The sequence below is a fragment of the Taurulus bubalis genome (assembly GCF_910589615.1).
Source record: "Taurulus bubalis genome assembly, chromosome: 8".
Lineage (NCBI taxonomy): Eukaryota > Metazoa > Chordata > Actinopteri > Perciformes > Cottidae > Taurulus > Taurulus bubalis.
The window spans coordinates 4,372,798-4,444,886 of record NC_136596.1 but is presented as its reverse complement, the minus strand read 5'-3'; the positions used below and the strand labels follow the sequence as shown (position 1 = coordinate 4,444,886).

The following is a 72,089-nucleotide window of genomic DNA, read 5'->3' as shown; positions in this document are numbered from 1 at the left end:
GTGTAAAAATAAAAAAATAAAGAGAGAGGCTCGTCCTCTCCAAAATGGCCAAAATCGGTGCCCACTCGCGGTTTGATTGGTCCCGACAAACGGAACCGGAAATGACGCCGAGACACCGAGCCATTAAAACCTGATGTTAGCGCGCGCTTGCAGCTCAAATCTTCCCTCTGCTATGAGAGTGGCGTCTGCGTTGCTGACAAACACAAAGACTGAACTTTTTTAGAGGCGCCTCTCCTCCTCAAAAACCTGCCGGCCTCCATTTTGACGGAACTGACGCTACGGAAACAATCTCTTCAGTTCCATCTACGCAGACGTAAAAACTAACTCTCACAGCAACCATGTTCGAGGCTCGCCTGGTGCAGGGCTCCATCCTGAAGAAGGTGCTGGAGGCTCTGAAGGACCTGATCACAGAAGCCTGCTGGGACGTCAGCTCGTCCGGCATCTCCCTGCAGAGCATGGACTCGTCTCACGTGTCGCTGGTCCAGCTCACCCTGCGGCACGACGGCTTCGACTCGTACCGCTGCGACAGGAACCTCGCCATGGGAGTCAACCTCAGCAGGTGGAGCAGGCTTTAATGTTACATCCCGCGCATAACATCCATAGACTGTGTGTTTGTGTGTGTGTGTGTGTGTGTGTGTGTCAGTCTGTCGTTGGGTCGCCGGGTCATTAGCATTAGCATAAACATCTGCTGCTAAAAGTGACGTTAGCTAGCTAGTTTGAGAGGTCCACTTGGCAAAGTTTTGGCGCGGCTTAAATAAACCTATTAACAGCTAAGGTTTGGTTTATGCTCATATATGCTCATCGTAAAAGTAACGTTACGCACGGCTAAACATGTTCACGTCAGTATCTTTTATTTGGCATAAATCGCTCTGTCTTAATATCTGAAGTCGACAAAGAGGGTAGCCATCTTGAAGGACTTGCCCGGACACGTCTCTCTCCTGGACCGAGCCGTTTACGCTTTACTGTCGGCGTCACAATCAAGAAGCTGTGTTTTCAAATGAGTTTATTACGAATAACCGGTTTGGTTTAACGTGCGAGTTGTTCAGTGTTGATGACAAAAAACACTTAGCGCAAGTTCGAGAGCCGCCAACTGCTACGTTGTTGTGACGTAACTACGTCATTTGAGCGCCAAATGCTGTGCCGGGATGGTTGGCGGGAACTTCCACTTCCGCCGCGCTGCCGCCTCTTTGTAACAACACCGGGGTTTCTGGGGGATTTCAGCTTTTGATGATGTCCCATCGAAACACACACCTGCTTTGATTTTAAGCAGTTTATGTACATGTATTTTATATGCATGTATTTGGGGACATTTATAGATTTGTTATCAATAACCGGCAGATTAACAGAATTCAACTTAAAAAAGTTTATTTGAACAATAAACTTATCAAATTGCTTTTCTGCTTAAGCAGCAGCATAATACTAAAACATATTTATTTTAACTACATTTCTAAACTTATAAAAAAAGAAGCACATAATCGCACTTGAAGATGGGAAATATTTATTATATTATGATAAACTTATCTTCTTTGACATATTTTTTCCCCTGTTATTGTCATACAGTATGTCCAAAATCCTGAAGTGTGCAGGAAATGAAGACATCATCACCCTCCGAGCAGAAGACAATGCAGACACACTCGCTCTGGTGTTTGAGACGCTCAGTAAGTCTCGAGATATTGACGTTGAAGCAGTATGACATCATCATGACGGTTGCTGTTTTAGCTTCTTCAGAATCAGCGTCTTAATTTGCCTCTTTTCACCCCAACAGACCAGGAGAAAGTCTCCGATTACGAGATGAAGTTGATGGACCTGGACGTGGAGCAGCTCGGTATTCCAGTAAGTCCTTTTTGCGTCCTCTTCCCCGTCTTTTGGCGCCGACACACTCATGCACACTGTCCCTGAACTTTCTTTGTTTGTGTCCTTCCAGGAGCAGGAGTACAGCTGTGTGGTGAAGATGCCCTCTGGGGAGTTTGCCCGCATCTGCCGCGACCTGTCCCAGATCGGTGACGCCGTCATGATCTCCTGCGCCAAGGACGGAGTCAAGTTCTCCGCCTCGGGAGAGCTGGGCACCGGGAACGTCAAGCTGTCCCAGACCAGCAACGTGGACAAGGAGGACGAGGCGGTGAGTACGAGCGGGATTAAGATCTGAAACCATTGTTCGACTGACGGTAAATTAATCTGCGGCTATTTTGATAATCTTTTTCCAGCTTCTCATATATGAAGACTGGCCTCTTTTTCTTTTCTTTTGCATACTAGTAAATGTTTTTGTTTCAACGGGTAGAGTCGGACAAAACAAAGTTGTTTGAAGACGTCTCCTTGAGCTACTTGAAAATGGGATTAGATTAAACGATGGTGAAAATAATAGAGTTGTGACCGTCCTTCACTTTTACCGTTGTGGCACAACGTCTAAACTGTTTTGACCGTTCCCTCTTCTGTGCTTTTTTTTTTTTTAGGTCACTATCGAGATGAACGAACCCGTCCAGCTGATCTTCGCCCTCAACTACTTGAACTTCTTCACCAAGGCGACGCCGCTGTCCAAGACTGTCACCCTCAGCATGTCTGCCGATATCCCCCTCGGTAAGTGCATCTGTCCTTCTTTTTGTCGAAGTTGCTCTCCGGGTGCTTCACAGCAGCCCACTGCTCCTAAATTACTACGGATGGGTTAAATGCAGAGACCAAATTTCATGTATGTAATATGACGAACGTAATAAAGTGTTTAGCAAGTAGGAAAGTTTTTGCATTCTCAACACGTTTACACAAACTACTGTGGCTTTAACTTGGCTTTTCTGTGTGTGTCTTTCTTCAGTGGTGGAGTACAAGATCGCTGATATGGGACACGTCAAATACTACTTGGCACCCAAGATCGACGAAGAAGCTTCCTAAGCTGTTTATTAACGGCCCAACTAGCGGAGAATAGAGGAAAGCAGGCGGCAGGGACTCAAAGTGAAGCGATCTCATGCTGGTCGATTGTCTTATTTCTTGTCAAATGAGATTCACAGCAGGAGATTTTATAAACTGTCATCTATCTGTCAGCCACGAGAATGATGCCATCTCTGTTTTGGACTCTTTGGGGTTCAGACTGCCCCGCTATCAAGTCCAGCACTCGCCCTCTGGTCTTTGCCCCGTTTTTGGGAAGCCTGATATCAATTGTCCCGTTCCTCCTTGTAGATAACGCATTTGTAAATACTTCCTGTGGTGTCGCACTGTCAGCCGACCCCAAATGTTTTTGTATTCATCGATTCAGTCCAAAAATAAATAATTAAAGTTGTTTCTGATATTTTTTTTTTTTTTTTTTTTACATTTTTAATTTTGTGCTTTGTAGGTTTTGTAGAAAAGTTTTAGATGGAAGGTCTTCAAGGGTCAAGCGATCCAAAACTATCCCAGCAATTGTACAAACAGTCGTGTTGGTATTTATTGCCACTTTGATAATGTGGAGCTGAAAGTACTGAAACATAAATCAAATCTAAATATGGCCCTATTTTTTTCTAAGTCTGTTAGTGTGGTTGTTATTCAATAACCAAAAATGGTGATTTTCTTATATATATATAGTTTTAATATGGCAAACTGTTGGTTTTCTTCAGAATCCATCAGAAGTTTAAAGGGCTAAAGTCTGTAGGAAGAATTAACTCAAGACATCTCAAGTGAGGAGAAAGCAGTTAATGTAAAATCTTATTCTGAAAAGTAAACGCTATAGCTGTTAAATAAATGCAGCTGAGTGAAAAATACCTGATAAATTGTGAGGAGGAAAATAAACGGTTTAGTTGAACACTGCTGCAGCAGTAACCATGTCTAGACACTAGGTGGTGCTCTCTTCCTTTTTGTTTTTCCATTCGAGGGAAAGAACTTATAGTAATCCTCTCATGTCACATTGGTGAAATAATTTATTCTGAAGAAATCCACTCTTAATTTGTAATTGGGCCTTTTTCCCCTAAAAATAAATGAATCTCAATGTGTATGGATTTAATGGAAAGCAACCATCAGTGACTTCAGGCGGATAATCCCTTGACGCCAACATGACCGTCAGCCGGTCTCAGGGACGTGTCACTTTGTGCTTGAGGTAAAGAGACTCTGACGTTGTTGCCTCAGGAGTCACCAGAGCTCCAGGTCTGTTTCCCTGCAGGTCGCTGAGCAAACGGAACATAACCGTTAAATATTCAGAGGATTCGCTCAACATGCGGCTGACGACACCCGAGAGACACAAGTCTGTGTGTGCAGCCGGTCGCCTGTTTTACTGCAGGAGGTGACAGTTTGGAGTCAGACAGTTTAAATCCTCACAAAGCTTTAATCTGATCAACGGCCACATCTGGCCCCACTCTGAACTGACTGTACACAGAGCACACACACACAAAATATATATATATATATATATATATATATATATATATACAGGAACAGAAAAGAAACCAGCAGATATTGACTTCTGCTTGTGACATTTCCTGATTGTCATTTGGTTTGTCTGCCTCAGAGAGATTGATGCCACTCTCCTGGAAGCTAACGGCTACAGCTAGCAGCTTAGCTCATTTACTCTATCTGAGCACAAAACACTAGAAAAACAGCAGGTGCTGTCCAAATGTGGAGAAAAAATAACACCAGCACTCTTAAGCTAAGTTAACTGATTAACACGGTTTATCTTGTCTGTGTACTTTTAAAGGACTGAACTGTCAAAAAAGAGGATTCAGTGTTTTATGGTCGGGACCGGTTGCCAGGCCTAAGGTGGTTTACTAGTTGATCGGAATAAAGCAAACGCAATAAACTAGCTAACTACAATATAATGCGTTACTTGGTGAACTTTAGTACAATGCTGGTATAATATCAGGAGTACTTTGGACAAAGCAAGGCACTCTTTATGCTCTGCTAAGCTTACCGGCTATTAGCAAGCATAGAAACAATATTAGCTAGCTAGCTGCATTAACTAGCTAGTTAGCCAACTTAACTAGCTGGCTAGTTAGCTAACTTTACTCTCGGCAAGAAAGCCATTAAACTATTCCCCAAATGTCCACACTTTATCGGTCCATCTCTTATCTCTTATATTATTATTTTTTTCCTCTCCATTATTCCCCCATGGAGGCCTTTTCTCATTTTCCAGGCCATCACTGTAACATCTGATTCTTATCTGATCTTAACTGTGGAGTAAAGAATAAAAGCAGCCGGGGGGAGAGGGCAGATGGAGCAGATTATAACTCCAAAAGTAGATTGCCTGCCATTGTAATCCCAAACTCCCCTGGAATATCAAAATTCATCTGCAGGAAGGGGGCTGATCGGCAATAATAAACTCTAAGTAGGAAAGAGGATTTTCATTTTTTTTTGTGGATTTATTTTTGGCAAATACATTTGATAAATGTCTTTTATAATTCCCGATTTGTCTGTCTGAGTTGTCTGAATCCATGCCAGCGTCCCCTTCTGCACTGAAATGCTCTTCAACAGCGTATTAGGGGAGCTGTACTATTTTATTTTCTGAAACACAATGTACTGTAGTAGCCGTGGATGTACCTGATTGGGGGCACTGTGTTTCCAGATAAGAGGATTGTGCGTCTTCAGATGCAGAGCATGAGGAGAAGAGATGGGGACTGTCATTTTAGGAAGCGACCGATAAAGCAAAGCGGCGGCACGGCCATTTAAGCTGCCTCAATATTTAATTAACCACTGTCATCCAGGTTAAGATTAATTACTTCCTGTAACAGAGCAAAGAGGGTTCAACCTGATTGGGGTTTTCCGCTTCTGAATTGGCCACAATTTCAGACGGCAATGCTTCATGATGATAAAAACTGCCAGAGCTGTAATTATGAGTTAATGGTTGGAGCAGATTTAGACAAAATCAGGCCAGTCAGACAATTTATCTTGATGTCAGAGCTTCATAGAGGAAGGAGGGTGTGGTTATAGGACTTTCTAGGGTGTTCAAATAATAATAAATAATGTCCTCACCATAATGAGAAAACACTTTGCCAGTTTCAAAGACGGTAGCTCGAATGCTGTCGGAACCTAAAATCATTTGTACCTGAGCGTGTGAAGGTGAAAGGTCACAAAGGTAATAACAAAAGAAGCTAAACAGAGATGTAAATGCACAAAGGAACCCTTTAAGTTGCTTGCATGGGCCTGATAGTTTCTTTTGTATTACAAAAGCTATTGTTTGGGCCCAAAAAATAGAAAAGAAAAGAAAAACCAAGCAAAGGACTTTCGGCTATTTAAGCAATCTTGATCTTTAGCTTTTTTTCTGTTTTCTGCTGCCTTTAATTGAAGCAGATTCAAGGATATCAATTTCTGCATTGTCATACTGCATTTTATTTCTTTAACTGCACTGCAACCTTTATTATATTTTTAGCTTTTTGACAGTTTTTTAATGTTTTAAAATGAATGTTCTTAATAGTTTTTACATCTTGCTTTCTTCTGCATTATGTTTTTATGCTTTAAATGGTTTTATTTGAAGCACTTCTTCACAGAATCTTCTTGTTGTTGAAATGTGCTAGACAAATAAACTTTGCCTTTGCCTTTATCTCTACATTGGATGATGAATTCAACAAAATAAAAGCATACTAAAAGACAAAAACAAGAGAGTACCGCAAAGTCCTCACGGAGTTATGCAACAATGGCCAACCCTCCACAAGTCACACCTGGAAGCTCCTCTCATCACACATGTTTTCATGTTTTCATTGGCTTGTGATTATTGTGGCTTTCTGAAGTTCTTCAGCAGAGTTTGAGGCTTTCTTTGATAAACTAAGAATGAACAGAAAAATTAAAGCAATTATTTAAGTGTATTTCTTTCACATTTTAGTACCATTTTGCTTTTGTTTAAGTGAACCTGATCTCTCGTCTTATCGTGAGGCAGCAGCTCTCTCTCTCTCTCTCTCTCTTTCCCTCTCCCTCTCCCTCTCTCTCTCTCTCTCTCTCTCTCTCTTTCTCTAAATTGCTTTCTGGAGGCAGGGGATTTGGGCCGTAGAGATAAGGAGAGCTGGATGAAACACTCGCTGTCTGTCTTTCTCTGCGAGGCAGGGGGGGCCCATCCCTTCAGGCCTTCGAGGAGGAAGAAAAGGAAGAGGAGGAGGAAGAGGAGGAGGAAGAGGTGGAGACGCCCCGACATCTCTGACCCAACGAGCTGCTCGTGGATGAAAGAGGTCAAAGCACCCAGTTCGATTCTCTCTGAATGTGCTGACGCTGCAGAATGGATTGTGTTTCTCTCTTTTCCTTCCTGTCAGTTATGTCAAATCCTGTTACGCCCCTCCACCCTGACACTCTTACATAAGCCCCTCAGTGCTCCGCTGTCTCTCCACAGGAGCCTGTCGCGTGGATTATTGATGCCACAAGTCCTCACATGGCGAGGACACACCAGACACACGTGTGACGCGAGATCCACCTGCTTCAAGCCGCCACGTTGCATATTTCATCGTCTCATTACGATTTAGAGGCTGTGTGTGTGTGTGTGTGTGTGTGTGTGTGTGTGTGTGTGTGTGTGTGTGTTAATTAACTTCTTATATGCACGTGACCGCAGCGCGTCCTCCTCCCTGAGCTTTGATTTCACGGCCTCTCCAGTTGTCACACATGTATTTCTGACCAAGTCTTCTCCCCGCATGAATTAGCATATTAATGAGTGTCCTCTTCGTCCCTGTTTCCTGACAGTCAGAGACGGACGAGGCCCCTGTGGTTGGGGGGAGGAAGGGGGAAGAAGGGGGAGTCAGAGACGGCGGAGAGAAGTCACACTCACCTGAGTGTGGTTGGTGCAGGTGTGAGGAATAATCACTGTCACACTTTATTTGTTGAGTGGATCCAAATGAAAACATAAAGACAAACTCCAGCTTGTGTTGGATTATTATTTATTTTTAAAATAATGATAATCTGCACAGGTGTCACAATGCAGTTAAGGACACTCTCAGCTCAACCTTTGAGAAGTTTAGCCCTGTTTTCAGCTTTGTGGCAGTTTATTTTCCATAGAATGGTTTATTTAGGTTTGGGTCTGTTGATTGAACAAAACAAGCATGCGTGCCATGGACTTTAAGAAAATAATGCTTTATTTGTGTATAATAATGAAAGTATTCATTGGTTGCAGCTCTGTTGGAGATTCGTGGTTTACACGGACAGTGATGTTGCAGTTTTTCTATATTATATATTGTTATATATTGTATATAGTTATACCTTGTAGGATATACTCACTGATTTTCACAAATCTTTTTAAATAACAATCTTTGTCTTTCCATTCCTGGCACTTTTTGCACTTTGCGTCACAATCACATTTTCTGTCCCTCTCGGTCCAGGGATGCCTCGGCTCGCTACTTAGCAACTGTTTCCACGGCTACAAAGTTGCTCCCAGTCTCCCCATCCCACCTCCCGCCTCCACAATAAGTCGCAGGTGTCCCCTCTGCTCCTTTGGCGCCTCTGGCCAACACTTCCTGTTGTTTGTCTTCACTTAAACCACCAGGACCCCAAACTGTCTGATGTCTGCACAGCGGCTTCATTACGGTTCGTCTCGGGAACACGTAGAGGCGCGATGTCACCGAGACGAACTGCAGCTCATCATTGAGAACATGAACCACATTTGAGTGTGTGCTTTCAAGAAAACGAGAGATCGTAGCATAATACACAATAAAATTAAATAAAATGTAAAAAGAGGCTGCTGGGTGGATTTCAGTGTCAGAGCTACAGAAAGATCTATTTATATCGCTCCTAAATATAGACATTCCTCTCCATAGAAACGTGAAATCCTTCTGAGGGGCGACTTACACTCTGCTGCTGCTGTGTGTGTGTGTGTGTGTGTGTGTGTGTCTTTATTCTTCTATTTCTTCAAAAGGTGAAAGCAAATTACCGGCTGCATAGTCCCAGCTGTGAGGCTCTTTCTCGGGGAATCTCCGCTCTCCCCCTCCGCCTGCAGATCTGTACAGTGCTTTGATGACGGGCCCCCACCTCCTCCTGCTTTCATGGGGACGCGCTCAAAGCCGACAGGCGCGGCGCGGATTCAAGCTCGTTACTTTACGGTAACAAAAAAGATGTAAAAGCTAATCCGCTGTGGTCTCGTTGAGGTGGGGAAATTACTGAATGCCATGAAAATGGCAAATCCAGCCTCTAATTTGACAAAAAACTATCCAATGAGCAAAAGCTGAATGGCCCTGATCTAAAGGATTAGCATTTCAGATCATGTGGGATATGAAAGCCAGTGCTTTTAGGAGAGTTTTGGTTCTGTGGTGACGGCTATACTGATGGACAGGTAGTGTAGATGGATGATAATGTAGGCCCAAAATAAAGGAAACACCCGAGTCCATGAGTTTAGAACACGGGAGAAAGAGATGCTTTTCTTGCAAGTATGATGTTGTTGTTCCGTGTAGATGTTAAATAAACTCTGACCTCATCGATGGCTACTGTCACTTTTCAAATCACTTTGATCTGACCAGCGGTTGCGGTGGGATTTGTTCCCGTACGATGTGTGACAGATTAAAAACTCGATATGGACACAGGTCACATTATGTCTCACAAATACCGAGAACACAGAAGTTATATGTGTTTGCGAATCACTCAAAGGCAATCGGAGAGGACTCATCTCATTGGAATTAATGAGAGGTGATTCCCAAACTAAGGGTCAGGGCCCACAGGGGCCCCAAGGTAACTCTAGCAGGGTCATGATTCACTGTAGATTACAGACTGTTCTGTAATTCTGTAGTTCCAAGGGGAACTAATGGGGATGAATAAAGTATACCGTAAAAGTCGGGTTACAAGCCGCTACTACCTTCGGTGGTTGTCCCCGCTGTAGCAAGCTAGCGCTGCTGCTAGCTCCCCGCTGCTGCTGCTACTGCCCGCGTCCCCTCTGCCCGCGTCGGGCGTTGAGCCAGGGCTGGTCCTGCTACCTTCGGTGGTTGTCGGGGAACTAGCGAGAGCTAGTGGAGAGCTAGCGGGAGTTAGCGGAGAGCCAGCGGAAGTTAGCGGAGAGCTAGCAGAAGTTAGTGGGGAACTAGCAGCAGCGCTAGCTGGCTACAGCGGGGAACTAGCGGGGACACCCACCGAACGTAGTAGCGGCTTGTAACCCGACTTTCACGGTACATCTATCTATCTATCTATCTATCTATCTATCTATCTATCTATCTCATTGCTTTTTTCTTGTTTTACCTCTTCACGCTTCTGAAAAAGTTTCCTTAAAAACCTGATCTGAGATTTTAAAGTCACTCGTATGTTCATACGTATGGGACACACATGTAAACACACACACACACACACACACACACACACACACACACACACACACATGCACATTCATCATGTATTGGTATTGTTATAGTCCATTAAGAATCTGTCCATCCTCTCGCTTGTCTCTTTCCTGCTTGCCAGATGTTATCTCCCCTCGACTCTGCAGAGACTATGGATGTCCTTGGAGAGGAGGAGGGGGGCAGTATCCTCACCTCAACTGTCTGATACCCTCCCCCCCCACCCCCCCACCATAGACACACACACACACACACACACACACACACACACACACACACACACACACACACACACACACACACACACACACACACACACAGGGATCAGGGCGACTGCTGTTTCCCTCATGTTTCTTCTCTGGGAGTTCAGATGGAGCTGACCCTTGCACTGGTTGTTTGTCCTACTGAGCTGTTCTCTCTGATAACTGTTATCCCAGAGACAAATTGAATGTCAAGTGTGTGTGTTTGCATGGATTGGGTGGTATTGAACCTGGGGTGGCTGGGTAAAACAAAGACAGAAAAGAGAGAAGAGAAAAATAGGGGTAAAGGCTTGTGTGTGCGTGTTTGTGTGTGTGTGTGTGTGCGTGTGTGTGTGTGTGTGTGTGTGTTTGTGTGTGTCTCTCTCTCTTGTGAATGTTCCCTCACTCCCTCACTCACACAGCAGTACACTATCCTCCTTCATTGGCCTCTAAATGATCCTCACCCAATGAGGGAAGATGCAATCGTTCAGCTTTGTACATATTATGTGCCTGCTAGCTTGTGTGTGTGTGTGTGTGTGTGTGTGTGTGTGTGTGTGTGTGTGTGTGTGTGTGTGTGTGTGTGTGTGTGTGTGTGTGTGTGTGTGCGAGGCGGGAATGGAGTAGAAAACAAGACGAGAGAGGAGGAGGAGGAGGAGATGAAGATAACGTGTGAGACAAGGACGAGGATGCTGCCAGATTTGAGATAAAATCCACTCAGAGAAAGAGAGAGCTAATCTTCCCCTGACCTTTGTGACCTCAGGCTTGTTTCATTGTGTTGCATCTCCTCAACACAGTGCAGTGTCCTGTGCTGTTTTAAATGTTGGGGTCTGCATTAAATATCGTAGACTATCGTCTGACTGAGTGAGCCCATCCCCTTACTTTTATGTATTATTCATACGCTCAATTAATTTGTGTTGAATTGATGAACTATCCTCCTGTCTGTTGTCGTCGTACGGCACTGTATTATTTTATATTTGATTTAGTGTGTTGTAATGTTTGGTAATGATTCTTTTGGGCTCTACAAACGACACATTATTATATTCCTAATAAATTAATATTTGCTCAAAATGACATGCGTGTTCTGAGGAAACATGTAAACATGTGGCGGCTAAAGGAAGCCGTTTATTAGACAGATGCTCTTCCTCATTCATCCTGCTGGCTATTTACATTATGCAATCAGGGTGATGTGTGAGGACGCTTGACCTGATGGCTGTTTAGCATCTCTCTCTCTCTCTCTCGCTCTCTCTCTCTCTTTCCCTATCTCTCTCTCTTTCTGTCTCTCTGTCTGTCTCTCTCCCTCTGTCTGTCCGTCTCTCTTTCCCTGCCTCTTTCTCTCTATCTGCCTCTCCCCTTATTCTCCCTCCCTACCCATCTCTCTCTCTCTCTCTCTTTATCTGTCCCTCTCTCTGTGTCTCTCTCTCCCTTTATTCTCCCTCCATCCCTCTCTCTCTCTCTCTCTTTTTTGGCAGCTTCACAGAGATCCAAGGTCAACTAAATTGATTCAGTCCTTCAGTCAGTGACCGAACTCACACAGATTTTCCAGCAGGGCTTTAATTGCATTTCTGTACCAATCACTCTAATGCACACACACACACACACACACACACACACACACACACACACACACACACACACACACACACACACACACACACACACACACACACACACACACACACACACAGGATCGCCTTCTCTTTCCTTGACATGCTGATGAATGAAAAAGGTCAGCAGTTTGTCCCATGCGAATCTCATAGGTTACCATAAATTAAATAACAATTTAATACAAAATAACCCAATTATAGTGTCAAAAAGTACATGTTAACAAAGATTGACCATTAAAAGCTTTATAAAGGCATACATTTACATATACATATATATTTATATGTAAATAGCCAATTTGTAACTGGTTTGTTTTACAGGAGCATATTTCGTCATATCATAAGCCTTGGCTGATGCTGGTCCTCCAGCATGACTTGCTTTGTGTTTCTTTCACTCTTCATGATCATCAACGTGTTTCCCACCTTTTAAAAAAAACAACAGAAAAGTTTGGAAAGTCACTTCTAAATGCATATTCAAGTTTTCAATGAAGAAGGAAATGGTCAACATAAGTATACACAACCATCTTATCCCCATTTATAGATGGACTGTTGTTCTCCATGGATCAGGAGTGAACTGGAACCAGCTGATTTGGTCACCCCTTCATCCATGAAGGGTTCACTCATCACATACAAGTCATATCACGACTAAGCAACAACAAATCCATGGTGCGCCACTGCATTAATGCATTAAATCACCCTGAGTCACGCATTAGCTAAGCATTTATGAACATGACTGAGTTGTTATTATAGCCATAAACCACGAGGGGACTGAACCCGCTAACCAGCCTGTTGCCTTTACCTTTACATCCTCATCAGGGTGCAGATGAGATGAAGGTCCGCTTCCTTACTCCCTCCCTCGCTCCCTCCCTCCCTCCTTCCCTCGCGCGCATTCCTTCGCATCCAGTGGAGCGGCAGTCGGAGGTTGAGGGTCCGCGCAGAAGGACACACACACACACACACACTCGCACACACACTCTCTCGTGCAGAAACCAGGCGTCGGTGCCGCCGTTACAACACAGGACAACATGCAGGTAAGACACGAATCCAGCCTCATCTTTTATTATTATTATTCACATTTTTTTTTTTTGTAAAATTAGTATCCGACGTGAACGCGACAGGTTGAAATCACGATTGTTGCGCGTGGCAAACGCCAAACAGCGTCCTGAGTTCAATGGATCTACTTGTTGGCAAAATTGCTATTTTATCTGTTGTCTATATTGTTTTTATTCATTTTTAATCCTCAGCGGCTCATTTGCTGCCACTTTTTGTTGCTGAAAGCTGAGTTTCGGGTGAAGTTATGTAATTGCGTCCCCGCTGCAAGCGGTGGAGGAGACGCGTCCACTCGGCATCACGTCTCCTGGCACACAGACTTTTTCTGGTCAATTTTTTTGGGAGGGGGGTAAATCTGTGACATGTCTTTCAGTGTGTAGCCATAACGATGGGGAGGAGACCTCGTGCGGCTCCAAGCGACTCACGCGTGACTTCAAATCTGGCTTAAAAATGCCGCGCAGTCTGCCTTTAAATCCTCGATTCTGGAAAGAGGAGTGGAGAGATTGTGTTTGTGATTCCGCTGTAGTCCTCTTGGCTCAAGAAACAATTTGGCGGATCAGTCCTCAGCAACAAGCTCCGAGCCTCCGAGCCTGAGCTAAGAAGTGGAATGAAGTGACTTCCACCCAGATACGCGCATCAATACTCCCTGAAGCCGAGAAAACCTGCTAGAACACAGGACGCTGTTTAACTTCACTGGTGTGTGTGTGTGTGTGTGTGTGTGTGTGTGTGTGTATATGATCATGTCAGATCAAATCAAATGGTCTCTTACTACACATACTGGATGCACACAAACATCTCACATCTCCATGAACACACACACACACACACACACACACACACACACACACACACACACACACACACACACACACACACACACACACACACACACACACACACAGCTCTCAGTGGTGAGCTTGAAGTGGGATGCTGATGCCTCTCTGAATGATGACGCTCATCATCAATCAATCTGTCATTCAGTAAATCAAGTGATCAGGGTCTGCAGGCTGAGGTGTGTGTGTGTGTGTGTGTGTGTGTGTGTGTGTGTGTGTGTGTGTGTGTGTGTGTGTTTTCCCTTTCTTTTTGTTTGTTTGTTTGCTGTGATTGCTGGTGATGGCTTCTAGGTATATTCATTTTTATTCAATCAATTGTTTTCATTATCTACAGAAGGTTTTCTCGATTACTCAGTGAAGCGCTTGGTGCTAAAATGCTCATCACAATAGTCCAGAGCTGATGGCGACATTTACACATTTAGTTTGCCCGTACAGAAGAGTGAGAAAACCAAAACCTCACATTTCACGAGCAGGAACTAAGCCACGTTTGGCATTTTTGCTTCAAAAACGACTCATTGTTCAATCAATCAAAGATAGTTGGCGTTCAATTTGTCTGTTTATCGTTTCAGCTCAAATTTGTAATTGTTTTGAATTGTCAAACATTCACAGTTTCATTTGGAAGATTGTAATAAATGATTAGTATCGGCAGCCATTATTAGCAGCAGTGTGACACCTGCCTCGGGCCCGACTGCAGCAGCACCTCTTTCATGTCCCCGCCCCCATCTCTCTTTAAATATTGACGTGTGGGCGTTTGAATTAGATTCCTGCTGTGAGGCGTCTGGGTGCCTGATATTTCAGTGTTTGGCTCAGTTTGTGTTGTATCTGAAGAATCAATACGGTGTGTTGTTGTTTGCTCCTTTTCAGTGAGTCCTATAACAACCTAACACGCTCTCACACGTAACCTCACCATATATCATATTTTTCACCAGTTGGAAAAAGTCTTTCTCTCAACTTTCTCTCAAGCTAGTGATCCCATTTCCATTCAAGGATAAGTGTGGTGCTATTCCATATGATAGTTGATGTCTGTTGACCTAATCGAGTATTGAAGACGGCATTGACTTTGCATCCTTGATTTTTAGTTAGAGCAGATTATTATGGCATGGATTCAAACGCAGCGAATCGATCACAATTCATTTGACTATTTTTGTGGTATATGACAAAAATCTGGTTTAAAAAAACACATGTTTTGTGTTATGGGAGAACAATTTGATACAAAATAGGGTGTTGGCTCTACAGGATGTTTTGTTTCTACAGCTCTAACTATAGGTGAGGTTGGTGGGGTAAAGAATCTCCTATAGCTATGGCTGAAACCCGAATGTCCCCAACACCTGGGAGTGACACCACGGTGACATTACGTATTAAATGGTGGACTTTTCCTTTAAGAGTCTGACGTTGCAGGTTTCCACCGAGCAACACGTCAATCAAAGCGATCGCACAGATCAGTGACACCAGACAGGCTGACGGCAACACACACACACACACACACACACACACACACACACACACACACACACACACACACACACACACACACACACACACACACACACACACACACAGTGCCTGGTGCTTCACCTGCTGTAGTTTCTGAGGTACCACCTGTCCAATAGGTGGAGTGATTGATAGATCCAGACCCAACAAATAATTGAACAGGTTCTGCGGTTTCCTTTAAAGTGGGGACAGGGATGGGCACCACTTCTTCTGAAGACCAAACCCAGTGGAGAGCTTCTCATCACTGACTGAACCTCTGCATGCAAAGACCTTTTTATTTTTGCTTAAAATCTTCATTTGATCTCACCCTAGTTTAATTTTCTCAGGATCTGGGCTTTGAAAAAGGGGGCATATTTATCACCGCAGTTTAGCTTTGATATGGTAAATGGGTCCAAATGGAGAATTAGTGTGCATGTAGAAACACGCGCACACACACAAATCGACATGACTGTTCATGAGAAAGACACAGTATGACCAACCCACAGGGGAGGAGGATGCAGTGAGGTGAAAAGATGCCGCTGTAAAATATCAATCACCGATCAATCCATGTTGAGATGTTCAGACGCGGGGTTGCAATGTACTTACTGACCTATACAAAGAGGATTGACACACAAAGAGTGAGGCCATCTGATATGTGTGTGAGAAGAGAAGGAGCTGAGCATTGAAACATGGTTCCTCTATTGCTCAGAGCGTCCCCAGAGCATCATTTCTTTCTCCCCATGAAGGCTTACAATATAATCTCACACATTCTCACAAACACTCTCACACACACTTTCTCTCTCACACACGTACGGTCGAACAGAATGCGGTCCATATGGAAGTGCCGCCACTCCCACAGTCACACTGATTCCCACTGACAGCCATACTGAGAGGCTCAAGCAGTCAGGACACAAATAGTATCAGCTCTCGGCTCGCATATATTCCTCGCAGCAGGCGTCACCTGCAGAGCCGCACGACCAGTGGAGATGTTGTTCCATCGACTCCCAGCGAAGGTTACACAGTTCGTCTGGTTATTTTATGTAACAAATGAAAACCGAGGGCGGCACATTAAAGTGATGGCGCTCTAACGACGACGCAAGCAACCATCTGTGGAGCGATTGTGTCCGTTGTCGAGTTCTGTTTTTGCTTCGGCTTCACTTTTAGTTTTCTAAGCTGCAGTTGTTAAGATTAACAGAGATTAAATAAAATGAGTTTTTACAGCCGAGTTTAGTCAGATTTAGTCACAATAATAATCATAGATTATGATTAGAACAGCTTCTGTGTCAATGTCAGGTTATGTGGCTCTAAGACAACATCACAAGGGTCCTTATAATTTTTATTATTACTATATAACCGAGACCACAAAGTTCCCTCGCCTAAACAAAGTGCTGCAAGTGCCTATAAATGAACAGTAAAAAAAACATGAATTATCTGAAAGGATACTGAAAATCAGCTGGGACTGCATTGTCAGTGAAAGCTTATGTTTAGAAGGAATAATGCAACTTTACAGATTCATTCAAATCGTTTCCTAATTATATTGATTAAAAAACAGCATTATGTGCCTTGTCTCTAATTAGTGGTGCGTAAATGTGAAGAAACAAAACGAGACAAAATTAAAGCAGCAGAGGGAGATACATCCTTCATTTGAATCCTTAGGATGGGTCAAGCTCCAAAAGCGCTACGTCCTACATTTCCCATAAGGCAACAATTCCCATTTCTATGTTAGTCCTTCGCTGCCTGGTCAACGCCCACATCTTGCAAACGCCACGCCGAGGATTTTCTGTTAAAGATTTGCTGTCTTAAAACCCTGATGGGGTTATTTTCTCTATAGATTTAACACAGTAGTCATCATACAACCGTTCTCACAGCAACTCCTCGCCACTAATCTGATCTACATGTTTAAAATGTAATGGGTTATCATTTGTGCTGCCAATCATTTTGTAACTATAGGTTTCGCTTTGTTCCAACTCACTTTGGAGCAGATCTCCTCCATGAGATGACTCCCACACACACACACACACACACACGCACACACACACACACACACACACACACACACACACACACACACACACACACACACACACACACACACACACACACACACACTCACGCACCTGGTGTTTAATTCCCAGTTGGTATTTCTGCTTTCCCTTGAGCGTTGCCTGGTGACAGGTGACATTGTGGAGAGAGAGGAGGGAGACTGTGAAATAAATTGAATGCGATGAGGAGGTGAGGTGATGGAGGGATGGGGCACTGATTTGTGCAGCCATCCGGGGTGAAGAGAAACAATAAGTATTAAATGTGAACGCCGGATGAATTTCGGGTGAAAACATAGGTTCTGCAGCCCTGTGGACCAAATGGAATGAAGTTGTATTTAGGAGTGTTGAACAATAAATAGATATTTGAATGAGAAAAGGGGCAAAAGAGAGATTGGAAGCTTGTGGTTGGGTTAGCGGGATGAGTATAGGGTTTAAGGGTTAGCCGGATATGCTAACGGTTGTAGCTAATGTTAAAGGAGAAGAGTATAGGCTTTAAGAGTTAGCCGGATATGCTAACGGTTGTAGCTAATGTTAAAGGAGCAGAGTATAGGGTTTAAGGGTTAGCCGGATATGCTAACTGTTGTAGCTAATGTTAAAGGAGCAGAGTATAGGCTTTAAGAGTTAGCCGGATATGCTAACGGTTGTAGCTAATGTTCAAGGAGCAGAGTATAGGGTTTAAGGGTTAGCTGGATATGCTAACAGTTGTAGCTAATGTTAAAGGAGCAGAGTATAGGGTTTAATGGTTAGCCGGATATGCTAACTGTTGTAGCTAATGTTAAAGGAGCAGAGTATAGGGTTTAAGGGTTAGCTGGATATGCTAACAGTTGTAGCTAATGTTAAAGGAGCAGAGTATAGGGTTTAAGGGTTAGCCGGATATGCTAACGGTTGTAGCTAATGTTAAAGGAGCAGAGTATAGGGTTTAAGGGTTAGCCGGATATGCTAACAGTTGTAGCTAATGTTCAAGGAGCAGAGTATAGGCTTTAAGAGTTAGCCGGATATGCTAACGGTTGTAGCTAATGTTAAAGGAGCAGAGTATAGGATTTAGGGGGATCTATTAAGTAGAAATGAAATATAATGTGCATAGCTATGTTTTCATGTGTGCAATCGCCTGAATCATTGTGTTTTAATCAGTTTAAAATCAGCCCTTCATATAGGGAGCGGGTCCTCTTAAACTGAGGCCGCCATGTCTAAATAGGGCCTTTCGCATGTTTACTTACTCGAATAGCACCATGCACGCTTGTAAAGTTAGGGGTTAGGGGCGGCTTAGAAAGATGCCACCCTTCAAACTCTTCATCTACATGTCACTCAAACTATATGTTCATACTTCTTCAGCAAACATTCGGTTCTGCACATAATTGAACCCAGGTTTGTTGGGTTGCCGCTTCCAGTTCTAAGGGTCTTTTGAACTTCTGCATGCGCTATCACTGAGCTGCAGTGACGGTGTGTGGGCGGTTGTTGTATGTAGTGTTTGTGTGTTTGTGTTTCGACGTGTGCATTCTGGGTCTCAGTGTATTTATAGTCTGTGCGCTTGCGTCTGCTTTTATGTGTCTGCTCTGAATTCTCATCTATAGGCGTGTTGTGGGTGCATCTGTATGGTCCCACACATGTTCACGTGGTTATTCTTGTGTTTCTGCGCCTCAGATGTCCTCACAAGGACAGAATATAAATCTCCTAGGCAATAGCAAATTTACGGTAAAACCGCAGGAAGACAAATGTGTGATATTTCCTTCTCTGAACACATAGACAGTAAACCAAACTCTCTTAGCAAAGTGTGGCTGTTGTGTCGAAATTAGCTTGTCTAATATTAGTACTGCTGGGTTTCATAGACAACTCCTTTTTAGATCTGGTTCAAATATATGTAAAAGTTCAGTATGAGTCCTGCAGCAGCCCGGTTTTAATCTGGTCCAAGGATCTATGTTGCATACAGACGGCAACCTCCAGCCGATGCGGAAGTGTCTTAAAGTGCATTCTCTCTACTGACCAGCAGGGGGCGACTCTTCTGTTTGCATAAAGAAGTCAGATTGTATAGAAGTCTATGAGGAAATGACTCTACTTCTCTCTTGATTCATTCCCTCAGTAAACATTGTAAACATGAGTTTATGTCTCAATCTCTAGTTTCAAGTCTTCTTCAATATAACATGATGTTCATTTAGTAAATGATGGTAATTTAGAGTCAAATAGAATATAAAGGGGAGTATGCTTTAGGGCGGGCTTTCTGTGATTGACAGGTCTCTGCCGCTATCAGAGACGTTCCAAACATGATTACTTCTGGTCTGTTCCAAAAAAAAACACAATTAGTTAAGATCTGACTAAAGTAGACAACAATCTCACCAAACAATCAATTTCATCTTAATAGCCGATCCATACTTTGAGTTTACATTCACATGTTTGTCCTCTTAAGAAAAACAACAGCTGTTTCCTCAAATGCCCCAAAACCTCATATGTTTACATCCAAGTGAGAAAGACCCTGCAGCTGCAGTAGGACTTATGTCTCATGGTCCGCGTGAGCCCGCTGAGAAGATGCTTTCACACGTGTTGCATTTTGTTGATTATTGTGAGACTTGTTCAACAACACCGACCCCAATTAACCACACACAAAAACATCGCAGTCAGATTTATTCTGGGCTTTCCAATATGTCACGAGAAAGAAAGGTAATCTGGTTCAGAGAACAGTTTTTGTGAGCTGCTTTAGCTCCAGGATTTGCATGTTTTTAAAGCACATTTTGACCTTGAGGCCGAACAAATTAACCTCTGCTGGCTGAATTTGAGTCACAATGAGAAAAACTCAGTACATGTGAGCTGGGAGAAGCTATGGGAGAACACGCTTTATCTCTGCTGTGGCCTGCTAGAATGTTAATCACATATAACTTATTAATGGAAAAGTCCTATCCGCTAACGTGACATGACAAGACTCTCACTCTCTATTCCCTTTCCATCACTCTTTCCCTTCTTTCTCCATCGATGTTCCCGTCCCGTCCATCGCGCCTTATTATTACGCAGATGTAAGAAAAATAAAGAAAGGGTTTTCCCGTTACCATAAAGCATACTGTAATGAAAGAAAACAAGAATATATGCATGGCCTACAGCACTAAAAGCTGTATTCATCAGTATTCTTATAATAACAATGTCACATGTTGTGTTCCAGATAGATTTCTTTTGTGTGCATGTTTTAGCTTGTTGCTTTGGCCTACTTACTTTTTTTAATTCACTCTTACCGCTCTAATAGAGTTGTTTTCAGCCACAGCAGTGCACTACACAATCAGTCCTCAAACAGCAGAAAGGAAGACAGTGGAGCACTTAGCAGCGAAAGAGACAGAGGTTTCCCTCAGGAGTTTGTGGAGACCAAAAACAGAGCGAAAAGGAGAATACTGGACGTTCAGTCGCCAGGTGTCCAGAAACACAACTCATGAATGTTAACCACTTCAAAACCAATCCCAGACTGAGCGATTGTTCTATAAAACTGTAAATCATAGCTTGTTTTATGAAAAAAAGCCGCAAACTGCTGTATTGTGCTGTATTGAACACCATAAGTAATATACAAGTGAAATATATGGTTTGGTACATGAACAAATTGAAATGACATAGATGTGCGCAAATTTGCCCCAATGCAAATTTTGGAGACCTCACCTGAATGTTCTCTGTTCTAAACCCTCTCTAACTTTGTTCTGCTTCACTTTATCAAAGTCAACCTTTGCAGAGAGAATGTTCACATATTGAGCTATGATTTGGGTTAGTGAATGTTCACATATTGAGTGATGATTTGGGTTAGTGAATGTTCACATATTGAGTGATGATTTGGGTAAGTGAATGTTCACATATTGTGTTATGATTTGGGTTAGAGAATGTTCACATATTGAGCTATGATTTGGGTTAGTGAATGTTCACATATTGAGTGATGATTTGGGTTAGAGAATGTTCCCATATTGTGCTATGATCTGGGTTAGATAATGTTCACATATTGAGCTATGATTTGGGTTAGAGAATGTTCACATATTGAGCTATGATTTGGGTTAGAGAATGTTCACATATTGAGCTATGATTTGGGTTAGAGTTGGACCGTACAGCTGCATCATTCCAAAGAAATAATCATCCTGAAAGTGATTTTTTATAGGTGGACCTGAAACCTTTTAATTTTTTGTGTGTCATCTTCATTTACTTTTAACCAGTAACATATAGACTGATATTTACACATCTGAACAAAATCTCACATGTGTACCTTTTATTATAACAAAAGTAGTCAAATAGCCCTAGTGGTTGCAGAGATACACCCTTTTTAGTTTGGGTATGCCATTTTTGAGGAGAGGCTTAAAAATAGGTGTAATAAGTGTTTTAATGTTGATCTGTGTTTGCTGGATGTGTAAAAATTGTTTTCCATAACAACTTTACACAGTGATGACACGTCAGTTCCCCCCAACAAAATCAATTAAATTAGAAAAAGATAGAAAATGAAACACAGTAGTTTCACGATTGACTGGAATCTTAAGAAAAAAGAGTCCGTTTTTGAAACTCAGTGCTGTTCCGCTGCATGGTTTCCTCACAGGCTCGGGCAAATGTAGCTGCTTCCACTCTGTCAGCATGAGGACAGTGTAGAAATACTCTTTTGTCAGTAAAGTAAAAGTCACGCATTCACAAGTTTGAGTAAAAGTATTCACAAAAGTATTTTGAACTGGCCCAGATTCTTCCTCTGTTGGATGCAGTGGACCAACGGGCAGAAGAGAAGGCCTTTCATGCATCCGGCTGGAGTTTACGCTTCATGTAAACCAACATCCATTGAACCAACACGGCTACTGGTATTTAATAATTTATGGCAGAGCATATAGCAAAGTGCGCCGCGCCGCTGCTCTGTGTTTGCTTTGAGCGTTATGGGTGTTTGTGAGTGTGTGTGTGTGTGAGTGTGTGTGTGTGTTGTTTGTAGATATCACAAAAGGGAAGTGCTGCCCCGGGACAAAGCCAGCTGAAGCGTTAAGAAGAAATGTGTGTGTGTGTGTGTGTGTGTGTGTGTGTGTGTGCGTGTGTGTGTGTGTGTGTGTGTGTGTGTGTGTGTGTGTGTCGTAAGATTGCGAGTATGCCTGTGTGTCCAGCCGCCCATGAATATTCCTGTTTTTACTCTGCGTCTGTGTGCATCAATCTCGCTAAGTCTCTTTTCTAATTTGTGACTTTAACTGAAAAGACACTTTTAAAAGCAATTATTTCTTTTCTAATTTACACTGCTGAGCCTTTTTTTGTTTATCTTTTAAATAAAATAGGTGTCGGGATGAATGGAAATTGCCTTCCGTCATCTATGTTGTTGCTCTGTCGCGAGCCAGTTGGACTCGATGCCGATGTGCACTCCTCGTAGTCTTCCTCCCTCTTCCCCCTTCCTCTTCCTCTCTCATCTCTCTTCTTTATCCGTCTCCTCATGTGGAAGACGCACAGAAATAGCCTTGCAAATGTATTCCCCAGCAAAGTGCTTTCATATCTTCATCTCCTCCATCTTGCCGCCCTCAGTCCTCTGGCCGTCCTTTGCTCTCCTCCTCAGATAGGCCGGTCTTCATTGTGCTAATGGTCTCCGGTTCTCCGAGGAACACCAGCAGACCTTCCCCACATCCTTTACTTCCACTCCCACTCTTTTTTTCTCTTGTTCATTCTCGCACATTACCTTAAAGTGGGGGAATTTGCATGGTCCAGACTCCCATGGGATCAAATAGCAGTTTAAAATCCTCTGTGTGTGTGTGTGTGTGTGTGTGTGCGCTCCATCCTCCCATCTCCGCCCTCTTCTCCCCCTCCTCTCCCGCTGTCATCCTTTGCTCTCCTCCTCCTCCCCACAGAGTAAACAGAGCTGCTGTTTGTTCTGTCTTCACCTCTTTCATCTTCCTCCCCACGCGTTCTCCAGTGTGCACATCTATGTGTGTGTGTGTGTGTGTGTGTGTGTGTGTGTGTGTGTTGAAGGAGCAGCTTAATAAAGCCTTTGTTTCAAACTTTAAAATAAGATGTGCTCGCTAAATCAGACCAAATCAGTGTTTGCTGGAGAAGAAACACGGATGCAAAGATAGAGAAGAAAACAAAATGTCAAGTTTCTCTCCGCTGGTGGAAGAGGATAAACGGTGAATATGAATGAGCTGATGGGGATCAGTCCTGCACAGCGAGAGTCACGTTGACATATTGGAGCTGAATATGACGACAGGCCATGGAAACAAGCTTTTCTTTCTTTCTTTCTGGAATTAAAGGTTAAGATATCCCAAGATGTGATCGTGCTTTACTCTGAAACATTAGCCACCCTGATTTCTTAGAAAGCTGATGTCATGGTTTAAGTCTTTAGGCTGCCCAGGAAAAACTCTTTGCATCTCCGTCACAGATTTTAACATTTGTAGATGAACTGGACATCCTACTCTCGGAAGATGGCTCGCTCTGGTTCTTTTTCCTTTCTTGTGAGCCGCTCTATCTGCTGCCAAACTATTGCTATCAGTTCTTTTTCAGGACCGCATGGCGAGTGAAGCCACTTCATGACGAGCTTAGACCTATTTCATGTTTGTATGTAAGAAGTATGTAATATGACAAACAAAGTTTAAAATGTAAAGTTTGTAAAACTAATTTTATTATTACTGATTTAATTAATGAGTGATAAATGGGTGGATGATTTGTTTGTATACATGGAAAGGGAGACGTTAGGGAAATATTACACATTCAATTCAGTTTATTTTGTATAGCCCAAAATTACAAATTTCTAATTTTCCTCGGATGGCTTTACAATCTGTACACATATGACATCGGAACAGGAAAAACTCCCCCGAAAAAACAGAAAAAAACCTTTCATCACAACACTAGCAGTAAAAAAAATGTAATTAGTCAAATGAAGCGTTCATGCTGTTGCCCTTTAGTCCATCTTCATGCTTTACTGTCGGTCTCTGCATGCGCCTCTCCGTCTGTCAGGTCATGTCAAAGAGCCTCTAAAGTGCATTGAGCAAGTGGGGCTGCAGCATTTGGACACAAGCTGTCCAAAAACTCAGATAATAGAAGAATCACAAAGTCTCCTAAGATGTGTGCGACTGAACTGTCGTTGAACTTCTCTAAAGAGTTCCTGAAACACCTCCAGACCAGAGAGGCTAATCATATTTTCCAGGCACACGAATAATCTCCTGTTTAATTTATATATCTCACCCTGGTTTGTTTCATTAAATATCGACCTGAACTCTCTCTCCCTCCCTCCGTCCCTCCAGGCGGATGGCAAGGTGGTCGATGGCAGCCTGCTGGGAGATGCGAACGGCGTGGAGCCGGCTCCGGGCCGAGGGAAGGATTCTGGGAAGTGGCAGAAGCCGCGGTTCTCTCGGAAAGCTCTGATGAAGTGCTGCCTGGTTAAATGGATCATCGCCAGCACACAGCCACAGGACAAAGGTGAGAGAGAGGGAGGAGAGGGAGGGTGTGGTGAAAGCACAACAACTGTGACGAACAATGTTTGAATTGATCGCTGAATGACTGGATGGACCTGCTGGCCTCCTTGTGCCAGACAGGTGACCTCCAGGTGACCTCCAGGTGACCTCCGAGTCAACCAGAGATCATTAAAGTGCATACGCTCATGTATCAAAGGTCTCTACACCCTCAGTTCACCTTTACTGCTCTCCACATGGAGCTGAAATACTCCTCTCTGCACCTTTTTAACTGCCCGTGGTTGTTTTTGCACACAGTTTGCTGTTTGCACTCATGCACAATTAATCTCTTCCCTGCAGGGAAATTTAGGACGTCTTTTTTTGAAGCGGTCTCTTTATCATCAAGGCACTCGGCATCGCCACACGCTGGTATAACGTCGTAGTTCAGACCACAGGAGTCGCAGTTGTCGCCAAATCTTCATTCTCGTCTCCTCATTTCACCGATGAATTTCATTTCAGAAGCTCCATCTCGTTTCCTGCCCTTCCAACTTCTTTCTTTCCATCTATGCCTCCTCTCCTTTCCTTTTTATCTGCGTGTCTCCTTCCCTACTTCTTCTTGTCCTTTCCTGCCTCCCACATTCTTTCCTTACTGATCTCTTTCTCTGTGTCTTCCTTTTATTTTTCTACCTGATTTCCCTCATTAATCTCCTCTGGTTTATTTCCTACTTCTCTCTGTACATCCCCACCTCCTCTTGTCCATTACTACCCAATTGATTTATTCCTTACATCCTCATGTCCTTCCTTTGTCTTTCTTGGCTACTTATTCCTTCCCATTTGCTCCTCTTCTTTTCCTTTTTTTGTGCTCCCCTCCCTCTGCTTGCCTTCATTATCTCCTTGTGTCCTTCCCTATATGTACTTGTACCTTCCTGACATCTATTTGCCTCTCTACCTCCTTATCTCATTTCCTACTTCTTGCTTTCATCCCTACCTTTAGGTTTTCCTGTCTGCTGTATTCTCCTCCTTACATAAAAACAGAACCTTTTTAAAAATCTGGATCTTAAGACAGTTTTGAGGCCACATTCATTAAAATGCAAACATTACCTCAGGTAATGGGAACACAGCCTAAATCCTGCACATTATACCTTTTAAACCAGACGTGTCATTGTGACCCATCTCCAGGTCTGAGGCCACCTCATGCGATGACCTTTAGCAGGTCACTGCACTGTAGAGTTATCCAGCGGTCTAAGAGCTGGATAACTTAACACCCGATCCCGTACATCAGACCCTTTGATCAGCTGCTCTTCTCCTCTTCCTCCCTCGGCTCCGTCAGTAGCACTTCACTAAGTGCCGTCAGGTTTTTCCGTCAAACTTTTGCACTTTGGCATCCCCGAGTGGCAACAAGAGACAGCTGGTTACGTTTGAAGGAGTTTGTTTCTTATCAGGTCAGCAGCTGCTAGCTGCTAGGATCAAGTTTTCTTAAGGCTGAAAACGAGATGCTGAGAAAAAATGAAATTAAGCGAACGTTTGTCAGTATTATCAGGAGAATGTACTTTCCCTGTTTTCACATATATGATGTTTGAATTCATATTATTTCTGCATTAATGTGCGTACTCCATTGTGCTGCTGCAGATGCAAGAAATAATCAATACCACATGAAGGAGCATACAGACTTATGACCTGCCTCGAAACAGTATTATATATTTTATTTTTACATACTTGCTTAATAAAGCCCAGCACTTTTAAAGTACTTTGCTGTACATAATGAACCAATGTTATGCTCCTTTGTATACTGTTGTGCAGTTTAGCAATGCGTCACATCCTAAAAGATCATCATCATCTGTCCTGTGAGAACCTCGTTTCTCTAAAAAAGGAACTTTTCATGAGCTCAGATGCTTTGTGACGATACATTTTCCAGCTCAGCCAAGAGGCTTTTTAGTTCTTTCAGGTCAGGAAGTCGGCTACTTCTCTCAGCCCACAAAGGATCACTTCATTCTGCAATTCATGAGAAAGAAATTGAAGATCCAGGGTTTCACTGGACAGGACGGTAACGTACAATTGAAATATGTAAAGTAACTTTAAGTAAAAAACGAGTAAAAAGTCTTTGTCTTTGTAAATAACATGGAAATACCCTATGAGTAAAAGTACCTCCAATGTGTACTTAAGTATGATTACAAGTAAAACGGTGACATTCCACCACAGAGTGTTGGGGTCAGGCTGCTCTTTGCTCCATATATATATTTAATATATATATATATATCAGAGAGAGAAAGCGATCTATTTCATCTGAGCGGTGCCGAGGGAAGAATATTATCAGTCTTATCGGTGGGCAAGCCCTCACCTCGGTAATGACCAGCAGCTATAAATAGAGATGGAGATGTGAATCAGACGTGGAGAGCGCTGCACACACAGCTGAGGATGCTGCTGATACCAGACTGACCCGCTGTGCAACTAATGATTATATATATGTATCTGTATGTATATTGCATTATGTTTTTTGTTTTTTAAAGGATAATTCTGATAATGTGTAAATTGAGTTTCATTTTTTGGTGGCGTTCAACACCTTTGTGTGAAAATGAATGGGAATAATGAGCCGAAGAAGAAGAAAGAGCTTTTGAATTCCTCCACCAGAGCGTATGTCATCCTGCCAGTGAATCAACATTCAGACCATCATTTAAGGAGATGAAATTGACAGAAACACATAATTCATAGGTCAATAAAAGTCTTTCTGTTGGCTATCGTCTCAAGAGTCTGAGGGAGATTGGGGTGCGTTTGGGGGAATGTGGACTCATGATGTGAGAATCTCTTTCCATAATGTTTCCATATGTTTGGTTATGTTAGTTTGCTCTCTTTTGACTTCAGGCGTTACGACTGACTCAAGCTGCTGGAAAGCCTCTTTGCAGTCGGCCTGCAGCGGCTAAATACGCTAAAGGTCGACCTCACACCCATTTGTGATGCTATTTGTGTGTTTTTGCCAAGTCAGGATTGAAACAAAAGACTCTCATTGTTTCTCCTGCAGGAAAATGCAGTTGAGTCGCTTTAGTCTTTGTTTTTTAATAATGTAGTCGCTTTTATAAATAATGTAGTTGTACCTTAAGGAAACAGCGTTCCTTAAATTGTTTGGCTTCAAGAGGCGCTTCCTCATTTGTTTTTGATGAAATGTATTATTTATTTCTGTCTGAGCGTGGTCCAAGTAAACTTGTATGACCTCTGATCTGATCTGCTGCAGCTTTTCCCTCCACAAGACTTTATTTTCATTAGTCTTCTGCTCATCTTTTCCTCAGCCTGTCCTCGTTGAGTCCGTCTGTAAGTCCTTGATGTAAGCCAGCGTTCTCTGCAGAGGACATTGGTTTGAGCTTCTTCATCAACAGTCGTCGGCTTGAATCTCCATCCGGGAGTCTTGTAGGGGTTTAGGTCTCCGCTGATCACCGGACTCTGATTCTGCCTTCGGTGTTTAGGCTCAGAGAGATATTTGGGTGTTGGATTAAGAGAAATGAGAGGAATAAAGCAACAACCAGGGCAAAGGAAGGGAGGGGAGAGAAGAAATAAGCTTTGATTAAGAAGCCCCTGTTTTAATTACACAGCTAAAGTTGACTTTGAACCTGCAGGGTTGCTTTCTGAAAAGGAGATTTATCTCATAGTGCGACGGGCTTCGGTTTTAATTGGAACATATCAAACGGTTGAAGGGCGGGAAAAGACTTTTCCCCCGATGACCAATGTTACGTTCCTGTGCTCTATTGACATGTTACACACACAAGGAATTTGACCAACAATAGTCTGGGTCAGTGGGGGTCCCGGGGCTTTGTTGATGAGCCCAACTGCAGATGGGAAGAAACAGATTTTGTGGCGTGAGGTCTTGGTCCTGATGGACTGCAACCTTTGAGCCAGAGGGAAGGGACTCAAAGAGTTCGTGTCCAGGGTGCGAGCGGTCGGCTACCATCCTTCTTGCCCGTCTCAGGGGGCTGGAGGCGAGATTTGCAGCCAATCAGCCTCTCAGCAGGGTGCCCTCGTCCTCGGCACCAGACGGTGATGGAGGAGCGGAGGATGGACTCAATGATGGCAGTAGAAGTGCAACCATCACGGTCTTCGGTAGGTTGAATTTCTTCAGCTGTCATCCGGAAGTACATCCTCTGCAAAGACTTCTTGGTGATGGAGCTGAGTTATGGTTATGTTTTATGGTGGTGCCCAGGAAGTGCAAGGTCTCCACAGCGGCGTTCTTTCAGAGATCACCAGATGGTCAATCCTCTCACCTGTAGGCGGAGTCGTCCCCACCAGAGATGAGTCCGATGAGGGTGGTGTCATCCGGAGCAGGTGCAGCTGGAGGAGGAGCAGAGCGGAAAGAGCGAAGCCTTGAGGAGAACCGACGCTGATGGTCCGAGAGTCAAAGACGTGGTTCCCCAGCTTCGCATTCTGCTTTCTGTCAGTGGAGTCAAGTGGAGTCGGTTCCCCTGTAGCTGGGAGAGACGGGATGATGGTCCACTAACAGGATCCCTTTGTAGGTTCCTGAGGAGTCCAGATGCTGGAGGAAAACCTGTAGGCGGACTGCAGGGGGTCCAGGAGTGAGTCGGTTACGGTTTGGAGGTCAAACAACCACACAGGTCCTGGCAAAGGTTTTTTTTTTTTCGACGGGGATGAAGGTGGAGGTCTTGAAGCAGGCGGGTACGTGGCCTGTCTCCATTGAGGGTCTGTGAACACCGGAGACAGCTGATCAGCACACTGCTTACAGCACAGAGTTTGGAGAGTCAAGAAAGGTTTTTCATTTTTCATTTTCAGTCCCTGGAGCCGGTTGTTAGGGAAGACGTGAGCATTGAGATGACATGGCGGGTTTCATCAGCCGTCCACAGTGTGTTTGGACTCCTGCAGGCTCGCTGTTTGATCAGCTCGCCGCGTACGTGCACTGCACCAAGAAACACAAGCCGTGCGCTCGCCATGCAGATTTTCACTTGTACTTGCTGCAGCTTTTATTCAGATCATGCTTCTTTGTGGCTACTTGTTTTATCCATGTATTGGCTGTTCCTGATGAATGATTTCCCTGTAACGCGCAGAAACCGATGATGTGGCAAACCAGGCAGCAGCTGAGTGAGCTCACACCGGTCTTGGAATAGTTTGAATAATTTGATCCATTCTCTCATGTTGCTTTTCCTTGTTTTCCCCCTCTCTGATTGTGTCACTGGATGAGTGTGAGCTGCTGTTCTGTCTGCTGTGTCTGTTGTCTAGCGCCCTCTAGTGGGCTAAGAGGACATTACAATCAACAATTATCTAAGTATGTAAATGATTTGTGAACAGTTGAGTTTGCAGTTGCCTAAAGTCCAATGCAGTCTTCTTTTTTTTGTCCGATCAACACTCCCTAATATTATTCAACAACAAGTAACGAGTAATGAACTAATGCAGCTTGTTTGCAGTGTTTCATGCAGATACTAAATTGATAAATAATGGAGACATGAGCTAAACTATACTGCCTAAAACATAAATAAAGCCGTTCAATAATTTACACCAACTTACACCTTACACTGTTGGTAATAATCACTATAATCTGCAATATTTAGTTACTAAGACAAAACTACAGAAAAGCGATTATTGTAAATAATTTAGTTTAAAAGAAAAAGTTATACGAGGAAATTGTATTTAAAGTGTTTTAAAAGACGTTCAATCGAAGAAGAAAAAAATGTAAGGAATGGGATAAAGAAACTGAATTACAATAAAGTTTTTAGTTGTCTTTGTACCAACAGAAAGTAATGAAAAGAAGCTTTTATGTATTATATATTGCCTTTATGTGTTGACGTGATGAATACTAAATGTTCCTTTTGGAAAACTCTAAAGTTAAAGTTGTTTCCATGCATAGATGTATTTACTTAGAGATGTATTTACTTTATTAACTGCAGCAGAGCAGTTGCATTTGCACATTTTGATATAAAAAAAGAAGAAAGAAATGTCATTTTTTGTCAAATTGCACTGTGAAACTCTCATCCAGACCTCTGGAGTCTCCTTAAAGTGTCTAATCCAGCAATAATCGCTCCATCATAACATAAGGATTCACTGTAAATGCCAGTCGTGGATTGTTAAAAACAGAATATCCGCCCACCAGTGATTACAAACAGGATATGTGGGAAATAAAGACAGACTACATCCTCTTCTATTGGTCACAAACCGTAAAGATGTCTCCACACAGCAGGGAATCACAGTGACATTCAAAGGGAAGACATTTTTTGTCATAAATACACAATCAACAATACAGTGGTTTCTTAAAAGAATAGTTCTGTATTTTCAGGAATACTCGCTTTCTTCCCAAGAGTTAAATCAACACCAGTCTAGTATCTGTACATTGAAAAGGAGACAGCTGGCCTTAGCTTAGCTTAGTTTAGCTTCAAGACTGGACACAGGGAAACCGCTCATCTGGCTCTGTCCAAAGATAAATAAATAAATATAAAAAGTAAGACATGAGTCATTAGTCATGTCAACTGTGTGAATCCATGAACCGAACCTGACGTGCCTCGAGTGACTCGTTAAAACATTGTGTTGTCGCCATGTGTATCTTCACTCACTTTCAGATAGAAATCAGGCAGATTGACCACAATAACCGGGATTTGCACTTTTAATGCCACTTTATGGGTAATGCAGATCTCAATTGCAAAATAATAAGTTAAAAAAAGAAGCATTTTTGCCTACATGTACTTTCACAGTAGTGGTAGGTTGTTGTTGTTGTTGTTGTCGTTTTTCTACTGTCAAGCTGTGTATTCTGTTGCTTTCTTGACAGCAACAAAACACAATCAAGCGAATCTTTTGGTCAAAGGCCCACGTTATTAAGGAATCTGTATGAATAGGAGAATATTTGACCATTTATTTCTGGCATATACTGTATCTCAAGTGTGTAAATAAATATGTCTCTTTGTGTATTTTGATAATCAAGTGTTTCTATTTCCCAAAAGCTAGCCGAGATGATTGGTATCACGCTCGTATCTGTCCACCAAATATAAGACTACAGACGGTTAGCTTAGCTTAGCACAAAGACTGGAAACGGGAGGAGCAGCTAGCGTCGAACGAAAGTGAGATTATGGAGGCTTCTTTGTCGTATAACAGCAGTGCATTGGAGGTATATATCGTTATGGGGACACGTGCAGACGAGAGGACGGCAGACAGACGGATAGATTTTATAAAAATACAAATACAAAAATAAACATGGAGGCGTGTGATGTGAAAGGTCGGAAGCTCTCAAGTGATGTTTGATCCCGTCCTCTTTTTCATCTCTCTCTTCTCACTGTGATGGTGGTGTCACAAAAAAATCAAACAGATTTTCAAATGTGGCCTCTGACAAAAGACACATGCCCACACACACACACACACACACACACACACACACACACACACACACACACACACACACACACACACGCTGGAAGAATCCCCCACCTGTCACACCTTTTTCCACAGTGTCAGACTTTCAAGCTTTGCTTTTTGAAACACTCGGTGAGCGTTCACGTCTGTTTAAGTCTTTTTAAAAGTCTGGTTCTCGTCTCGTGAGGCTTTGGTCTGATCCGGGGAACTCCGGCGGTATTCAAAGTATTTCAGAGCAGTCTGTCAGCCGGTGTCCGCCCCGCTGCATGATGGGAGCCTCGCTGGTCGCTCTCTCCGTGGAGGCCAGGAGGCGACTCTCTCGGCCGAGCTGCCTCTCTCACTGCGACCGCAGCGCAGCCAGGTACCACCGCTCAGGTAGGCACTCGTACGGTTTCTCCTCCTATCGCTCTCTCATTTTGTCTCTCCTTTCTTTTTACTCTCACGGTAGTCCACAGGAGTCTTGTTCTCTTGGAGTTTCGTGAGCAGTTTTGCGGTGCCTTTCCTTTTCTGGTGTCTGGACTCCTCTCCTCAGAGTACAACGCAGTTTCTGTTGGTTGCCATTTTTCATTGTCAGTTCGCTTATAATGGGAATTCCTGTTCCCTCTAACATTAAACACATTGCTCCGTGTTGTCTAGAAGTTGGCGTATTACGCCACGGCTTTGCATTTACCGATTGAAATAATGAGTGATACGATTTTACTCCACATTTCAAATGTAGTTTTTACACTTTATTTATTTAAAAGCGGTGTTGCAAGTTATGCTTCACATTCAGATTTTATAGTGAGTTAATTTACTGTGATTCATTGTGTGCATTTAGGCTTTTATGGATCTTATGGAAAAAGGTAATAAAAAAAGCAATCAAATATAAATAGAAGCATGAGTAGAGCTCTTATAAACCACGTTGTAGAATATAGAAAAGAAATAAATCTTTTGCATGCCAAAGGTTGTAATTGAGTACTTTTGATACTTTAAGTATTGGCCTTCATATTGTTGCTGCTACTCGAGTACTTTTACTTGTAATAGAATATGTTTCCTCTTAAGTAGAAGATCAAAAGACTTAATAAATAATACCTACATTAATATCAAGTTTTCGGCTGCAGGTTAAATCATCAATGTGTTACACGAGTGAACAACAAGGAGCTGCATTTAAAATATTGTCATTCCGTGTGATTTCCTTTCTTTTACGAATGCCTCTACCTTTCTGCGTCTCTTTCCCTCCGGTTGTGTTGAAGACACTTGCTGATGTGTCTGACTGAGAGGAAGCCGTCTGGATCCTCTCTCCCTCTTTACCGACTGTTGTGTCAGCAGGCAGTGCCAAGCCTACCTTTTAAAAACCCTTTAGTGTCCTAATGGCCTGCCCACAGGAATGATCACACACACACACACACACACACACACACACACACACACACACAGTAAACCCCACAAACTCACTACGGCCGCGTCAATATACGAGAGAGCAAACTTAAATGCATGTAACACACCCAATACTGTCCTGCGATATCTGAAATGTAAATCTGACCTTCGCAGTAAAGACTGGCCCCACAGATTTATTAAAGAATAGTTACCGTAGAGACCGTAAATAGATTTTTATGATCTTGTTATTGATGGTTGATTTACAATGTTCTGGTGACGTGTGTGAAGCAGAGGAAGAAGAGAGGGGAAGCTCCACCACCACCGCCTCGCCACAAAGATATTGATCTCTCTCACTCTGGCCTCCCATCTGTGTCTCCTATCTCCAACCAAGTCAATGCATTAACACACACACACACACACACACACACACACACACACACACACCCACACACACACACACAAACACCTCCATTCCCCATCTTGTCGTGATGCATTACCAAGTACAAAGTCATCAGTTATCCTCTTCTGAGCTGCTGAACACAGTCGCACAACCACAAGTATACACAGCCGTGCTCACATACTTTAGTTATCTGAGACAAACTGTTGCACATATTCCAGGACTCAATAGGATTTTTGAGACATTAATTATATAGTGGCCCAATTATGATACTGAGGGTTTTTTCTTTACAGATAAAATAAAAGAGGTTGGAGGAGTTTGAGGTGTGGGGAGTGCCGTGTCCAGTTGTGGCCGAGCCGTTCGGACCGCATGCCTGATTGCGGTGTTCTTGGGAACCTCTCATCACTTGTTGGGTAGTCTGAGCATCTCCAGCATCCGGCAGCAAAAGTGAACTGCAGACAATGAGCCACCGCCTTTGGAGACCCTTTGTGGACGACATCAAGTCAGTTCGCAGAGCCTTGAAGCCCCGCCCACACTTTATACAGAGGAAATACTACGTGCAAATCAGGCCTCGGACCAGAATATCTGTATGAAGCGATTGCTACCATTTCTTGGTGGAAAGTCAATCAAAGGACTACATAGAGACGCAAAACAACCACGAAGATGCAAATCAGAAACAAGACAAGATGCAAAACAAGAAGCAAACTAACTGAAGGGAGACGCAAAATGACAAAAAAAGAGATAAAGAACTATCGCAAAGAGGTTGCAACGTTCCAGAACGAGGCACAGAGGAACCACCGAGACAAAACATCGACAAAGATACGCAATGTGACCACTAAGAGATGCAAAACAACCACAATGAGACGCAAAACAACCACCATGAGATGCAAAACAACCACCTAGAGATGCAAAACAACCACAATGAGACGCAAAACACCCACAAAGAGACGCAAAACAACCACCATGAGACGCAAAACAACCACCAAGAGACGCAAAACAACCACAAAGAGACACAAAACAACCACAAAGAGACACAAAACAACCACAATGAGACACAAAACAACCACAATGAGACACAAAACAACCACAATGAGACACAAAACAACCACAAAGAGACACAAAACAACCACAATGAGACACAAAACAACCACAATGAGACACAAAACAACCATAAAGAGACACAAAACTAACCACAATGAGACACAAAACAACCACAATGAGACACAAAACAACCATAAAGAGACACAAAACAACCACAAAGAGACACAAAACAACCATAAAGAGACACAAAACAACCATAAAGAGACACAAAACAACCACAAAGAGACACAAAACAACCATAAAGAGACACAAAACAACCATAAAGAGACACAAAACAACCACAAAGAGACACAAAACAACCATAAAGAGACACAAAACAACCACAATGAGACACAAAACAACCACAATAAGACACAAAACAACCATAAAGAGACACAAAAACAACCACAAAGAGACACAAAACAACCATAAAGAGACACAAAACAACCATAAAGAGACACAAAACAACCACAATGAGACAAAACAACCACAATGAGACAAAACAACCACAATGAGACACAAAACAACCACAATGAGACACAAAACAACCACAAAGAGACACAAAACAACCACAAAGAGACACAAAACAACCATAAAGAGACACAAAACAACCACAAAAAGATGCAAAACAACCACCAAGAGACACAAAACTGTCTCTTTTGGACTAGGAGCCCTGGAGGTGGTGTTTAGATGTCCAGGATGTCTCATGTGCTATTTGGAGTTACAAATAGCAGCTATGAATTCATATTATTTCATTTTATTATATTTAAAGTTGTTTGTTTTTCATTAATTTCATCCCAGTTACTTGTTGCTAAGAACCAGGGTTTTAAATGTGAGTCTTCACAGATTTTGACTCATTTTACAAATGTGTCCCCCGCCATTCAAACGTTACTTAGCCGTCCCTGGAGAGGTGGATGTGGTGGAGAAAGGAGGGACAGAGGGAGTCGAGCCGAGGAGAGAAAGTCTGCGGTTGGCCAAAGTTATGGAATGACAGAGGGGATGGAGGGAGGAGGAGGAGGCGGAGGAGGAGGAGGAGGAGGAGGAGGAGGAGTAGGAGGAGGAGGAGGAGGCGGAGGAGGAGGCGGCACGCTCTGGGACGCAAAGGCGAATCAGATGGACAGACTGAGGAAAAAGGAGGAGTGCGGTGGAGTAAGGAGAAACCACACGAAGGACAGGATGGGTGCAGGGCTCAGGGTGCACAGGGCACTTCAGTTTTAAACCCCAGTGAGCGCTGACTAATTGAAGCGAGGGAGGAAAGTTGCAACTAGAAGCAGCAACAGATAAGTTGAGAAAGCTGCAGAAAGAGAGAGGAGTGATGGAAAGGTATGTCCGGAGGAGGAGGTCTCGTTCCACACGGCCCTTCTCAGTTCGTCAGGACTCCCCTCGCCGGACGCCACTGCTGCTCTAAGTGCCTTCTCTCCAGGGCCATACTCTTCCATATCTGGACCTGGATTTGCACAAACAGTGAAGTGGACTTTAATCAGCCGGGACAGCAACGCCAAACCGAAATTGAGGTCTCTGCTGAAAAGTGTTTGGTGGATTCAAGGATTACTGACAGAGGTTTTGGCTGCATAAGTAAATTATCTTTTTCCAAGGTAGTTGTCGTCCTACCCGCTTTTCACTTTGCATGGAATTCTCCTTTTTTTTTGTATCTGGACTCACATGATCAGGTCTGATAAATGGGATAACGGGGGTGTTTTATTTATAATTGGTAATGCTGTGTTGCCACGGAAGATGAGAAGACTTTTCTGTAAAAAAACGCGTCAATGGACGCCAAAGTCTCTGCTTTCCTCAAAAGGCATTTTCATCTAAAAAAAAAAGCGAGATGTGATTCATGAGCGTAAACTATGACGCGAGGAACCCGAGGAGAGTTGTTTGGATTAAGAGGATGAGCGGCGACTAGCCTGTCGGAGGAAAGTCTAGGAAAACGACTCTAAGCGTCTCCTTTAATGCACCGTAACAAAGCGCTTGTGACGCAACCCCCGTTTTCCCTCATGGGTCTAGAGAGGGAGGTTTTCCATATATGTCGGCGACCACATATTTTCCACTTCAGCATCAGTGTTGACATTAGAGCAGCCGTCGTCCAGCCCCCCGGCCTGATTCTCATGCTGCCGCCCGGGCCTGGAAACAAACCCATGCAGACACCCACCAACCAGCCCTGATTCCTGTCACTTGTTGGCTCACTTCTGCTGAAAGCACTTGCTAGCCCGGCTCGGCGTTACTTGTGTCCCCCCCGCCCGCCCCCCCACCCTCGCCTCTTCCTTCCCCGGGGCCAGGCCTTCTCGTAGCAGGCTTGGCCCTGAGCGGGCGCCCCGTGTCCCGGAGTCATGGGGATCCAGGGCATGGAGCTGTTTGCCATCGCCGTGGTCATCATCCTTTTCATGGCAGTTCTCAAGCAGTTTGGCATCCTGGAGCCCATGTCCTCATTTGAAGGTAAGGGCCCAACCTTGAGGCCCCTCTACCGGCTGTCGTCACGATGACTCACCCCTATTTACTTACATTTGTATTCATTTAAATATATTACATACAAAAATGACAGTACAGAAGAAGAAGAAAATACGAAAAACAGCAGACAAACAAAAACAGCAGAAAAATACACTCACCCAAATACCCCTTTATTATCTTTTACATGCACATTTGCATACACAGCCATGCATTTTATTCCTGCAACACACAAATCCCGCCCACGAGTACTTGACCTCACCTCTAATGTGTTATAAAAGCCATTAGGTTTTCCCATGGCTTGAACTGGCAATCATAGTTTCAAATGCAGCCGTCTCTGTCATGAGTTTGAGCCATTATGGACTCACCCCTATTCAACACTTTTATTTATTTTTTGATAAATGTTTTCTTGTCTTTTCCACAATACACAACCACACGACAGAGCAAGGCACATCAAAGACTACACATAGGCACTTGGAGATATTTCAAATAGAGGCATGTTTTGTTGTTGGGCGGCAAAAATAACAGTAGAGGGTGACAGATATGTACATGCACAGATAAATACATATCATACTACAGAAATAGAGTGCTCCCGCATTCCCTAATGTTTAAAAAAAAAACGGAAACGGTAGACTACAGGGTTACAATTAAATCTTCCCCCTCTAGAAACTCCATAAATTAACCCCAAATCTTAACAAAGGTGTTATATTTCCCTTTAACTACACATCTGCAGCAGTCCCTCTATCCACTTTCGTTTGCTCGGCCTGTGAACAGAATTTCCAAGCCATTGCAATTTTATGTTTAGCTTCAAGAAGACACAATATGATCATCCTCTTTTTTGCTAATGTTAAGTGTACAGTTTGCTGGGAAACACCAAAAAGACATTTAACATTCACTGTGTGCGCAATAAACATTGAATGAATGTTGTTAACACACTATAATGTAGTTATATGCAGTAACATGGATGACTTTTAAGTGCTTATTAATATTAGTATGTCAATGAAGACACATTTTATATAATTGATAAAGTCTGAAGAGTCTTTATCGGAACATTTTGGTAAACAAAACAAACAACATGTTGTTGCTTTCATTTCCACATTTGGTGATGAACCAAAAGATAAAGTGTTCCTCCTTCTACTTTCTCCCACTTCTACCAGTAATTATCATCCACGAGTCACCTTTTCTTTAAGGTTAGCTGGTGTATAATGCATAATGAATATATTAATATGTTTTGGTGATAAAATAATTGCCCACTGCATCCCTAACATGGTTAGGGATGCAAAACAACAAAAAAAAGACTCAAGATTTAACAATTTGTACATTCTAAAGCTGAACCAGGTTGATGACAAACATCAAGAGTGAGTGGAAAATTCAAAAGTGAGAAAGTAAAAAAATAAATAAATTGAATTACCCAGCAGGTCAATATCTTGCCTGCACGTTAATGCACCAGTTATATTAATAGACCAATACCTGATACATGTGCATATTTTGCTGTAAATCCTTTAAAAAACTTTTTTTTCCGTAAATAATATTTTTGTATTGTAGTAATGCTAGTTTTACTTCCACCATACGGCATGAGAAGCTGCTCTCTGAGCGATGCCGTTCCCTTTTGATGAGTTTTGGGCGCATCGCCAGCCCGTCAGAGTGCCCTGCAGTCAGCGAGCCAAGACGATTACAGGAAGGCTCCAGTCGGCACATTAGTGCTTCTCACGTCATAAGTAATAAATTCAACAAAAAACACCAGTAATGTCCTTTTCATAATTTATCACTCATCTCACAATCAGTTCAATTTTAAATCCCCATTCCTCCTGCTCCTCCTCTACACCCCGGTTTAGCATTACTTCACATCAATTATACATGCGGTATCGAACAGGCTTTCTCTGTGGCCGCCTAAATACGGAGCCTGGAGTACTCCTCCAGGACCCTGAAGGACACCCGCCATCCCTCCGGCCTCCCGAGTTCTCCTCACGCGTCTTCAGACCTGATTCCAGCCACTTCATTACTTCCAGCCTGACTGCAGCGTCATTATCTCATCAACATTGTGACGTTGTGCGTTGTGTCTAGTTCACCTGTCTTCATGGAGGAGAACGGCTCATGAGGCCGTCATGTCCCCAGAAGTCATTTCTACTCATTTGAGAGGTTCATTAATGCGAATAAATTATTTAGTCCATTATGAAAGCTCATCAAAAATGTATTTTTCTCTTAAAAAACTCGAAATATACATTCATTTTACAAGACAAAGAAAAACAATCAATGTCTCACAGTTAGCGAGCACAAACCATCAACAGTTGCCAGAAAAGCAACTTTTATACAATTAACAAATAAACAATTAACTGAAAATGCAAATTAGTTGTCAGTCGATACATGTTTTAGGCTTTAAGATTGAAAGTATCTTAAGATGTGTCTGTTTTTAGGAGGAAAGAATTGAATAAAAGGGATTTAGAATACATTTCCAAACACACCTAAAGAGAAAAACTACTTTAAATACTTCAATGTAGGGAGTTGAAACAAACCCAAAATACCTATTGAGCTGTTGAGTTAATTATTGTTTTTTTATACTGAGAAAACTTGACAATTTTAATAGTTTGATTGACGAAATTGGACTCTTATCGAGATCTTGGCTTCCATCTGGAGCCCAATTATATCCCCTTTGAAACAGAAATAGTGGTATAATGTTACTTTAAAATGCCACATGTTGAAAACTTGATTCAGGCTTTTTCTGAAAACTCGGGGGTCTAGCGGTGTTAGAAGAAGAAGAAGAACATAACATAAAAACATAAACAGAGTCAAAAAAGAGAATTACAGGCCTTAAAAGTACTTTGTACTATCTTATACAATGAGACTCTAAGTCCCCATAAGTCTCCATTCAAAATACAAATAATTGTTCGGACATATTCAGAGTATTTCTGGACATAATAAATCACGTCTGCAGGGATATTTAATACCAGCTTTACCACATTTAGCATCAGCAGGGCATTAGATGTCATTTATCAATCAGCAATCCAATCAGGTCCGGTAGTTTATTTGTTGAATTATTTATATCATCAGCACTCAAGAAAAGATCCGTTGATTTTAAAACTGCACCAATTGACAAACCCCTCGGCCCTTTGATTGTTGTTTCGGTCCCGTCCTCTCAGCTCGGATGTCGATTTTGGGCTGAGTCCAGCTCGGCCCTATTTTGGGAAGACATCTGATGCCGGAGGTTAGCCTTGTCTTTAGACGTGAGATGTATTCTGAGGTTTTCTGATAGCATCATCTGGTATTTGTTTCGCCACATTTGACTCGTGCAGGATGAGTAACATCGATATACTATAAAAAGAAGAAGAAGTGAATGAGGTTATTTGTGACTTGTTTGCTCATTCCCATGTTGGCCGGAAATAGATATTTCCTCCAGTGTTGGAATGTAACTACATGCATTGTTGATGTACTTGTACTTTACTTGAGTATTTATATTTTACGCTACTGTATTACGCTTGCAGATTCCAATTATTAACCTTATGGCATGAAAAAAAATCTGAATGGTTAATATACCCATACTAAATTCTGATTATCTCCTCAAGCAAAAGGCCTATTTGAATAATTAAAAAAGGTATAATATACATAGAAAATAAGTTAATATATGTGTTAATGGTATATTGGTTTATATTTTGCAAAGAAATTATAGTTAAAAGTTGTATTTTCTTATTGTAACTATATTTGCTATATTTGATATTTAATATATAACATAGCTCTATATGTTAAGAGTATATGTGCGAAGCTTGGCTTTGATTGAGTGATGTTAAGTATTTTTAATAATTATTACAAAATTCAATTCAGTAAATGAAATTCTGATGTGTTAATATAGGTAAACCCAGCAGTATATATAATGAATTAAAACAAACCCCACCTTTACAAGCTGCAGCATTGGTGCACAAGCATTAATGCATCAGGGATTATAATCCTCACTCAAAAATGTGCTGAAGGAGCAGCAGTGGGGGATTTTAAGACCTTTTTTTTGCCCTGGGGTAAAAGGAAAAGTACTTTCACCTCGTCTGCATGTGGGAAAACCTAAGTCAATATTCTCCTAAAAATCAGGTCTAATGACGTGATGAAGTCCATCTCTCTATCTTGTCTTTTTTTATAGGTACAAACTGAGTTTTGGAAAACTCTTGACACATATAATAAGAGGCTAATTTTCTGAACCCCATATGCTCGGAACAAAATACCTAAATTGTGAATAAAGAGAGAAACAATCCTTTTTCTCGTCAGCTGTCCTGCAGTCCTGTGGCTGCACAGTCTCCTGTTGTTTCATTGGTCTCCACTAGAGGGAGCATGTTTTGACAGGAGTGTGAGCGTGTGACACAGTATCCAAATCTGTGTTAAGGGCCCCAGGAGAGCCACGGGGAACAATTAGAAAGTGGATCACTGAGCTGACTGGGAAAATGGGATCCAGGACACCTGTGGATCCTTTCTCACCACCTTCGCCGGCTCCTTAAAGGCAAACTGGCTAATGTGTGTCACATGTAGAAAAACAATATTGCAATCTTTAGTGAGTTTTGTCCATTTAAAGCTCCGATACTCAGTGCCTTGCTGTCTTTTGTTTCGCTATTTTGGATGAAAAAGGGTAGAATTACTGTGAAAAGATGTGAGATGGAGTCAGTGGTGGGTTTTGGAAGTCGTTTTTTAAATATTTCACAAGACTTTTGCCACCGGCTCGAGGAATAATGTTCACGGGAAGAATCCCAAACCAACTGACAAAATAACTTGCCTGTGTGACGTGGGAGTTTCTGAGCTTCCTCTCTATCTGATTGGATTTCCCATGGATTAAGAATGCAGTCCAGACTTTTGGGATGGATTTCTCTCTCTCTCTCGCTCTCTAGTGATTTTTTTTTTTAAAGCAATATTCTGATTCACCTGACCTTAAAAGAGGAGTTGCACCATCAGACGCTTAGTTGTGGAGAACATGGGAAGATCCATGAGAGCAGGAGAGAGCAGGGGTGGGGGAAGAAACAGCCAGTCAATTAAAAAGGCAGATGGGGGGGAGCTAAATAGAGTAACTTGTGACAGAAAAGGAGTGATGAGTGAGTGACACTGTTTCACAGTCGGGAGGGGAAAGGAAAGAGAAGAAGAGCGGAGAGAGTGAGACCCAAAGACACAAATGGATTGAAGGAGAAAAGGTGTTTTGTTAAAATTCAACTATGTAAAAGAGGCGAGGAAAGAGAAGGACCGTGGAGGGGCAGACAGAAGAAGAGGGGAAGATGAGTGTGAGGTGGGAGACGGAGGGACTCCAGACTGTTGGCATCGTCTGCCTGGTCATCATGTTCCTCAAACTGATGCACCTGCTGGGCCTGATCGACATCACTGAGACCGGTGAGACAACCTGGGTGAGGGGCAATGATGATGATGATGATGATGAGGAGGAGGAGGAGGAGGAGAAGTCGCATTTGTTTGACTTTTTATCCGCTTGTAGATGTCTGTGAATGCTGTTTTGATGCAGGTCTGGAACGTTGTAGAGGAAGTGAACTTACAAAGAGTGTAGTTGCATAATAAAGTACATTTTTGGTTTATCTGGGATCCTTTCGAAGGCTGTTGTGGAAAAAACTGTTTTGACTTTAACAATAAGTAATAGATAGGCAGTTTGTTATTGTCAGCAAAGGCCATGAAAGGATACACCTCCCACTTATTGTCTTTCCCTTGTGCGTCTGTTGATCTCGGCCCCAATGACAAAATGGACACAACTACATTGTTGTATTTTTCGCCAGTACTTTCCTAAATAAGATGGACACTGTAGTTTCGTAGTAAATGCCAGTCAAACAGGAGTAAAGAGTACATTATTGCAGGGACTATTTTCAGCTGGGCATGAATACACGTTTGGTAGCCTCAAACCTCAGCCTAGTTTACGAAGTGGACATTTACACGTGACTAAACTGACGGCCAGTAACTTCTGGGTGTAGCAACTGTTGTGAAGCTAGCTAGCTAACAAAGCTAGCTAGCTGACAAAGCTAGCTAGCTGACGAAGCTAGCGTTAGCTTGCGGTGGCTTGCTAATATGTGAGCCGTATAGAGTGAAGATTAAAAGAGATATAATATGGAGTAAGACTGAAATATCTGCCCTGAAACTTGATAAAGGATATTCAATACATGAGCAGCTTATAACCTCATTTAGGTTAGCCAAACTGTATACTAATAATGTTAGCTGGGAAAAACCCATGTAGACATAAATAAAACTAAGAAACACCTGCCTATCTTTAGCTTCTCTACTTTTTGAAAGTAATGCTAGCTTGTGATGCCACAGTGACTTCCTGTATACATACCTAGCCTTTACTAGCTAACACTAGCCATCCCTAACTATGGGATCGATGGTAGAAATACGACAGACACCTTAATGGTTTGGTGTGAGTACAATTTAACCACATGGCCATTACATGTGGGTTTAATTACAGTGAACTGTGGTCTTTGGCTGATGTGAGACATTCATGTTTGTTGAATTAAGTCTGAAATATGTGAGTTTCCCAGTCGTCGTTACAACTTGGAAGCTGACACTGATGCTATTTACATGTTGTAAAACTCATAATTACGATAACTCAGATACAGCTTGAGCGCAGCATTATGAATGACTGGTGTAGAGTGGCGCAGGGATGACATATCTTTTGTAGGCCAAATTGTAATGTAAAGATATTGCATGTTTTAATTGTTGCAGGTTTGAATATCATATCATATTTTATATAATTATGTTTGCTTATGCTTGCAGGAACCTTTTTGAGGCCCTATTTATCTTCTCGTTATACTCATTTTTGTTAAACTTCCACAGAAATTGCATGATTTATGGGCAACTGGTTTCCATCTTTAAAGTTACACCTATGTTTGTTTAACAAACGCGCTTTCATATTTGTCTCCTTTAACCTTAAACTTGTGAATCTGCCGTTGAGCCCCAAGCTAGTAACCTCCCTATTGATAAGACAGCATTCTCTCTCTAATTGCCATAATACAATGAAGTCACCTTTCACCCCGAAAGATCAACGCTCTATTCAATGCAAATACAAGTTGACACTTACAGGAAGAGGAAAAAAGAAAAACAGGCAAATAAAACAATGATCACTTTACACCACAGACAAATCATCTCAGTGAAAGTACATCATTTTATCAAAGAAAGTCATAACACAAGGTCCACAGTTTTGTTTTTTTTACGAGTTTCTTTCCCAGATATGATGTTTATGTTTATGCCAGACTGGTATATTCAAGGTCAATAATGAACTTTAATGCTTCAAGGCAAAATGCTGTTATGTCTTCACATTCGGCTTATTGCATTTGAGATCAAATTATTATTTGTTTGGCGTAAAGCAACATAGAAGACCTACTTTCTGTTTGACACATATTATCATGTGGAGTGTCCCTCTGGTGGTGCAGGTCAGAGGTCGGCTCCCGCTGTCTCTGTCTTATTCTTTTCAATGGACAATGCAATATTACACAAGGGTTTCAACTCGCTCTGCTGCGGTTTTGGTTTACGTTTCACAGAAATATCATATCTCTCCGCTCTGCTGGATGTTTTATCAGAATATAACTTGAGTTTTTTGCTCAGCGGGAAAACCTCTCAGTGTCCGATCTGACTTGTTTTCTTTGTTTTTGTTTCTTTCTCCCTCTTCCTTGCATCGCTCTCTTGTTCTCCATTCACTCTCTTTCACACCATCTTGATGTCAACACTTCCTCCTTCCTCCTCCTCCTCCTCCTCCTCATCCTCCGCCTCCGTTCTCTCTGTCTAAAGATGGTGAGTATAGTAACGGTATACCCAACCCACTTTGAGAAAATCTCGTTTTTTTTACTTTTTGTACTTTTTCTAGTGCTTTCTCTTAGTGTGTGTGAACCAATAATGCGAGTCACTCTTTGATTGAACTTCTTAAATTCAAATTTTCTGCAGTGGCATTTAAAAAAAATAAAAAATCGATATTAGTTTGGTGACATTTCCGCTACGAAGAAAGTACCTCCTCTTTTTTTCCGCCTCTATAGTTTTTTGCTCAATCTCTCTCTTAAAATCGCACGTTTTTTTCCCACCTGCTTGACAACAACTGCCAACCCTGTTCCCCAAATGTCAACCTGCATCCACACACTCAACGTCTGCCCCAACCTTCCTCTTCTTCCTCTTCGTCTTCGCCCCTCTGCATCTCTTCCTGTCTGTCTCCCCATCCCCCGTCCTGCCCGTCTCTCTCCCTCCCACAGACAGCAGCGACAGTGAGCTGGAGCTGTCGACGGTGCGTCACCAGCCGGAGGGCCTGGACCAGCTGCAGGCTCAGACCAAGTTCACCAGGAAGGAGCTCCAGTCCCTCTACCGAGGCTTTAAGAATGTGCGTCCAGCTTCACTGCTTTACCGCCGTTGCTTTGCTTTATATAGACTTGAATTATACTGTGTTTCTTTCTCCCTTCCTCTCTTATGCAGGAGTGTCCCAGTGGGATGGTGGATGAGGAGACATTCAAGACCATCTATTCTCAGTTCTTTCCCCAAGGAGGTTAGACATTAAAACAATCTCTCCTCTCTTGTCCTTCCTTGTTAGTGACTGCACGGAAATAATCTGAAATATTTTCTTTAATTTGTCCATGTCCCCAATTTTATTTCATAGTTTTCCTGCGGGATTTGCTCTACAAAATGTTTGATTTGATGCACCCAAAATAAGCAAAAATGATCATGCAAGTCATGGAAGAAGTATACAGATACGTAGTTAATTAAGTAAAAGATAACAATACATACATGTAGTGCTTTCAGCAAAAGAAATACTCAAAGTATCAGAAGTAAATGTATTGTACTGTGTTTTTTAATTTTTGATGTATAAAGATTATACTGTTGTTTTCATGTTACTGTTAATGCATTAATATGTTAAGCAGTAGTTGGTTAATGTGCAGCTAAGTGTAACTACTTTATGCCTTGTTGGGGAAGCCCCAGTGTTAAAATATTATGAAGTATGTTGCTGCATACGAAGTACGAGAAATACAAGATGGAATGTATTTACTGCACTGGCGGAATTATTATTTTGCATGAAGACTGAAATGATAAAACAAATGCATCGTAACAAGTAACTACAGCTGTCAACTAGGGAGGGAAAAGTGCTTTATTTCCCTCTGAAATACTACAAAATAGTAAAAGTGCAATGAAGGGCTGTATTTCCAAGCAGCTCGTACAGGACCAGCGTGTCTCCCCTGAGAAACAGCAGCTACAGCGCTCTAAACCTCCCACCTCGACTCCTCTTGTGCACAGATGCAACCACGTACGCTCACTTCCTGTTCAACGCGTTCGACATGGACAGAAACGGCTCGATCCGCTTTGAGGACTTTGTCATCGGCCTGTCGGTGTTGCTCAGAGGTTCGGTCACTGAGAAGCTGAACTGGGCCTTTAACCTCTACGACATCAACAAGGACGGCTACGTCACCAAAGAGGTGTGTGACATGTCGGACCATAACACTCCGTCTCTTCTGAATTACATTTCAGCGTAATGTGATGTCCATGCAGAGCGACTCAAGCACCACCACCGTGATTTGATCTCTTTCTGATCCATGAGAGATCCCGCGTTTAATCTTCCGTTCGGGTGTAGTTGATAGGAGCGTTGCTAGTTGATGTGACTCTTTGGCTTTGCTTCCTCTTCTCTTCAGGAGATGCTGGAGATCATGAAGGCGATCTACGACATGATGGGGAGGTACACGTACCCCTGTGTGCGAGACGAAGCGCCCTCTGAACACGTGGACAAGTTCTTCCAGGTTCTGAATGCACACACATCCAAAAACACACAAAGCACGCCGTGGTGGATGTTAACTAAGTACATTTACTCAAGTGCTGTACTTAAGTACAGTTTTGAGGTACTTGTACTTTACTGGAGTGTTTCCATTACATGATATTCTCCACTGCATTTTGGCAGAACAAATGTTTTAATATTTCAAAACACACACACACACACACACACATCACTGAACTGTGCAATACTGTTATATATTTTATATTTTGTGCTTTATTTTTATTTTAGTAATTTTTTATTTTTTACCTTAAATTTATTGTAATTCTGTGTGTTAGGAGAACCGAGCAAAATAAGCTTTTCATTGTATAAAATAACTGTCTGTTATCTGTGCATATGACAGTGAAAACATCTTGAATCTTGAATCTATATTTGACCAATTTAGTTACAAGTTACTTTTAAAGATTTACATGATTTAAACCGATGTATACATTATGATGTATTATGATGGATGAAGCTACCCAGCAGTATATAGAGGAGGTTAAATTAGCCCCACCTTTACCAGCTGCAACATTAAAGTGATGTACTAATTATAATCCAATAATAGGATAAACATTATTCTGAAGTAGGCCATTCTGCAGAGTGACTACTTTTAATTTTGTTACTTTAACTATATTTTTATACTAATACTTTTGTACTTTTACTTAAGTAAGATTTTGTAAGTTCTTATCTCTAATGTTTCCTTCCTCTCTTGTTTTGTTTATCCTGTATTTCTCCAACAGAAAATGGATAAAAACCGAGACGGTGTAGTGACCATCGAAGAGTTCATTGAGACCTGCCAGAAGGTGACTCTTTCACCCTGTCCCACACACACACACACACACACACACACACACACACACACACACACACACACACACACACACACACACACACACACACACACACACACACACAGACATCAAAAACTAAATGAAAGTTATTCATCAACACAAATACTCAGTGTCTTGTCAAGGAAACTTCAACTTGCAAACTACGGGGAGAACCGGGAACTTGTGGTTTCCGGATGACCACGCCCCATAAGCTACATGAGAACTTCACAGAAGTACAAAAGTACACGGACATAAAAGGTCATTAATAAATACATGACGAAGTGCCTGTACTTTCAGGTTACGCATGCACACGTGCAACGGCAAAGATTCTTGTTGACTCACCGATTTTGGCATTTTATCAAAACAAAAAAAGCAAAAAGTGGTGGGGCATGAACATTTTCCTTCCTCCAAAGTGGGGAGTGACAAAAAAAAGTGTGAGAACCACTGATATACTCCAACGTGTACTTTTATGTTAAAAAATATTTCATCATGAATTAAAAAATTCATCCTCAACACATGCTGTAGTCGGGTTCAGTGTTTAACTTAATCCATCTGAGTTGTTTTTTTATTGTGAGAGGAGAATTTCCCCCAATAAACACTCAAATATTTATCCTTAATTTAAGCCAGAATTGAACAGTAAAATGCGTTATTTCCCCATACTGTGTACCCATTTGGATTTTCTTGATTCCTGCTAGAAAATGAACTATGACAGATCAGAAAGATAAATAAACACGATAAATTCACAGTATCAACTTACATTGCGATGTTGTGATGTCACTTTCATTCGCTTGCTTTAGCTCAGATAGATCAATCGACCCGTTGGAGCTGTAAAAACACGTTTCTACAGCTCCAACAGCTAAAACATGTTAACTGTCATTCATGGACTTCGGTGAAAAGCGCTGCCTTCCCATGTAGACGTGGAAATAAGTCTCGACTTGTGTTGGGAACATTGTGAGATGATCCATCCGTGCCTTTGATTGACCCGAAACTCTAATATTGGGCCATAAATCTAATGAAACTCTGCAGCTGTTCTAACATGCCTCAATCAATTAGAGCCAAATGAATAAAAAAAAGAGAAGAATGTAGCGACAAAAAACTTCAGCGTGAAACCAGTAAATGTTTCAATAACATGCCATATAATTCCCAAAAGGTGCTCAGGAAGGCGTTTAATTCAGGAATCAACGTGTTTTTCTACTCCTCTTTATTCTCTTCAATACAAATAAGTCTACATTACATTAAGAAGTGCTTCAGTATATATATATATATATATATATATATATATATATATATATATATATATATATATATATATATATATATCACACTTTTACTGTCATAGGAGTATACAAAAAGTGTTCAAAACCTTATACAACACGAGCAATACACTACAAAATAATATATGTTCTGATGTTTTTGGGCATCTAAATAAAGGGACAAATATTTAATTAATTGTTGTAAGTATAATGTCTAATAGAGCGAATACGTTTTGTTGACGCACTTATAGTGACCAATGTTTTTCTTATTTTTTTCCAGGACGAGAACATCATGAACTCCATGCAGCTGTTTGAAAATGTGATATAAGGAAGCCCGACTTTCCCAACTCACACACAAAGAGCTCACCCACCTCACCCACACCTTCAAACTCGTCCTGGCAAATAATGTAGGTGCTGTAACGACACAGGAACTTGACGTTTTTTGTTTTCCTATTTCACGCTGCGCTCCTTTAGCTGTATCTTTCAACTGCTTCTGGACGAAAAAGGATAGAGACAGAAGAAGGGAAGAGCTTCCTGGGTGAAAGAAAAATCCCCGTCCGTCCAAGTGTGTTTTTTGGTGTGTGTGTGTGTGTCCTCAAAAGAAGAAACAGAGGAGCTTCTTGTGTTTTTATCGTCACACAAAAAGAACCAACAACAACCAACAAGGAATGAAGAAGCTTACAATAATCCTCTGACCTGAGCACACAGGGATACTAGCTTTAAAACTAATACACCAAGTCTCTTTCTCTCTCACACACACACACACACACACACACACACACACACACACACACACACACACATATGAGATGTTAGAGCACCGGATGAAGTGGTGAACTGAGAGAATATAACAAAAAAACAAGAGAAATGAACTTAAAGCATGTTTGTGATCAAATATGTGATGTGGAATTAGCTTGCACTACAGTTTTATGACTATGCGCCGGAAGTAAAGGCACTGTAGATACCTGCACCTGATACACCGCTGGTGTGTATGTATATATGTATAGTTAATAGTTATAAATCCTACCTTGTCTGTGCTGCACTGGCTGATGGAACGGCACCAGAAGTGAATATTTGTTTTAAAAGTCTTGTTTATCACCGTGTTTAGTAGCAGGTTCTTCACAGATTATTCAAATATCTATCCTTTTTTTTTTTTTTTATATATATATATATATATATATACATATACATATATATATATATATGTATATATATATATATATATATATATATATATATATATATATATATATATATATATTTCGGAAGATTATGTTTCGCTGGTCGGATTGGAAAAGTGTAAAGTATGCGGTACTGTGAAGAAAACAAGAGGACTGTTTAAAAAAAGAATACAAAAAGCGTGTTCCTGTGCTGAATTAAGGCTCTATCTGGGTTCCTCAGTACCGATGAGCATGCTGACAGTGTTATGTACAGTACAGTAGGAACTTTGTGATGTTGGTTTAATTAAAGACGCTGTCGACAGCTGCGCCTTCTCCTTGTCAATGCGTCCTCTCACTGCATCCTGCATGTGTTCAGGTGACCTGAGGAACAAACATAATGTTACCTGACTGGAGGGGCATTAACCCCTTCAGTCCCACGACCTGTGTTTCAATTGATCTTTTTAGCTTCACATATGAATGTATTGCACATTTTGTACTTTTCAGAATAACCAGTGCTGTTTTCTTGAACTGAAGATGCATTTCATGGGAGTAGCTGCATTAAAGATGTATGATGGGTTGTATTTAACTCTGGTAAACATATCAGGTTTTAAAAACGCTGAAATCGGCTCACTATGCTCGCCTCAGTGCGTAGAAGACTCTCTAAACATGCAGCTGCAGGAATGTTCCTGCATGTTAATGAAGCTTCCTTCTCGTGATTGATTGCTGACGCGAGGAATCTCACTCAAGTCAACTCTTGAATTTGAGTCAGTGTGGTACAGTGTTTGGCTGATTTTACCAACCTTACTCAAAAGATTACTAAAGAGATTATCATAAACACATTGCACATGATTGAAAACTATTCCTTGATCAATTGACAGAAAATACACTTTTATTATGTCAAAACTAATGAAATAATGAATAAATGAATAGAGAAAATGATCAGAAAATTAATCTATAATTAAATAAATATTTATTTGTAATCCTTTAGTGCAGACTAATTGTGTGTTTGTGTGTGTTTGTGTGTGTGTGTGTGTGTGTGTGTGTGTGTGTGTGTGTGTGTGTGTGTGTGTGTGTGTGTGTGGCCATCTTATTTAGCTCCACTTGCCTTACAAATAGTAAAAATGAAAGGATAAGTTTGATGTTATTCTATTTATTTATTTTTGTCAGCAGATTCTGAACCAGAAAGGTGTTAGTCCGTCTCTAAATACTGTCTGACTTCCTGTCTGTGGTTCTCAGCTCCAAGCCCATTGGTTCCTAGGAAGACTTTAATCTTTAAAAACACAAACACATATAGTTTCGATCAGTAATTTCCCCAAACTGTTTTTTATCAAACATACAGGAGGAAATAGTGCATTTGTTGCATGGACTATTTTCAACTGCGGATGAATCCACATCTAGTGCATTGGTTTGTATTTGGAGGATGGTGTGTGTGCGGGATGTGAAATATTGTTAATTGTCAGTAAAGTTGTTTTGTATGTGAGTGACCGATGGGCTGCAGTGTTGCAGAAAGCCGGCAGGGGCGCCCCCTCTGCCCGTGTCTCCTGCATGTAAACTTTGATCAACTTTGATCTGCTGACAGTTAGTTCATGCTTTAAGTCTTATTTCAGACATCAGCTGTTCCTATTGTGAGCAGCATGATTTAACTGAGGGGGAAAAAATATAAAATTGTAATTTCTTTTAACATCCATCCATCCATTATCAGCCGCTTATCCGGGGTCGGGTCGCGGTGGCAGCAGGTTCAGCAGGCCAACCCAGGCTTCCCTCTCACCCGCAACACTTTCCAGCTCATTCTGTGGGATCCCGAGGCGTTCCAAGGCCAGCCGGGAGATATAATCCCTCCAGCGTGTCCTCGGTCTTCCCCGGGGTCTCCTACCAGTTGGGCGTGCCTGGAAAACCTCTAATGGGAGGCGTCCAGGAGGCATCCTGACTAGATGCCCGAACCACCTCAGCTGACTCCTTTCGACACGAAGGAGCAGCGACTCGACTCCAAGCTCCCTCCTGATGTCCGAGCTCCTTACCCTATCTCTAAGGTGAGCCCGGCCACCCTGCGGAGGAAGCTCATTTTGGCCGCTTGTATTCGAGATCTCGTTCTTTCGGTCACGACCCAGAGTTCGTGACCATAGGTGAGGGTTGGAACATAGACCGACCAGTAAATGGAGAGCTTCGCCTTCCGGCTCAGCTCCCTCTTCACCAGGACGGACCGGTACAGCGCCTGTTTTATTGCTGCAGCCGCACCGATCTGTCTGTCGATCTCCCGCTCCACCTTACCCTCACTCGTGAACAAGACCCCGAGATACTTGAACTCCTTCGCTTGGGTTAGACAGTTTGTCCCCACCTGGAGGGAGCAATCCACCGGTTTCCGGCAGAGCACCATGGCCTCAGATTTGGAGGCGCTAACTCTCATCCCTGCCGCTTCACACTCGGCTGCAAAACGCCCCAGTGAATGCTGGAGGTCACAATCCGAGGAGGCAAACAGGACCACATCATCCGCGAACAGCATAGAGGCGATCCCGAGACTCCCGAACCGGATCCTCTCCGCCCCCTGGCTGCGCCTAGATATCCTGTCCATGAAGGTCACGAACAGGACCGGTGATAAAGGGCAGCCCTGGCGGAGGCCAACACCCACCGGGAACGTGTCTGACTTACTACCGAGGATACGAACACAGCTCCTACTGCAGGCGTACAAAGACCGGATAGCCCGTGCCAACGGGTCCGGCACCCCATACTCCCGCAGCACCCCCCACAAAAACCCCCGAGGGACCCGGTCGAAAGCCTTCTCCAAGTCCACAAAGCACATGTAGACTGGTTGGGCAAACTCCCAGGACCCCTCCAGTAGTCTTGCAAGGGTAAAGAGCTGGTCCACTGTTCCACGACCGGGACGGAATCCGCACTGCTCGTCTTGAATCTGAGGTTCGACAAGCGGTCGGAGCCTCCTTTCCAGCACCCTGGCATAAGCTTTCCCCGGGAGGCTGAGCAGTGTGATGCCACGATAGTTTGAGCACACTCTCCGGTCCCCCTTCTTGAAGATGGAAACCACCACCCCGGTCTGCCAGTTCATGGGCACTGTTCCCGACCCCCATGCGACACTGAAAAGGCGTGTCAACCAAGACAGCCCAACAATGTCCAGTGCTTTCAGCATCTCAGGGCGGATCTCATCCACCCCTGGCGCCTTGCCACCAAGGAGCTTTTTGACTACCTTAGCGACCTCTGCCAGGGATATGGGAGAAACCACCCCAAAGACTTCCGGCGCTGCCCCCTCTCCGGGGGACATGTTAGCCGGGTTTAGGAGTTCCTCAAAGTGCTCTTTCCACCGCCCGACGATGTCCCCAGTCCGGGTCAGCAGTTCTTTGGTATTTGTGAGAAGTTCTTCCGGAGGTGGGAGTTGAAGACCTCCCGGACAGGATCCTCCGCCAGACGTTCCCAGTTCACCCTCACTACACGTTTGGGCTTGCCAGGTCTTTCTAGCCGACTCCCCCGCCATCTGATCCAACTCACCACCAGGTGGTGATCAGTTGACAGCTCTGCTCCTCTCTTCACCCGAGTGTCCAAGACATACGGCCGCAGATCAGATGATACGACTACAAAGTCGATCATTGATCTCCGGCCTAAGGTGTTCTGGTACCAGGTACACTTATGAGCCACCTTATGCTCGAACATGGTGTTCGTTATGGACAAACTGTGGCTAGCACAGAAGTCCAACAACAAAACACCATTCGGGTTCAGATCGGGCAAGCCGTTCCTCCCAATCACGCCCCGCCAGGTTTCTCTGTCATTGCCCACGTGAGCGTTGAAGTCTCCCAGGAGAACTATGGAGTCGGCAGGCGGCGCCCTTTCCAGGACCCCTCCCACCGACTCCAAGAAGGCCGGATACTCCGAACTGCTGTTCGGTGCATAAGCACAGACAACAGTCAGAGCTTTACTCCCTGCAACCCGTAGGCGCAGGGAGGCGACCCTCTCGTTCTCCGGGGAAAACTCCAACATAGCGGCGCTCAGCCGGGGGCTCGTGAGTATCCCCACTCCCGCCCGGCGCCTCTCACCCTGGGCAACTCCAGAAAAGGACAAAGTCCAACCCTTCTCCAGGAGCTTGGTTTTCTTTTAACAGATTCAGATAAATCAAAGAGCTTTCAGGGGGCAGGTGGGGTATGTTCTGATTGATCCAATGCACCCACCCCAAAAGCTGTACATACATGTAGGATTTGGTTGGTGACCCCCCTGCTGTGCTGAGATAATCATTTCTTTAAGTATTTAATTTGAATACACGGTTTGCTAATGCAGCTCCTTGTTTGCCAAGACACTTGACTTTTGATGACTTTACGAAGATCAAAAGTTCAGGACTCACAAGGTGTGTCATGGGTTTTCTGGGGAATTGTTTGTACATATAAGTAAACAGGATACTACTCAAATCATGTTACGCATCAGAGAATGTGTTTACGCCTCCTATAGTCAACCTAAACAAGTTAAACAAGTACACAAGAATCTGTGTGTTTACATGATTCATGTTACAGTCAAGTTACAATTTCACGAGTTATCATTTTCCAATAATCTTATTAATTTACAGTAATACAAATGTCAGTGCCATTTAATTGTTCATCTTCTAAACGTGCATTTCATGGAAGCACAATAACCTCAACATACATATTATTTTGAATAAAAGTAGGGATTTTCTTATGTATTAAATGCAAATGTGCTTTTGTAAGACAATTATTGGTTTGGGTTATGGAGGTCTGATGGTTTGGTCCTGATATATGTTAATTATGAATGCCATGTATATCATTACCAAATGCCTTGCTTTATCAAAGTGCCAACTCCTCCAAAAGCTTTTTCTTTAAAAACAATACACACTTACATAAGCAAACGGTTTTCCATGTGCTGGTTTCGCCCTGTTATCCAATATTTTACCAACTGAGTTACGTCAGGTCAACGACCCAAAGCGTGTGAATGTAGGTCAATAAAAAACCATCAGATGGCGGTGTGGGGGAAGACAAACGCACCGGATGGCAAAAAGAAAAAAAGTAATTTGAATATTTTAGGAGGTGGTGAACGTGCTGGTTGAGTAACTGTTCAACGGTTTAAAGAAAGGAAAAGAAAAAAGAAAAAAAAAAGCGCAGCTTATGCAAGAAAGGTTACTAGCCTATTACAGAAGATGTTGGAGGTGCTGTCACTGAGCATCTTCACAGAGGAAGCAGGGAGGGGTGCGTCACACGCGAGGTCGCCTCTGATTGGCTGAGCCGCGGCTCCATGACAGGGGGCGGGGCATAGGGGAAGGGGCTTAACGTCACGGTGGATTTGGGCATGCGTGATGACGAACGTCAACCCCGTTGCTTTATGAAAGGCGAAATCCCTCCATGAGCACAGAGGACCTGTCTAAACGCCCGCTGGTGGAAGAGAAGCCGCTCGTCTCGGAAGAACCGGGCTCAAAGACTCTTCAGCGTGGGTTTTATCTTCCGGCTAGTGTAGCCCATCCCGCTCCTTCCTCGTGCGCACACCGCTCCAACAACACTAACCCACGGGGACGAGCCAACGGACGTAACCGAGAAGGGAAGTGGGCTCCTTCTTCTCTTTCATCAGGCAGGTGAGGACAAAAACGTGCAATTTTTGTTTTTAAATCGCATGAGACACCCTAGTCTACACTCACGTGGACGCTCGGAAGCGGCGCAAACCCGGCGGCGGACACCTAGTAGCCGTTAGAGATGTAACGTAGCTAGCGCGAGGCGACTCGGTGGGCCGGTGTGCGCGTGTGTGCGCGCGTGTGTGTCTGTGTGTGTGTCTGCTGATGCTGAAAGTGTGACCGTGAAACCCACAAATCCCAATTAGTCCCACTGTACCCGTATCTGTATTTAGCGCGATTTAAAAATACAGCAACAAAACATTTTTTCACACACGAACTATGGAGTCTACTTATCTTTACGACCATGAATGAGGCCATACGTCTCCCTCTTTCTAACCTAGATACGAGGGTGTTATTGTGTCTTTAAAAATATGAAACACATTCTAGGGGATCTTGAAACATGCTTCCCTAATCTGCATAGACCTGGACCTTTTTTTTTTTATTAAACGAGAACAATTTAGAAACTACAACTACCAGGCAGCACCACCTGGTGCGTTTGGCCTTTTGAGGATTTATTGGTTCTTGATGATGGTTGTTGTCCTGGAAACGTGTACGTGCGCGCGCGCGCGTGTGTGTGTCAGTGTCTGTCATAGGCAAATACACGTTATCAAACGGGTGAGTTGAGATGCATAGTGTGGTAATAATCGTGACTGATGGATAAAGATGCTGTCTTGACAACAAGAAGCAGTTTTGACTGTCTCGGCTCACCATCTCATCATAGTGCTTTGAATGAATATATACTTTATTAATCCCCAAGGGGACATTTGTTGGTGGAGGAGCAGCAACATGTCACATGACGCCGCTTTCTCAATTATTATATATATTATATTGTATCTGTAGTGTTATGTGTATAATAAGATAGGAGACCGTTGAATCTTCGGCTAACTTTATTAGCTCAACATTAGCACAACACCGAGACTGTGACTGACAGGTTCGTATGACTCCGACAGCGGACTGCGGTCTGAACACGCCCCCCCTCCGATATCACACACTGATCACTCCGCTCTGTATGTCTATTAAATAGTACCATTACATCACCCTTCCTTTGAGTCATTTAAGACATGCTGCAAAAGGGCACAATATCATCGTCAACAACTTCTGCATGACTAACTGTTCTTTGTAAAACTCAGAACACATGTTATATTAAGTCACAGTTTCATAACAACATACATTAACTTTCAGGATTTAAACTTAACAGTTTTATATATTGTTATTATTAACTAAACAGTTATTCAACATAAACCTGAACTATTGGGACCTGGATGGACTACCAGTCACCAACATAGCTGCAGTGGATTATTCTGCCACATGATGCAGGCTACGTCCTAACTACTGAACATACTCTCCGTATCGGTCTGGTGGTTTTACAACTCTGCCGCTGGAGGTTGTGCGTGTTGAAGTCTGTGTCATAGTAACTGGAGATGTTACTGGAGATGTTTCTGCATCAGAACCAGATGAGTTCAAGTCTCCATCGTTCACTATACATCCGTCCCTTCCCTCCTGGAAAGTCTCTGAAGGGCTGTGGAGAGGTCTTAGATGGCGACGGTTCCGGTGCAGTACTCCTTTATCCGTCTGGACTAGGTTTGACCTTGGTGTGTCAGTTTGCTTTAGGACCGAAGCAGACTTTGTCCAGCCTCTTTCATTATCCAGCTTTACAGCAACACTGGTTCCAGGCTGAAGGTCTGGTAGAGTTCTGATGTAATTCTTGTCGTTGTAGGCCCGTCTGTAGCTCTGTTTCATCCTCTCATCGCTCTGTCTCACTTTGTGGAGGTCTGGCAATCCTGGCTGTAGATTAGCCTCCAGTGTAGGTACTGTGGTACGGATTTGCCTTCCGAGCATCAGCTGAGCTGGGCTCACACCTGTGGCTTGAAGTGGGGTCGCTCTGTAGACCAAAAGAGCTAAGAACGGGTCAGTTTGTTTCAAGATCCGTTTGGCTGTCTGCACAGCTCTTTCTGCCTCACCGTTTGCTTGAGGGTAGTGAGGGCTGGAAGTGATATGCTCACGCTGCTCGGCATCAGTGAGTGTTCTCGAACAAAACGCTACTGGTTTTAACTGTCCATCATGTTTCTGAAGCAGGACTCCACCTAAGCCATAGCTACTAGCATCTGCACTGATAATGGTAGGCTTATTCACATCGTAGAATGCTACGACAGGTGACTCTGTGATGAGTTGTTTTACCTTCTCAAAGGCCTCCTCCTGCACTGCACTGCACTCCATGCCCATGTCACGTCGTTTTTGAGGAGGTCGTTGAGGGGTTTGGTGACCTCAGACAGGTTTGGCAGGTACCTGCCTAGGTAGTGTATCATACCCAGGATCCTTCTCAGATCAGTGACATTGTTTGGTGGCTCAAGCTGAGTGATAGCCTTGACCTTAGCCTCATCTGGCCGAATGCCATGCTCATCAATGTAGTGTCCAAGGTATTTGAGTTGTCGCTGACGCAGGACACATTTGTCGTGGTTTAGCTTCAAACCGGCCTTCTCCAGTGTGTCCAGAGTCTTTTGGAGTCTCACTTCATGGACTTCTTCTGAGTCTGCATAAATAAGGATGTCGTCCATGTAAACCGCTAGGCCTTCTTCATCCTTCAAGATCTCAGTCATTTCACGTTGAAAGATTTCTGGTGCACTTGTGATTCCAAATGGCATTCCATTAAAGAAATGCCTTCCAAAGGGAGTTATGAAGGTAGTGAGTTTGGCACTCTTTGTCTAGCGGTATCTGCCAGAAACCACTTGCTGCGTCTAAAAGGGAAAACACTTTTGCGCCTGTTAGTTTAGGTAGACTGTCATCTATTGTGGGCAGAATGAAGTTCTCCCTCTTCACTGCTTTATTCAGGCGTTTTAAATCAACACAAATCCTTGGCTGCTCTTTATTCTTCTTGGGTACAGCAACCATTGAAGCACACCACTCTGTGGGCTCCTTGATTGGCTCTATCACACCACTGGCTACCATGTGGTCCAGCTCTTTTTTTACTTTAGAGAGCATAGGCACTGACACACGCCTTGATGTAGTCACACTGTAGGGTACAACGTCCTCCTGCAGTCTGATTTTGATGGGCTTTATCTTCAGTCTGCCTATGTCTGCTGGGCTGGCATCACTTAAATGCTCTGTGCTTTTAATTTCTTCTATTCGCTTGACTAAGCCCATAGCGATAGCTACATTACGGCTCAGCAAGTTGCTTCCATGTTGCTCCTTGATCACGTTTATTTGAAACCTAAACGTTTGCTTTTTCCACTCTGTGGTAGCTGTGAAGTATTATTTCTCATCAGGTTAAAAGTCTTTTCTGAAATGACATTTAAATCAGCCCATGTGTCGATTTTACATTCCATTTTAATATCTTGCACCGGCAGTTTTACCGTCCATGCCTTGTTTGAGTCGTCCACGTCTGTAATTTCCCTCAGGAAATGAGCGTGTCTTCCGTCTCCTCCCTCGTAGGGTGCAGTGACCTTGTTGATCACGCGGGAACGGCATACTGCTGCAAAATGTCCTAGCTTCTTATACTTGTGGCATTCTGCATCACGTGCAGCACATGTATCTTCTTTAGCATGCACTCTGCCACATCTAGAACCTTTGTGTCCCCTATTGTTAACACCTGGCTTCTCTCTGGTCCCTTTTGTCTGCCAGTTTCCGTTGATCCGTTTCCCATTATATTGCGCACGCTGCTTGTAAGCTACTTCACTCACTTGAGAACAGTTAGCATTAGCTCCCTGCTGGCTAATATGCCTTTTTACTTGCTCAGACTGCCTCACTAGCTCTACGGCTTTGAGCGTCAAGTCTGGCATTAGCTGTAGCTTCGCTGATAGCTCTTTATCTAATATCCCTATGACTAACCTGTCCCGGATATTTTCATCTTTCACGTCTGCAAAGGCACAGGTATCAGCTAGCTCATACAGGCTTCTGATGTACTCCTCCGCGGTTTCTCCGTGCTTTTGAGTGCGCTGATGGAAACGTGCTCTTTCATGAATCGTATTCACCCTCGTTACGAAATAACTGTCCAGTTTCGTCATTACAGTCCGTATGACTCCGACTGCGGACTGAACACGCCCCCCCTCCGATATCACACACTGATCACTCCGCTCTGTATGTCTATTAAATAGTACCATTACAGTATCCAGACTTGAGGCACAACTTCACCTGCTTCCAAGGTTCACGGAGAATGAAAATGGTTTGAAGAGGTCGAAACTACATCAACCTTTTTTGTATAAAGAACAATTTATTGTGACTTTTTTTTTAATAATCTGGGCCTTCAAGCCATGTAAGCCTGAGTAAAGCCACAGTCAAATTGTACTTTATGCAATAAATTAAGGCCCGCATCTTCTTTTTTTTGGTCAACTAATTTGTTGTTTGAGTCATTTTTAAAATGCTTTGTCATTCATGCTGAATGACTCATTTCCAAGAAACGTATGAGCCCATCTCAGGTATTAATATGTGAGTATAGACTCTCTGCGCGGGAACTTGGTTCAACAGATGTGTTGCTTAAATCAACTAATTGATTGGTCAACAAAATCATACAAGTATTAGTTGGTTAAGAATTAGTTTGGCCGAGCGCAGCCCAATTATTATAAATGTCGCTTGGATTTTGGCCCTTCCTTTCTAGCAATACGGACATTAGCAGCTATAAAGTGTGACAGGTTTTTATACAAGTGCGATGGCCATCGTTTGCACCTCGCTGTCCATAAAACACAGCGCGGGATCAGAGCTTTTGTGGTCTTCGTAAATTCATTGCTCGGTTTTTGAGAGCTACCGTATCGTCCACCCTACATCACACTGGCTTGGAAACCTTGCCGATCAAGTTCAGAGTATTTTCTCAATTAATTAAGAACCCAAATGTGAAGAAACGAATACAGACGATGGGTTCCAAGTGGACCTCTACACGTTGTTCATCACTACACAGAGAGAGAGCCCTGTCCTCAGCTGTACACACTGTTGTATTCTGGAGCGATGAAGCTTCAACGTTGAAGAAACTTGTGACCGGAAGGTTTCCAGTTTCTTAATCGCATTGAACAAGTGCTAATTATTGTAAAGTGAGATATAAAACCAAACCGTCAATAATATCTAAATATCAATTTAGACAACGTAGTTATATTTCACGATATGATGGTGCATGAAATCATCATGATACGATTCCATTGAAAGACAATACATTGCCAGCATTATTTCTTTAAATTTTTTTAGCACTCAACCGTTCAACTGTAGGAATTTATGTACTACTCGTGTGTTGATCTCTGCAACGTGTGGATTCTGGTCAGAGTATCATTGTGTAAGCACAATTGTTACAAACATAAATTGGTCCCTCTGTTAAACTTGCATTGTGATTAACGTTCGTTGCTTCGGCTTAGCATGCGCTGTGATGTGTTTTGTTGCATGCTTGTAAGTTATCAAGGCATTCACTTTTAGCCAGTGTTTTTTTTTTTTTTGTTGAAACAATGCAATTTAGTTTTTTCTGGGACAGTAAAAGCAACCTTGAATTTGTCTGAAAATATCCTCGGGGCCTGGAAAAGGCCTGGATGCTGATGATTTTTATGTGAAATCCACTTCTTCTTTTTATCCGCTCAACTCTACTTATGATTTATGGCATTATAACTGTGACAACTGCACAAAAGACACCCTTTGAGTTCTCTCCACTTCTAGCCATGATCGTGCCGTTTCCAGGTGCAGGATATTGAAATGAGAAACGAGACCACAGTGAGTAAAATGTAACCAGACCAACAACAAAAATGCCACAAAAAATGCTTGGGGTTCAGAGGGCAAAGCCTTGATCTGTTTCTTTTTTCAATGAAATCAAGCGCTTTTGAGCCCCTGCGGTGTGTCATTGTTGACAGTACAATCTATGTACACAACACAGTTTTTGCATGAGCACTATTTTTGCATTTTACCTGACAATTAAACTGGTAAATGAAATTTTGCCTTGTGGCACGCTGGTGTGTGTGAGCGAGCCAGAACAACGTGTTTGCCCCGGTCACACTCAACCAGTGGTTTATTTGTAATGCTCTCCACTTGATCAGCCGGCAGTATCTAACCGCAATATTGGTGCACAATATCAAATACTGTGGAGGAGCCGGTTCACTTGCAAGTTTCTCCTCTTATTTAGATTGGATTAGGTAAGATAACATGGGACTTTATTTGTCCCGAGGCAAATCGTTTTGGAATTGGTATTCTGCTGCGGAGTCACTCTTGAACCCAAGCAAAGGCCAATAATGTGCGTTAATAGTTGTGCATGCAAGTACCGCACATATGCGCTGCTGTGTCAATACAAGCTTATAGAATTGGCACTTCGTGGCTGACTCGTCGGTCGCCTCGTTGGATGTGTTGGATGACTGACAGGAGTTGTGGAATTTGACTCCAGAGGTGCCTTTGTGATGTAAAAGGTGACTGTAGTGGCTGTTTAAATCCCTAGGTGGTGCCAGCACTGCTGACTATTCAGGTGCTGGATGTAAAGGTTGCTTCCAGTCCCTGAGGAAGTTGATGATACAATGATGTGTTCATCAAAAGCCTTCGTGACCACAGACGTCTGGGCGACGGGCCTTTTTTCTAAGACCTTTGTAAGACCTGTGACGAATGTTTTGTTTGAGGACTAGTGGGAAGGTGGCTCATCTGGAAAAATAAAGCAACGTCACCGGCTGTTTTGGATCGGGTGTTTTTGTACGAGAGGAGGAAGAAAATTGTTTTAGAAATGAGATGCAGAGTTTGTTTCCTGACCCAAAAACCAAACGAGGATGTTGGATGGATAGAGTGTTCCTGACCAGCAACATATGAGGAATGTGACTTAAGAGATTACTGTGCCATCCAGTTTGGTGACCTCTTCTCTCTTTAGTCACACCTCACAACTAGTCTCACTATGGATCAGTCTGCTGTTCATTGTCTCAGTGGCGTCTCTTCTAATCTCACGACACTGATCGAATTCTCCAACCGATAAAATGCAAGGTGTAGTGGTAACCAATTAATTTTAGCTTTGCCTTATTGCGGGTGCGTTCATTTTACTTCCTCGAGCGTCCCTGACGGGCGGCTACACCGTAACCTGGTCCTCCAAGGCATTATGTACCACTATATGTATACTGTATCCCAGCACTTTTTCCCCTTTTACAATAATAACTCGCTTCCTACTATTACTGGACACAATTTTCCCTTTTTGCTGTACGCTGATGAGGATGTTGCGTTTTTCCACAAGTTTTAAACAAGTCCGTCGGCCTTTATAGAATTAACTTTCTTTATTGGATCAACTTTCTTTATTCAAAGAATAAACAAGATGATAATAATAAATGGCAACAGACGAATGTATAAATAAAGTTTTAAGACGCTTGTTAGCAGGAAAACGTGCACATTATGAGTTACCTCACATTACTAGACAACAAGAAACGACAACAAATAAATACAATTTAAAAGAAAAAATACATAACAACCAACTATACGAACAATCAGGACAGAGGACAGAAAAACACGGACATAAATCAAGCATAAATCATCATCATCCTCAATATTGAACATACTATAACGATTGTATTTATCTCATTCTTTCCACCATTTTATTTCCAATTCATACAGGCCACTTGTCGAATGTAAGATTATGTACAACATGCTCGCTACACAGGAAGCCAGATGCATCTACAACCAATGCTAGAAAGAAAAAAGGTACAACAGAATAGCAGATCTGCTACTTCTATAATCAAGGCATTCCTAGAAGCCTCCTGTTTCTCTCAACGAGTCAGTGTCTATAGATGTGTAGTCGCCAATCTGTTAACCGGCTGATGAACCCGATCTTCCCAATTTACTGGTGAGGTGCATTCATACAACTGCATACTTTTATCTGCAGTTGAGCTTTTCCAGTAAACCCGTAATCATCTCATGGGTTGTTTCCTCTTAACTCTCGACACCGATTGACGCTTCCAGGTTTCTTGTTTACATGACCTTCAAGAAGCTGCCTAAAGGCACTATGTGGACAATAACCAGTTTCCTAATACAAATCTAGTAACTGTCGTTATTTGAAAGCTAGTTCTTCAACCTTTATAAAATAGCTTAGTCACTCTGACTGTCAGTAAATGGACGGGGGTTGAGCCAGGAAACGAGCACAGTGAGGTGATCTGGGTCACAGAACTGGATTCTTGGCCCTGTTTGCCGCTGGCAGCATGTGACTAAGATTACACTGCCGTGCGCGATGCCTTCTCACTGTACTGTGTAAAGGTTTATATGATTACATTAGCAGCAGAATCCCCGTCTCCCTTTACCTCCCTTCCTTCCTCCCATCAGCACCATCTACTCAAAACAAACCTTGTGTCTACATTTACTAGTTTTAATGTAACGCATACTAGCTGATAAGCGATGTTAAAAAAGGAAGAAGTAAATCAAAGATCATACGGAGGCTACTTATACTAACTAGCGTACATATGTTTCAGGACACATCAGCATTGGGCACACATAGCACACCATATGATTATTGCGTAACAAGGACCGAACAGCAGCCCACAGTATTAAATTGTTGAACTGAGTTAATAACTAACTGTCCCCAGAGAATAGCTTGTTCCCGGTGTCGGCGAGGTGACGATTGCGAGCTGTTACTGAGACGTCGGGTCACGTTTTTGATGTCTATGTGCACTGTTTTTATTTAATTCATGTTTTAATTGGACAAAAGGGTCAATGCTTTTGCGTGGTCACATCTGGCCTGGTGTGACGAGTAAGTGAATAAATGAGCATTCAATAGATTTTTCTTTGCGTTTGAAAGATTTCCTCTGAGTGTGATGCTATTGATTTATTGTCGATCGCGACTGACTAAGCCAATCAAACTTTGGTGCGGATGCCATTGTTTGATTAGCAAATGCAGGTTCTTTTCTAGGATTTAACAGAGTGTGCTGAGATTTTGTTTGTTCCAATAGTGTGAGAGAATCAAATTTAATATTGTTCCAGCCCTGCTATGGTTAGAATTGAAAGAAGTATCCGACAGTTGAATGGGACTTGAGCCCTGAAGCACATACTCGGGTTATATGTTGATCAGCATTCTATGAAAGTGGTAATCGTACTAAAGGTTATACGTAACAGAAACTTATGCAACTTTCCTCAAGCATGCGGCCATTATGTATAATATGTCTTTACAAAGCAAATGGTTGTTTGCGATTAATGCTCTGAATAGTATATAGAGAACCTTCGTAAGGTTTTAACTGTAAGACAACTACTGGTGCAACAAAATGAAGAGTTTAGTCTAACATAATGTAAAGCAATGTAACACCCCCTTTGGCCTCTCTCCCTCTCTTTCTTCTGGTCGATCAGTCTCGCTGAATAAGTGCCAGGATGTAGAAACTGCATCCAACATTCTCTATACAATCGAATCGGCCATGGCCGTGATCTTGTGCCTCGCTCACAGCAATGGACGGTTAAATGCTGCAGCTTTTCCTCTGAGGCAATCGGTGCCGTTTTGATGATAATGTAAGTACTGTAAGGACTTACGCTGCAAGTATGTCAGCTGATGGATGGACTAAAAAGCATTTCTAATTGATTGAATTGCCCACTGTCCTACAGTCAGTGGTCCATTTGTGGTCTTGGGCGATCCCAAAGGCCCAAAAGTGTGTGTGTGTGTGTGTGTGTGTGTGTGTGTGTGTCACACAAAGGAGAACCCAAATTGTTGTAAATGTGTGTTTTAGTCTGAATTCAGTCCTTGCCGGTCACCATATTTTGTAGAACAATGTGAACTTGTTGCAATCTTATCGTTTTGGCCTCATCCCTCTGGTATCAGGTCTGTCTGGGTGTGAGGAGCCTCGCCCAGTAATGCGCCGTGTGCTCTTCTCTCTGAGCCTCGTTTGTTTGGTTCCACGTTCTGCCAACCAGAAAACCTCCTGAAAAGATATTGAATTGAAATAAGTCTATTAATTGATCATTACACAAATCTGTACTTGCATTCCTAGTTGTATGTATGAGTAATTTGGCACGACCTAAAGTTGCAGATCTACATACATGCCTGACTTATCTTACCTCTACATTGCTACTGTTGAACATCACTAAAGCCCCGTTTTTGTCTGCTTTAACGTCTCAGGTACAGTATAAGCGGATAGTTTAGAAACCATAATATGGCTGAATGAAGGTAATCTGTTTTCACAGCAAATAAAACCGCTCTACTGGGAGCAACAGCAGGAGTCTGGGATTCATCAACTTGGAGCAACAATGGATGCCTTTTTAGTCTTAAATATCCCCGTTGGACATTTAAAGAAATAATGCCTGAGGCTGCGGGTGGTGGATATAAGAAATGTGTACAGTTACAGCACATGTTTTGTTTTGGTCTTGTCTCAGAACAAATGGAGGAAACTTTGCGCTGCTGATAGCATGCTGTGTGGGTGTAGGTGTCGCTTTGGGGTTGGAAATGCATTTAGAAGATCTAGATGTAACCGTCTTCCCTGCTGCTTTTGTTTCTTAAACCGTGGAATGTGTTTCTCCAGCACAGCATGGGGGTCCACCTGCTGTTTAACCGGTAAGCTCCAAAGAGAGCATGATTACTTTAGATAAGTAATAAAAAAAATTCAATAAAAAAAAAAAGACGACTTCCAGATAAATATTAACTTCATCTTTGCTGTTGAAAAATGTCACTGTAACATCTTAGTAGACTGTCCTTTGCCAGCTCTTTCTTCCTTCCTGCTTTCATCAAACTTAAAAGGCATGACAAGTAGGAACAAAAGTAAATCAATACAAATGAAAAGCAGGGGTTCTACAACTATGGTCTCCATTTGATGTGAGCTTTTGTGTGCTGAAAGGTTTAGGAACAGTCGGAGGTCCTGAAAAGATGCTGCACGTTCTACTTTTATATTGTTATGCTTTTCTTTTTTACCATTATTCTTCCGTGTGTTTGCTCCAGTGGGGTTAAATAACATGACTGAATTGATTTCAACTCATTGGCAAAAACAAGTTTATAGATAAATAAATAATAGAACAGAGCACATTGATTATTTAGGCAAAATGGTCGTGAATAAATAAACTGGAACAGGAATTAGTAAAAACAAACATGTCAAGATGTATGTTTCGTAGGAAACGGCTCGGTTACAAAACCTGTTACAAAACACGTTACAAAACCAGGACAGCTTACATGTGCTTTTTTATTTGTTTTGTCTACTGGTAGCGTGATTCGGTAATGAGTCCATTCTACCAGCTGTGGTCTTTCCAGCTAGTTGTGTAAAGTGTGTCTTACAAAGAGCCTCGGTTGTGTCCGTCTGACTGATGATTATCGGTTAGTGAGTCCACTGACAGCTGGCACTATAATTTGACGTTTACAACAAATGAGTTCATGTGTGCACATGTCTCTGAAGTGGAATTGGAACAAAAATTATCATTACTTTAGATAGAAAGTCATGTGACACGAAGAGACAAGTGTCTGAGGGTTTGTCTTCCCACCACAAATCTAAACGGGTGATTGCCTTTCTCAGTTCCTCGTTTCTTTTTAAAGGCTTGCTGATGGTTTAAACCCAAATTTTAGATTATAGACTAGATGTAGACCAAGAAACTGCACGGCTAAAACCAATAATGTTTAGCCAAGTTTGAGATGGCCTTTTTAAATGTGACTGCTATGTGCAACCTAAAAAAAAAAGAAGCATTTTTAATTAAAAAGTCGAGATCAGTGAGACTGAATATAATGAATCAACGAAAAATAATAGTTTGCTTTCAATGGAATGTTAAAGTAAATGACAGTTGAAGGGTAGCAGACACATTAGAATCATATAAATAATTTTAATGACTAAATTAGATCATTAGATAAGTAAACGACTCTGAAAGCATGGCCACCTCTTGTACCCTACTTTTAAATGTGTAATGTACTAGTGCTGAAAGGATTTGTTATCACCAGAAAATAAATCAACCGTTGTATTCCAGACATTTCTCGAGACAAACCTCTTGGACTATGGGAATCGTAACAGGTCTTTTATAGGCTAAACCAGTGGGTCGCAACCTTTTTTCAGTGAAAAAAAAAAGATGTCAAACACAGCGATGTGCCATCAGTTTCTGATTTATTATAGAATATATTCAATTCAGTTTACGAACTTGCACTTTACATTATTAAATGGCTATTTTAAAAAAAAAAAATGTAATGGATGCTCATTTTAAATATATAATACACGTACCCCCATTTGAGAACCACTGGGCTAAACGATATTTCAAAAAAAAAAAAACCTTGGTTTGCAGCAGTGGAGAGAACGTAGCTTGAAATGTTATCGCTTTCTAATTTATTCTGTCTCTGCAACTTTGGAAAACGTGTCCGTTTCATCCAGCCTCCGCTGATCGTCAGTGAAACTGGAAGAAACTTGCACGTTTCTGGCCAACCTCTGGACATGTTGGCCTTCTGCCCCTGAAGCCCTCTTATCTAAGATCACCTCTGCTCCACTGACGGTGCACACTGTAAACATGACCTTGCAGAAATTGTACATTCCCCGCCTTTGCAAACCCCTCACATGCACCCTGTGTGTTGTGTGTGTGTGTGTGTGTGTGTGTGTGTGTGTGTGTGTGTGTGTGTGTGTGTGTGTGTGTGTGTGTGTGTGTGTGTGTGTGTGTGTGTGTGTGTGTGTGTGTGTGTGTGTGTGTGTGTTCAAGAGCATGGCTGCTCACGCGCCAAACCCCAGGGTCGTTCACCCCGATCTTTCCGTACTTCAAATTGTTGTCTCGGCTGTTGTGACGGTTTCATGTGTCTGACGGGACGGGTTGGCAGCAGGCCGAGGGGACAAACGTTGGAATGACAGAGTGAAACCCTTTGTGTGGCGGCATTGTTCATTGTGAAACCTTCAAGCGGCGCTTTCCAAGTGACAATGGGCGAAGCATTTGCATGCTCATGTGATTTCAGGTTCTCAATAGCGCGTTACAGGCACACCTCATCCTGTCCTATTGACCTCCATGTAGTGTTTATCTCCTTTTTTAGGGGGAAGTTTGTCAGTTATTGATGTACTTATTGTATCAGGCGGACATCAATACCATTTCCTGCTCGTAAATCGTCATGTTCTGTGTTTTACATCACTGGTATTAACCGAATACCTTGACGTTTTTGAACTGTTGGTTGTATCTCGGGAGTCATTTGAGGACGTTCTCTTTGAGTTTAGGAAATTGTGGTTCTTTTGCTAATCTGTGATGTATTCACATGAATCATTAATCGTAGCGTTAAGATGCCGTTTTATATTGTGAGTCGGATTCTTGAGGGACCACGGCTGATAAATTGCACGGATTTGGTGTCGACGGTGGCTGGAAATTCAATAAATCCATAAAGGAATTTGTTTTCATGGCCCTAGATATAGTTTCTCTAAAGACACGAGACATGAAAGACTCCGTGCTACATTACACTAAACCAGCGGTGGCTTATTATAGCCTGGTGTAGAATTTATGACTGAACTTCTGACCACCGGCTGGAGTCGATGCACACAAACACACACACTGGCGCACACATTTGTCCCTGGAGATGAACACAAACATCTGGTGTGAAGTCCTCGTCGTCCCACACAACGCGGCACAAGCCTGCACAGGATCCACGGCTCGGGTTACCATGGTTATAGCGCCGGGGCGGTAACTATGTCCACCGGTCGGCTTATTCTGGGATGAGTCAAATTACCTGTGTCTTTGTTCCTGCTCCACACGCACGCACGCGCACACACTTAAAACACACACGCGCACACACTTAAAGCACACACTTAAAACACACACACACTTAAAACACACACACGCACACACTTAAAGCACACACTTAAAACACACACACGCTTAAAACACACACGCACACACTAAAAACACACACACACACTAAAAACATACACACATACACACACACGCTAAAAACATATACACACACACACACACGCTAAAAACATACACACACACACACACACTAAAAACATACACACACACTAGACCGTTATTAGCCTCTGGGATACAGCGCACATTATTATTATGCTTCCGTTTTCTGTTGAAAACCCAATAAGAGTACACACACACACACACACACACACACACACACACACACACACACACACAATCTTGTGCAACTGCAGATGTTCCCTCTGTTTATATGATCATGTAAGCTCAGTTTCAGTTCTCGCTTCTCTCGCGCCAGTTTCCCTGAGTCTGGTTTTTGGTGTGTGTGTGTGTGTGTGTGTGTGTGTGTGTGTGTGTGTGTGTGTGTGTGTGTGTGTGTGTGTGTGTGTGTGTGGATTCCCAGTCGACGGCGACCGACAGGAAGTGCAGGGAAACAGTCGAGGAGAGTTTGTCTCTCGGGTGAGAGGATGTCATGCAGCAGTGGCTTCTGGTGTTGGAGCCTCATCGGCGCGTGGGGCTACTTTGTCACAACCGCCTTCACAGTACTGACGCAGAGCCAATCATGTGCTCTGTTTTCATGTCGTGCAGCATTCATTGATCATGTGGCATTGTGGACCAGATGAGTCGGGTTTATTGAGAGTTTTTGCCGCCATTTCCATGGAAATATGAGCAGTTTAAACCTTTTTTTTAGGCCTCTGCTCAAAAATGGCATACCCAAACTAAAAAGGGTGTATCTCTGCAACTACTAGGGCTATTTGAATAATGTTGGTGTTATAACAAAAGGTACGCATGTGAGATTGTGTTCAGATGTAAATATCAGTCTATATGTTACTGGTTAAGAGTAAATGAAGATGACACTGAAAAAAATGAAAAGGTTTTAGGTCCGCCTATAAAAAAAAAATCACTTTCAGCATGATTATTTCTTTGAAATGATGCAGCTGTAAGGTCCAACTCAAACCCAAATCATATCACAATATGTGAACATTCTCTAACCCAAATCATAGCACAATATGTGAACATTCTCTAACCCAAATCATAGCTCAATATGTGAACATTCTCTCTGCAAAGCCTGACTTTGATAAAGTGAAGCAGAACAAAGTTAGAGAGGGTTTAGTACAGAGAACATTCAGACGAGGACTAAAATAAATGTACGGAAATTGAAGTCTGTAAAATGATGTTTACAACGGACAGTTTGGTGAATTACTTTACCGTTTGTCAAGTTTTTATTTCCCGCTATACAACGCAATCGAGCTGCTCCCAAACCTCTGTCCCGCTATACAATATAACAATTCATCAGGGAAATCCAGTTTGCATATTAACAACATTTTATTTAGTTTTTTTTTCTCATTTTTGAATTTATTTTTCACATTGTATTGTCCCAGAAATAACCATATTGTCATTTTTAGACTTAGTTATGCCACTGGCGTAATGATATAACAGCAGAATAATGCACATACACCCTTGAGTAAATTAAAATATATATTTTAATAATGTATATATGAAACTTGAATAAAACAAACTACATAAAATGGACTCGAGCTCTGTTAACATAAATGTGCGGACAGTATATCTCTGCCCCACTCGACTACAACTTTAAAATGTGACCGATTAAAGGCTCATTTTCATATAGTAGCATGTCAATCATGACTGTGGCATTAGAAAATAATAGAATCTATCAACAAATGTTTTCTATTTAAGGTTTACCTTAGCTGGCTTTTCTTCTCTCCATCTGTCATTATTCCTATAAAGCACCCTCTACACATAACTCACTCTTACTGCCTTTCTTAAGCCATATTTATTCATCTCAAAATGAAGTCGTACAGTCGACACATCAGTTACACTTACACACTAACTTTTGCTTGTGATTAAAATGCTGTCTGTCAAATTAACTTATGTCTCACCTCCCTCCTCCTCCTCTTTATCCTTGAACCCTCTGCCTCTCCTCTATGCCTTCTTCGCTCTCCTCTTCCTCCTCCTTTCCCCTCTCTCTTGCCTTCCACACAGATGCTCCCAGCCGCCCAGCTTGACAGGAGTGATGGGATGTGTCAACTAGGTATTACACCTCTCCCAACATTTTACACTGCAAGCAGGGAGACTGGCTGGGTGGGAAAGGACATTTTGGGGGATACAGCAATTTGGAAATACTTGTAGAAAGGGAATATGACCCTAGGTATGCATCTGCTGACACTTTACATGGGTACTTTCGTTTACCAGGCATGGTTTATAGGTAACAAAGTCAACGGTCGCAGACAACCTTTGCCGTTGACTTCCTTGCAGCTTGTTAAGAAGTCGCGATCTTGATTTATGAGGCCTACTTGTTCAGGCTTGTTTTTTTGTGTGTTTCTTTTTTCCTGTCTTTGCAGGGTTTTTTATACATGCAACTCTATATTTATCATAAA

The 72,089-nt window shown here is 42.5% G+C and overlaps 3 protein-coding genes across 5 annotated transcripts in view; all 3 read left to right on the top strand.

Annotated features, from left to right (window-relative positions):
• Nucleotides 1–181: 181 nt before the first annotated feature.
• On the top strand, nucleotides 182–3,265 carry pcna (proliferating cell nuclear antigen). Its single transcript, XM_079222603.1, has 6 exons — nucleotides 182–559; nucleotides 1,561–1,658; nucleotides 1,766–1,833; nucleotides 1,925–2,119; nucleotides 2,451–2,574; nucleotides 2,804–3,265. The coding sequence occupies exons 1-6, from the start codon at nucleotides 339–341 to the stop codon at nucleotides 2,878–2,880; spliced, it is 783 nt and encodes a 260-aa protein (XP_079078729.1). The 5' UTR covers nucleotides 182–338; the 3' UTR covers nucleotides 2,881–3,265.
• A 21,341-nt stretch (nucleotides 3,266–24,606) lies between these two features.
• On the top strand, nucleotides 24,607–49,501 carry kcnip3b (Kv channel interacting protein 3b, calsenilin; the record flags this gene model as incomplete). 3 transcript variants are annotated; one of them, XM_079222569.1, is made up of 7 exons in its annotated part: nucleotides 24,607–24,781; nucleotides 45,550–45,674; nucleotides 45,767–45,836; nucleotides 46,580–46,758; nucleotides 46,972–47,076; nucleotides 47,831–47,893; nucleotides 49,454–49,501. In XM_079222569.1, 7 exons carry the CDS (start codon nucleotides 24,727–24,729, stop codon nucleotides 49,499–49,501), a joined length of 645 nt encoding a protein of 214 aa, XP_079078695.1. The 3 variants fall into 3 exon arrangements, with proteins under 3 accessions (XP_079078695.1, XP_079078694.1, XP_079078693.1); XM_079222568.1 differs by having other exon boundaries at nucleotides 24,610–24,806; nucleotides 45,554–45,674; XM_079222567.1 differs by lacking the exon at nucleotides 24,607–24,781 and adding an exon at nucleotides 37,243–37,348.
• Nucleotides 49,502–71,694: 22,193 nt separating this feature from the next.
• slc23a2 (solute carrier family 23 member 2) overlaps nucleotides 71,695–72,089 on the top strand; it is a gene marked incomplete at both ends in the record, with an annotated part of 16,042 nt that continues 15,647 nt past the window's right edge. Inside the window, one exon of the mRNA XM_079222988.1 lies at nucleotides 71,695–71,743. Within this exon, the coding sequence (XP_079079114.1) occupies nucleotides 71,695–71,743 (49 nt within the window). The remainder of the gene's footprint in view (nucleotides 71,744–72,089) is intronic.

Coding starts and splice junctions, on each gene's coding strand:
- pcna (XM_079222603.1), top strand. CDS start 339: ATGTTCGAGGCTCGCCTGGTGCAGGGCTCCATCCTGAAGAAGGTGCTG. Junction 1,834..1,924: donor TGGAGCAGCTCGGTATTCCA/GTAAGTCCTTTT, acceptor GTGTCCTTCCAG/GAGCAGGAGTACAGCTGTGT. Junction 2,120..2,450: donor TGGACAAGGAGGACGAGGCG/GTGAGTACGAGC, acceptor TTTTTTTTTTAG/GTCACTATCGAGATGAACGA.